At 45.6% G+C, this 68,331-nt stretch overlaps 1 protein-coding gene across 1 annotated transcript; it reads left to right on the top strand.

The window, feature by feature from the left end:
• Positions 1-13,409: 13,409 nt before the first annotated feature.
• On the top strand, positions 13,410-62,855 carry LOC128350630 (cytochrome P450 2J2-like). Its single transcript, XM_053309020.1, has 9 exons — positions 13,410-13,577; positions 32,551-32,713; positions 35,540-35,689; positions 39,379-39,539; positions 41,780-41,956; positions 44,034-44,169; positions 48,590-48,777; positions 60,219-60,360; positions 62,662-62,855. The coding sequence occupies exons 1-9, from the start codon at positions 13,410-13,412 to the stop codon at positions 62,853-62,855; spliced, it is 1,479 nt and encodes a 492-aa protein (XP_053164995.1).
• Positions 62,856-68,331: the final 5,476 nt, after the last annotated feature.

Raw genomic sequence — 68,331 nt, 5'->3', positions numbered from 1 at the left:
GCTTTGGAGTTCCTAGGAACTGCCCATGGGGAATAATGGGCTGGTTTGAATCCCCATTATTCCTTATGGCAGAAAGTCAAAACCTAGCAAAACCCAGGGGAAAAAAAAATTCCTATGAAAACCACTAGATTGCCAGAATGCCTTACATGTAGGGTGGTAGTTGGCACCCATGATGCCCTGCCACCCAATCTGCTTTGGAATCCCTAGGTGCTGCCCATGGTGGACAATGGCATGGTTTGAATGCCCATTATTCACTATGACCGAAAGCCAAAAACCAAGAATCTACACACAATAACACTGCAAAGCCCAGGAAAAATTCAAAAATTTCTTTAAAACCACTCAATTGCCTGACTGCTTTTCAGGTTGGGTGGTAGGCAGCACACATGATTCCCTGCCACATAACCTGCTTTTGAGTCCCAAGGCACTACCCATGGCCAATAATGGCCCAGCCACAATCAACACTGTTCCATATGAAGTCAGTACAAACCAAGAATCTACACTATAGAAAAATCCCTTTAAAATCACCCATTTGCACAATTGCTTTGCAGGTCAGGTTGTAGTTGCCACCCATGGTGCCCTAACGGCCAACCATCTTCAATTTCCTTCCCAGAGGGATTTATGGGTGAGTCTGAATTCTGATTATCCCATATGGCAGAACCTTTTAGAACCGTTTTGAGCATGGTTCAAGCTTGAACTGGACCAGGGGTTGGTTCACCGAGCTGGTACTCGGGGAGGGGGTGGTGGTGGCTTGAGCTGGTTTGAATTTGAGCCTAGCCACAAAATCTGGTTTTGTGCACATCCCACCAGACTGTACAAAGTCTTTACCGTTTATATGGTGTGGAAGTTAAGATGGGCACTGTACAAGTGTGAATGTAAATTGTAAAGCAACTTAAGTCTCATTTTAAACTGAGGGTATTTGGATTAATAATAAACTAGCCAATGCGCACAGAGCATCTGTGTGCTCTTTGGGGGTGTGCTGTTCCCCCCCTCCAGCCCGACTCTCTCTTGCCTCCTCCCACTTCACCCCTGCCCCACTCTCTTGCCCCCTCGCCCTTGCCCCACTCTCTCTTGCCCCCACCCCTCCCTCCGGCCCCACTTTCTTTGCCCCTCCCCCTCCCTCCTGCCCCACTCTCTTTGCCCCCCCTCCCTCCGGTCCCCTCCCCCACTCTCTTCTTACCTGGCCAGCAGCGGGATGAAAAGTTTCCCTCTCATCCTGGCCTCTGATGCCTCCTGCCTCCAGCGGCTCTTCCATATCTGGGACGGCCAGGTCAGGCTGTCCCGCTGCCTCCCGCTTGGTCAGGCTGCCGCTGCCACCACCTCTCATACTTGGGATGGCCTGGCCTGGCCAGGCCATCCCGCAGCTTCCACCTCCTGCTTGATCACGCCGCTGCCGCTGTTACCGCCACCACCACCACCACCACAACTTCTCATACTTGGGATGGCCTGGCCAGGCCAGGCTGTCCCGCCGCCTCCGCCTCCCGCTCGGTCACGTCACCGCCTCTCATACCTGGGATGGCCTGGCCAGGCCAGGCCAGGCCGCCCCACCACCTCCCACCGCCAGGTCGGGCTGCCGCCACCCGCCTCTCCCATACCTGGGACAGCCTGGCCTGGACAGGACAGGCCGTCCCGCCACCACCTCCCAGCAGTCAGCCAAGCTGAGGCCACCTCCTTTGGCTGTTTTGCGGCCCGCTCACACTGCCGCCATTTTTTCTCCCCCCTCTCAACTCTCGCAGCTAGGCAGGCCCAGGAACTCTCGCAATGTGTCGCGAGAGTTCCGCCTCCAAATTCCTCAGGACACGCACCGGCTAAGAGAATTAATTATATAGATAATTTGGATTAATAATAAATATTTGGATTAATCATAAATAATAATAAACTTTATAAGTTAGCCTCCCCATAACAAATTGTTACTGAATTTCCAGGTGTTTTAAAAAGGGAAATCTGATTAGACACTATGGGGAAGAGCTTATCCAAACCAAAAGGTAGAACTTCCTGTTGCTGAACACAAAATCCTTTATAAAACCTTAAATTAAGATAAAGTCACTCTTCTCCCTGTCAAAAACACCCCCAGATTAGATGAAATTAGTGTATTCAGTAATAGTGACAGTGTGATCCTACCTCATGATGATTCTGCAGTGAATAAGAACACAAAAAGAAGCAGGCTATTTGTGTTCACTTTAAGTCTGTACTTCATTTTTCTCTTTTTCTTAAAAAAAGGAACACACAAACAACCATGATCATTAAAAATGTTAGAAGCCAGGGATTTTCCCTGTGTTCATTACCTTGGTTAGGTAATTTACGATAGGCACCAGTATCACACTTTCAAACAGAGCTTTATTAAAGTTTGCTAGTAATCAAAGCTCACTGGGTGTGGCCACGCACTCTAGCAGTTTCTACGTCTCTTTTATATTGAAATAACAGTATATTCCACACCTGCACATTTCATACAAGCCAATACATCCCCTTTTAATTCAGAAGGTCTGAGGTGCTTTCAAGTATGACTTCCCTCATCCACACAGTCATAATCAAGTGCCTTCAGGGCAAGGAACAGAATGTACCAGATATGAAAAGCACCATCTAACTTCGCTAGCTTGATACTATTCAAACTAATCTTGTTAACTGCTTAAGCACATTTCCAAATATCTTCCCACAAAAATAACGAATGGTTTAGCAACCGTGTCCAAACCTACAGCTTTCCTTCCCAGAAATTTCCCATAAACCTCCTGCTTGATTTAATTTCCTTTAGGATGGTGTTATCAGCAAAATAGTGGCAGGCCTTATGTCAATCTGACTGAAACAGTAGGCTCTCTGAATTGCCTTTTGACCCTATATAGTGACACATGCTCTGCTTTATGAGCCCCCTAGAGAACAAAAGCCCCCCAGTCTTGAAAGTCTAACTCTTTTAAGGGATGAAAACCTATATGGACCCTCTTTTTCTCCTTCCTTCGCTCAGACACCCTGGCCTTGAGCAGCAACTCTGTCGGCACCTTTCCAGGGCCTGCTCTCTGCTGCAGTGCAGCTCCGAGTAGATGATATGAGTTCTTCTGGCATTGGCTCTTCTTCTTTTAATAAAGTGGTGGCAGGTTTTCAAGCGTGCCGTCAAGTCATTTTCGACTCCTGGCACCCACAGAGCCCTGTTGGGTTTTTTGGTAGAATACAGGAGGGGTTTACCATTGCCTCCTCCCACGCAGTCTGAGATTATGCCTTTCAGCATCTTCCTATATCGCTGCTGCCTAATATAGTACCAGCGGGGATTCAAACCGGCAACCTTCTCCTTGTTAGTCAAGCATTTCCCCACAGGTTTTAATGATACTTATTAGTCACTGTCTCTTTTCCTTCTGTCTAGGAAGTAGTATATTTTGAAAGTTGTACACAAGTGACATCGCCTCTGTGCATAGACAGAATTGGTTTCTTCGCTTTAAGCCTCAGGCCTCCCTTTAATGGTTAATGGCTGATAGGATAATGGCTTATGCAAAGTAGTTTCATTGAAATTAAAAGGACATTGGGCATTCCTTAACATGTTATTTGGATTTCGGTAGGATAACTCTGAGTAATGTTCCCTTTTATGTCAGTCACTATCTCTTTCTTGCTATATTCCCTACAATGTAGGAGAGGATGGATTATGGACATTTTTGTTTTAAATATATTCTAACAGATCTTCTGCTCTGTGGGATGCTTTGGCTAATGTCAGATTCTTTGAGAACAATCTGTGTGCTGGATGGGGTGCTGGTGGGCTTATCTCACAGGATTTTAACATTGTTTTCCACTCACATTTTAAAAAGGAACTTTCTGTTATTCTCCCCTCCCCTGAAACCATTTTTCAGGGATTGTTTCAGTGTTCCCTCATTATATGGAAGCAAGTCCCACTGACTTTAATGGAATTTACTTCCTTTTAGGGATGCACATAGAATTGCAGGTTCAATTATCAAAATGCTGCTGGAAAAGGCGTGCGTACTGCAGCCCAGCATCCTCTTTCTCACAGTGCTCAGCAACATGCAGAGGCGTATCTAGGGAAAATAGCACCTAGGACAAGCACTGGAATTGCGCCCCCCTGTCCAAGCATCTGACACCCATCTTTCAGATAACTTTACCATAATATCAGCTGAAAAATACAAGTCAAGCTTGTTAATCTTTTAATCTTTCAAAAACTATTTAGCAGTGGACGTAGCCAGACCAAAAAATGCTGGAAAACTACCAATTTCAGTATGCTGGGGCTCATGAAATACCCAAATACTATGTGGAGGTGTACTTGGAAAACTAAACAGAAGTGCCTGTCTAATTCTCTGCTATGCATTGTAGCATCACCATTACATAAGTTTTAAAAATAAATGGAGAATTTGACTTTTCCCAGATACTCTGTAAATAATTAAAGGATATGCAGAGTAAACTGTGTCACTGCTTGGAATATATTCTAGTCTTTCAGAAAGATAGTTAAAATGAGAGAAAGAGAGCAAGAAACTCCCTGTGGGCCTTAATAATAAGGATTTCACATTGATTCAGAGACAAACTCACCATTAATAGCCATATTAGCAAGACATCACATTTAACTCACTTATCACAAGAAGCAAAGTAAGAGCAAATGAATACAATCCTAGGTCATAAGCGTCAGCTCAGTATTCACAAGCCCTTATTCTCTGTACATAGTGCCAATCTGAATATGTGTACAGTGTCTTATATTAATTTTTTAATTTTTTTTTTACCTCTAGCCCCTTTGGGGGGCTTCCTAAAGGCTGGGGTTTTTTTTTTTGCAAAGGTTCCCTCTCACCCTGCTGGCCTCTAGGGCCTCACAGGTACCATTTAAGCATGTGCGGTGGCAATTTTTAAAAATAATCTTTTTTTTTTAATAGCCACTGGAAAAAAAAGGCCACCGCGCATGTTCAAATGGTCTCTGCAAGGCCTGGCATGACCTAGGGCCTCACAGAGGCCATTTGAGCATGCACAGTAGCCATTTTGTTTTCGGCAGCCATTTTTTAAAAATTTTACAAAATGGCGCCCCCCAAAGTGGTGCCCGGGGCACGTGCCCTCCCTGCCCTACCCTAGATACGCCCCTGGCAACATGCTTCCAGAAAGCTCCAAATACGTGCAGCAAGGAGATCATTCTCACCCAGTGCCGACAAACTATTATTGTAGTGCAGAGTGCCCTTGAATGCGGAGGTTCTATATGAGAGCCAAACTGCTTGTGAATATGGAGGCTTCATTTCTTAAGTATGGCCAAGTGAAGCTTCCACACTTTGGCTCTGATGTAGAACCCCCACATTCAAGAGCAGTCTACACCAGAATGATGGTTTCTTGCTGCTGGATGGGAATGGTTTTTAGGAAGTGGCCCCTTCCTTCCTCCCCCAACTGCCACTATAGAGAGACCAGGGACCATCTTCCTATGAGGGGAGGAAAGATGAGAGAGAGATGGGTTGTGAAGTTGCCACTATCTGGCTCCTTGGTCCCAACTGTTACCCAGATAGCCTGTTTGGGGGCTCCCAGAGCACCCCTATACCTGGAGCTACAGGCTTGTAGTTTCCATTTTTCCTCTCTGAATCCATGGGTTTGTGAGTTCACCATTTGGTTCATGGGGTATGTCACTTGGCACAAACCATGGGGAAGGTGGTTCTAGGTCAAGGCTAACTCACGACTGCAGGAGGACTATACCTCTGCCCACCCCCCTGATTGCAACTCCGGTCAGGAAGCCAAAGTAGACACAAGTTAATTAAGCGCTATTCTTCTAAAGAACTACCCAAACACTCTCCCCCTATGTTGGCACACTGGACCAGCTCAAGCTTACCACCTTCGCAGGAAGAGCTAGAGAAGAGATGCCAGGCTTCCCCTAACAAAAGCATTAATGGCTGGCACATGAAACAAACACTCTATTTGTTTATACAGACATTGTAGAGTATCAGACAGTGGGAGATCATCATGTCCCCCTTTTGTGAAATATTACCTTGAAGCGTCAGAACAATGAGTGTGTTAACATTGTTTATGACAAGCCACATTACATTCCTGTGAGCAAGCACCACATTGACCTCATCGCTGTGGAGATAAAGATGGACCAGAACAAAAATGTGCCATTCTGTTTTGGCAAGGTAATTGTGAAGTTACACTTTTTGTAGCCTTAAATACTCCAATTTCCAACAGAGAACTCCATGATAGTTAATCGATCAAATTATCAACTAATGAATGTGGAAACTGGAGTATTGAATAAAGGCTTGCCATTCATTCCTACTTCTAGGCACAATTTGTTCAATACTACATTGGAACTTCAGCAACTATTTTGGAAAAATCAGATAAAGGGATTTTTTTTAAAAAAGAACAGCCCTATGACCATCCTTCAGAAAAGATGGGCATTAAACCTAAATCCAACTTTAATCCCTTGGGAATCAATGCATATATTAAGGTCTTTCAGGTCACCAGGGTGGTTTTACAATTGGAACATCATGGAGAGTCTAGCATAACCTTACCAGGGAGGAAAGGGGAGCATTAAATCACCTCAAAACACAGAAAGATATTGGGGCTATTCTTATGATCACAAAAATCGGGCTAGGAAAATCTGGGGCTTACTGGGGATTCCGGGGGCCGCTCAGTCCCCGAGCTCCTTAGCCCCCGCCGGCTCCGTCTCGGGGCCGGCAATCGTGTGGGCGGCCGATCCGGCCGCCCAGGGCTCCCTGCCTGCTCAGTGCCCTAAACCAGGTCTCACTGATCGTGAGACCCGGTCCATTATTTTCAAGCCAGCGGATAGGGTGCATTGGTGATTTTTTGGATAAAAAAGATTATGTAGAGGAACTATGGTGACAGTTGAATAAATCATCACATTATTGTAAGATTCCACAGGATCCTGCGAGCCATGTGAAAATAATGATTATGGACTTGATTTTTGAAGGCCTGAATAAGGGATATATATCCAAACCCATTTATGATTTTTTGCTGGAATCGGACCGAAGCATACCTGTATTTTATGTTTTAACCCAAATACATAAGGGGATAATTCTGGTCCCAGGTAGACCCATTGTCTCAGGGATGTAGCTCTATTTTAGAACCCATTGCCACTTACATGGAGTCTGTTTAAAAAACAATTTGTTTGTTATATTCCTACATACATGAAAGACACTACAGATTTTTAAAAATTGTATTGACAATTTATCACTGCCATCTGACTCAATTTTCCTGGTAACTATAGATGTTATAGATGCCCTGTATACCAACATTGCATAACAGGAGGCATTACAAATTATTCAATCCACATTGGACAAGAGGCCACTTTTAGATCCTCCTACGACATTTCTTTGTGACCTGGTAGATATTACCTTGACCAAGAATTATTTTTCATTCATGCAGGAGTTTTATTGGCAAATTTCAGGGGTAGACATGGGATGCAGGTTTGCACCCGATCTGGCCAATCTCTTTATGGATGATTTAGAGCAACAATTTATTGAGAATAATAATGCATTTGTGCCATATATAAGGGTGTACAAAAGATTTTTGGATGACATTTTTGTCATATGACAGGACCAGAGGATGAGTTAATAAACTTCTAGAACTTATTGGATGTTATCCATTGTACTATTAAATTTCAAGTCTCTTATGATACTGATTAAATGAACTTTTTGGATGTTGAAGTCACCAGGAAAGGAAAGAAGCTTACCCACCCATAAAAAACCTATACATGTGAATTCTCTTCTGAAATTTGACAGTTATCATCCAGTTGGCCTTAAAACAAATCCTCCATACTCCCTCATGTTGAGATTATGTAGGAATTGTAGTGATCTGGATGCCTTTTATAGACAAGCTAACATCCTGAGAACACAACTATTGAAAAGAGGTTACCCCATGTGAATTATCAAGAAAGCCTTCTACAGGGCTAAAGTTTTGGATTGGGGAAGATTACTTACTTCTCAAAATAAGAAAGAGACATGCAATAGGATGATTATTCCAATCTCTTATGATACATACTCTCAGGATATACACTTGATAATCAGAAGACATTGGCATCTACTAGAAGATATTCCAGGATGTGAAGAACAACCTATATTTGCTCACAAAAGAAGTATGAACTTGAAAGATATCCTGGTAATAGTGACTTATCAAATAGATTTAATAAAGATGCCATATCGACAAATGGAAATGTACCGCAGGAACAATTTAGATGTGGACATTGTTCGGTTTCTGACAACTGTGAAAAGACTGCAACATTTCAAAAACCCCGCAGTCAGATAATACATTACATCAGAGACTTGTTAAATTGCAGCAGTAAGGGAGTTATCTATATTATACAGTGTCCTTGTGGATTGCTGTACCTGGGCATGACCACAAGACAGAAAAGAGTAAGAATAGTGGAACACAACAAGAAAATGCAAGCTCCCCTGGTCAAACATTTTATAGAATTTCAACATCAGGTACAAAGTTTGAAGTTTTGGTGTATAGAACAGGCCCACAACAGGAGAATGGATGTACACACACTTGGTTGGCACGAAGAGAGCTGTATTGGATCCATACACTGAAAACATGGTCCCATTTGGCTTAAATGAAGAAGTTAATTGGCTTGTAGGTTAAATTCAGTGCATTGTTGGCCATTGTTTTAAATTATGTAAATGAACATTTGTTATATATATTTAATATTTTGATATATTAAATAAATAAATAAATAATAAATATACTGATTTTATCTACATTTAATAGAATTTATATTTGTATAGTCTATCTTTATTGTGTTACTATTTCACATGATTAGTTTTATGCAGTTTAATGTACATTTTAAATATATATGTGTGTTACACATTTTTTGTGATGGGAGTAAGTTGTAGCAGGATCAGGAGGCAGGATACATAATTCAGTGGTACCACCAGGTGTTTCCAATTTTATTGTGAGAAAATAAAGATGCTATTTAAGCCATTCAGACAGAACTAGCAAAGAAAGCTAGAGGGAGCTGCTAACAGTAGCCTTATTCTTAGATTGGGCAGAGGTAACAGTATACGATAAGTATTCCATATAATCTTTTGGGACACTCATATTTTGGAAAGTAACAGATTATTATGTTGGTGTTATGATGGATACCAGTCTTTATTAAGGTTTATCATTTTGCTTGATGTGTTTTGATTATATGGTCTACTGCATTACAGTAATTTAGTCCACTTTGGATTTCCATGTGGCAATCTGCATTACACTATATTTGTTACCAGCTTCCATTGAGACAGCTTATCTTGCATGTTTTGTCTTATACTGATATTTTATTAAATACTACATTTGCCACTGAAGAAGTCTCAATTAGAGTTGAAATGCATCTGGCAACAAAATATCCATGAACAGATGCTGGCAAAACTATGATATGTCATTCCTCGGCTAAAACAAGACATTGGGAAGACTAACTTGGACTTCTCCCATCTTATTGATGACCTTTTGGATTATCGGACTTTCAAATTTGATATAGAGATCATCCTAATGATTATGTGGTTTGTGTGTGTATATAGACATAGATTTATTGATTGAGTTTTATAACTCCTTACATAACTGGACAGTGTTCCCTAAGGGTATAGTTTTATTATAATTACATTGAAATAAATGTTTTTGTTTTTTTTTTAATTCCTTGATGTAAGGACCTTCTGACAGCTCCCATGATGTAAGCAACCACGTGGTCACCATGATGCCATTCTTAAGATATGTGCTTCTGTTTGTAAACAAAAGCACATAGATTTTGACAGCTGGTATGTCTCCCTAACTATTAACATGGAATTAAAACTGAGGAGCTACCCACAGAGTTGCAAATGCATTTACACACACTGAAACTGACAACACACGTGTGTCAGTTGACTGCTATAATGTGCATCTGTTCACACAAATACAAACAAGGAGGGGAAAGGCAAATGGGAACCTTGCATGTACAGATGTGACCAGGAAGAACAAGGTCCTACATGACTTTTTAATTGATATCTGGATTTATTTCACTGTTATTACATGGTATTATCTCTATGAAATATCCCAAGATAGCTTGGGAGTGCTCTTGGATCCAAATCACTCTCTGGTTTCTCAAGTTGAGGCAGTGGCCAGGAGAGCTTTCTATAAGCTTTGACTGAAACATCAGCAACACCCATTTCTGGAGATAAGTGACCTTAAAATAGTAGTGTATATTAGGGATGTGCAAAACGTTTTGGGCACAGAGCAATCTGTGCCCGAAACGACCAATTTTGGGTGATTCGGAGCCGAACCAAATCACCCATGATGAGACCCAATAATTTTTGGACCCGAAATGAATCACCCCTGTTTCGGGTCCGAATTTTTCGGGTGTTTTGGGTCTCCTTTTTGTGCCCTAGAAAAGTGTCAGCCTTGTCTTCTTTTCCCCCCTCCGTTTTCAGTTTGACGTCTCTTTGAATTTCCCGCCTTCTTGCCTCCATTGATTTCAATGCAGAAATTGCTTTCCTTTTACTTTAATTGAAAAGGTCCTGGGGCCAAAAGAGTCAGGTGGCGTGGTAGTGCCTAATGGGTGGAGGTTACCACCCCAATTGCAGAGGGATTGGGCAAAGGGTTGATTTTTGGTGAATTTATGAAGTTTACGCGTCTTTAAGGTTTTCCCCCATTAGGTATAATGGAGGATGTATCGCTTCACGTCGGGGGGAAAGGGGTGGCCTAGAGAGGTGTGGGGTTGGTGATAGTGCCAGGTAGGGGCAAGTAAGCTACCTGAATTTTATCAAAGGATTTGTGCAGAGGGCTGATTTTTGGTGAATTGTTGAAGTTTACATGTCTTTAAGGTTTTTCCTCATAAGTTATAATAGAATGGAGCCTTCAGCAGCCCTATAAGTGCACTTGGGGGGTGCTGGGGTGGCCCAGAGTGAGTGGTGGTGTAGTGCACATAGGGTGCCAACCACCCCCATGGGTTTCTAACCCATGGCATACAGGGTTCTGTTGTTTCTGAGGTATTCTGAGTGTGGATTCTATGATAGCAAATGAGATTTTCAATGACCCACCATGAATCCACTCTAATTTGCTATCATAGAATCTAAACCTTAAAGACATAAACTTCAACAATTAACCAAAAATCAGCCCTCTGCCCAAATCATTTGAAAAAATTCAGGTAGCTTCCTTGCCCCTACCAGGCACTACCACCAACCCCACACCGCTCTAGGCCACCCCTTTTCCCCCAACGTGAAGCGATACACCCCCCATTCTACCTAATGGGGGAAAACCTTAAAAACGCATAAACTTCAGAAATTTACCAAAAATCAGCCCTCTGCCCAATCACTCTGAAATTGGGCTGGTAGCCTCCACCCATTAGGCACTACCACCCCAACCCTCTCTTCTGGCCCAGATCCCACCCCAAAGAAACTACAAAAAATTAGCCCTTGGCCCAATCCCCCTGAAATTTGGGTGGTAGCCTCCACCCATTGGGCACTACCACCCCACCCCACTCTTTTGGCCCCAGGACCCGTTTTTCTTACCCGAATTGATTCAGATTAGGGTAAATCTGAACCGAACCTGGGGTGATTCGGGTGGGCAAAATACGGGCACAGAACAGAACAGGGGTGTTTCGGTTCGGGTCCGAACCGAAACACCGAAAATACCGAATTGCACACCCGTAGTGTATATGCTTGTAACCTCCAGGCTTGACTACTGTAATGCACTCTATATGGGGCTGCCATTGTACATAGTCTGGAAACTACAACTGATACAGAATGTGGCACCCAGGTTGGACTCTGGGACAACCCAAAGGGACCATATAGCATTGATTTTTCAAGCATTGTACTAGCTGCCGATATGTTTCTGAGTGAAATAAAAAGTACTGGTTATTATAAAGCCCTGAATGGCTTAGGTCCAAGGTACTTAAGAGAGCACCTCCTTTGTCATGAACCCTGTTGCCTATTAAGATCATCTGGGGAGCAGTGTTCCCTCTAACAGGGATTCTTAGATGTTGTTGACTACAACTCCCATAATGCCCAAGCAAAAGCCATTGCAGCTGGGGATTCTGGGAGTTGTAGTCAACATCATCTGGGAATAGCTGTTAGGGGAAACACTGCTGGGGAGATCCACTTACGGTTGCTGCCAGCTCATCTGACAGCTCAGGCCTGGGCCTTCTCTGTGACTGCCCCAGGACTTAGGAATGCATTCCCTGTTCTGATTGCTGTTAAAAAGACCCTTTAGACACCCCTGTTTTCTCAGGCTTTTATTTAAATCTAATTTTAAACTGTTAATTGTGTTACTCTGTGAAATGGTTTGGTTTTGTTGTTGGTTGGTTGGTTCCATTTTTTTACTGCCCTTCCAGAATGGCTCAGGGAAGTTTACAATTAAAACAAAACCATTAAAATCAGGTAACAATTAAAACAGAAATTATAAAGCAGCATAAAACAACAACAATTAACAATTAAAACATCATAAAACAACAATTAAACAATTAGAACAATTTAAAAACTCTGAAAAACAAGGTTACAATATTGAAACCATTTACAACTATTTAAAAACCCTGGAAGACCAGGCCAATATTAAGGGCTCTCCTGAAGGCCAATAAAGAATTCAAATTGCGGATTTCTTCGGGGAGTGCATTCCACAGTCAAGGAGCGGCTACAGAGAAGGCCCGCCTCTGAGTCACCACCAGACGCATTGGTGGTAACTAGAGATGGACCTCTTCAGATGGCCTTAATGTGCGGTGGGGATCACGCAGAAGAAGGTGTTCTCAGTCTCTAAGGTAACCTGGACCTAAAGGTAATTTAGCTTTAAAGGTAATAACCTGCACTTTGTATTTTGCCCAGAAATATATTGGCAGCCAGTGCATCTGTTTCAAAACAGGCATAATATAGTCTCTCCTGGTTGCCTCAGAGACCAATCTGGCTGCCGCATTTTGAATTAACAGAAGTTTCCAAACTACATACAAAGGCAGCCCCTTTGTTCTGCGAATTATTTTTAATTTATATTCTGTTAAAGTTTTTTTAAATTGTTTTTTAATGTTTAGATACATATCAGGCAGTATATAAACAAACAGATAAATATTGTGTGACTTGGCAAATGGGAAAACTGTGGAATTGAAGGGACATGCAAATTATATTTCATGAGCACGTGGTAAGTTATATTTTCAAATATATGCCACATAATTGGCCCTGTGCTAGTCCATGTTGGGATTATACTGGCCTTTTATATCAAACACTTTCCTATCAATTATTTGAGTAACACATACAGAATGTGTATTGATTACCATATTGGTAGTGACACATACTGCTGTATTACATTCATGAAGGACAGCATTCCCTGACTAGTTAGTCAGAAGACTTGAGTGTATACTTGGCTTTCATAACTGGAATATATTAAGAGGAATATAGAACTGGAATACATAAAGTCTTAAAAACAAAGAGTGGTGGCAACATCTCCAAGGCACACAAAGAACTGCCAGAGAAAGCATATTCAGACCACCCAGGTGTATTAGGAAGACAAGAAGAAGGATGACCATGTGGAAAACTTTGGTATCTTTTATTTTTCTGATTCCACGCCAGATTCTGACCTACCTCAAAACACTCTGGTCTCGCAGTGACTATCCACCTGGGCCTTTTCCGCTTCCAGTGGTTGGAAGCATGTGGCGGTTGGGAATCCAGCTTTCTTCAAAGAGCTTCATTAAGGTAAAGCTTTCAAAATCACGTATCAATCAAGAGGATGAGCAACGGGTGCTTTGAATTATTTTCTTGCAGTGTTTAAAAAAAAAACAGATTGCTTGCCTGGTCATTTGGGTACTCATGCATATGGCAATGCCTCTCTTGTCTGACGTGTTCCCAGTGGTAAGGGGACTAGAGGGTATAGGGGCACAGCTGCTGGGGACACGGAAATGTTGGGCAGGACAACAGCTGAGCAACCAGCATTACTGTACTTTCCCCCATTTGCCATAATAAGAGAATCTGTGGTAGAGCAGCTGCCATCCTTCCCAGCAGTGCCGCTGCTGATTCCATGTCCACAGAAGTAGCACTGCAATACCCTCCTGTCTCCTTACCCTTGCACATCATGTCAGCCCGAATCTTGCCCAGCATTGCCCCTAAAGAATTGCTGACAGAGTTACACTGCTGCCAATAGGTTTCCGGGCAAAATACAAGGTGCTGGTTATAACCTATAAAGCCCTAAACTGCTTGGGCCCTATTTAAGTAGTAGTAGTAGTAGTATTTAAGAGAACGTCTTCTTCATTATGAGCCCCGCCACCCATTGAGGTCGTCTGGAGAGGTCCATCTCCAGTTGCCGCCAGCTCGCCTGGTGGCCACACGGGGGTGGGCCTTCTCGGTTGCTGTCCCAAGATTGTGGAATGCTCTCCCTACTGAATTATGATCTTCCCCATCTCTGTGACAATATTTAAAAAGCATTTGAAAACCCACCTCTTCACCCAAGCCTTTTCAGTTTTTTAAATTATTTAGATTTTAATCTGTGTTTGATTTTAAATTGTTTCAAGTTTTTGTGTATGTTTTCAGCTTGTTTTTATGTTGCTAACCACCCAGAGATGGAAGTTTGGGGCGGTGTACAAATCTGATAGAGAAGTAAATTATTATTTATTATTATTATTATTATTGTATTGATGTGGTGTTTTCATGGTACAGTTGTTTTCATGGTACAGAACACAGCATCTGTTTTGGAGCCCATTCAAGGCAATCAGTGGAATAATTCAGAATGTATCTCATAACGCCTTTCACAATTGCCAGCTTCCCATTCTGCCATGTGTGAAACTCTGATTAAATTAGTGAGGCTGAATTGCTGCTTGCTCTTTTGGCTTTGCTTTTAGCAAATTTCCAGCAGGGCTTTTTTATTCAATTACATTTTGAATTAGCAGGTGAAATACTGCCTTGAATGCAAAGAATTGATCTGATCATTTCAAATACTAAGCCACACTTTGGATGGGGGGGCCCTCCGTGTGTGGGGCTTTAGGCAATTGCCCCCATGTTCCCTGAAAAAGGCTCTGACTACAGGCCCCAGTTAAAAACCTGGCACCCATATTTTGAACCAATGAAAGTTTCCAAACTTCTCCAGTGACAGCCTCACATAGAGCACATTAGCGTAATCTGATCTGGATATAATGAAGACATTAACTTTGCCCCACTGTTGCCGTGAACAGTGGGGTAAAGGGAGAGGAAGCCCCAACCCCCACTGCATTACTCACGTGTGCTTCATAGCTCACAGTTACAAGGGGGCTTGTTTGAAGAGGGCAGAGCGCTTCCCGTAATGGCAGGCACTCCATGATTGCGAGACTGGTCTCAAAATCAGGGGAGCCCCCGCTATCATGTGGAGGGCTCTGCCTTCTTCAGACTAGCCCCATCATAACCATGAGTGGGGCACATGCTTGGGTGTTGCAGTGGGGGGTGGGACTTCCCCTCCCTTCTTCCTGCTATACATGGCTACAGTGAGGCCAAGTTATAACATCTGAAGTGGGCTTTGGATGACCAAGGTCGGTTGTGGACTCTTCAGAAAATGTTACAGCTAGCATACTTGCTGAAGCTGATAGAAAAACATTCATCACATATCCATTAAAATAACCCGCTTTATTGTGATTTGTATCGATCAGCTCAGTCATTAAACATTTTTGCTAATGAAATATCAGCCACACTGACTGATAACACCAAATCAATTTGTCAGTCTCTAATGCTGAATTTCTCAGTTGCCAAATAAACTTCAGAAGTAACACATCCAGTGGAGCCACAATTCACAACTTTGGGGATGATGTTCGGCCTGTTCTGTATATCGGGGTGGCCAACCCAAGGCTCTCCAGCAGTTGTGGGACCACAATTCTCATGACCTCAAGCTGTAATTAATTTGCAGCTGGGGTTGATGGAAGTTGTAGTTCAGCAACCACTGGAGTGGCTCAGGTTGGCTGCTCCTGCCCTACAGCTTCCAGCAAGCTGACCTAAGGTCATATCGGCATGAACAAACACAAACTGCTGCATTAATCTCTCTCCAGATGTGAGTGCTACAACAAGCCTAACTTGTCTCCAAGGGACATGGCCTCTAATTGCCAGTGATAGCTCTTATCAGTCACATCCATTTCACACCACCTGTGCACACAGCTGCAGTAGATACTCTTTAAACATAAGTAGGTAGAATAAATAAGACACAACCTACACAAGTATCTCTGCACTCATGGATCCCTTCTGTTTGCTTATGACATAAGCAATTGCGTGGCACAACATGTGTGCCTACAATGTGGGAGGCTCGCCTGTCATGTATCCAGGACAGGGCCTTCTTAGTCATAGCCCCAAACTTTGGAATGCTCTCCCAGTGGGCCTCCACTCCCCAGTCTCCATCACAGTTTATTTATTTATTTCAATTTATATCCCGCTCTTCCTCCAAGGAGCCCAGAGCGGTGTATTTCTCCTCACAACAACCCTGTGAAGTAGGTTAGGCTGAGAGAGAACTGACTGGCCCAGAGTCACTCAGCAAGTCTCATGGCTGAATGGGGATTTGAACTCGGGTCTCCCTGGTCCTCGGCCAGCACTCTAGCCACTACACCACGCTGGCTCCCCCCACCCCCAGGTTTTAAATGATTGATTGCTGCTGCTTTGTGTCTTATGTTATGTGTCTTGGGTTAAACTTTTAATTAGATTTGTATTTCTATATTCCATTTTAATTCTTATTCTGTAGTTTCTATGGTTTATATTGTTAAATATTTTTTAAACTGCCTCGAGCAGGGACGGATGAATGCAGAGGAAGCATCTGCCTATGGCGGCAAAATTTGAGGAGCGGTGGCAGTAGATCCGGGGAGTAGGAGTGAGGGGAAAGTGAAGTCCCCCCCTTTTACTTTTGATTTTTTAAAAAGCAATGGCAGTGGCAGTAGCTGCGGGGAGGGGAAAACAGGATGAGGGGAATGTCCCCCCTTTTGCCCCCTAAAGACCACTGGTGATGGTATGGGGTTTGGCGGCAGTAGCTGGCTGCAGGGAGAGTGGTGGTGGTGGGGTTGAGAAGAGTCACAGTGGCCTCTTGAAAACTTCTAATCCCACGGTGCGGGGCAGCACCACAGTGAGCTTTTCCTCCTCCCAGGTGGCTGCATGGCAGTCAGGCTCAGCTCTCTGCAGCCCGAAGGAAAGTTGGAAACAGGCTGCAGAGAGCAGAGCCTGGCAGCCATTCCATCGCCTGGCAGGAGGGGAGGAGGAAGGAGCTCGCTACGGCCGCCTACATGGCGGGTTTAGAGTTTTAAAAAGGGGCATGCTGTGACTCTCTCCCCTCCTCGCACCTCCACCCTCCCTGAAGGTGTGGCTAGCCGCTGCCATCACCGTGCCCCATCCCACCCCCAGCAATCTTTAGGGGGCAAAGGGGGAACTTTCCCCTTTCCCGGTCACCCCACCCTGCAGCTCCTGCCACTGCGGCTTTTTTTAAAAAGAAAGAAAGTAAAAGGGGAAACTTTCCCCTCACCCCTACTCCCCAGAACTACTGCCGCCACTCCTCAGATTTTGCCGCCGTGGACAGATGCCTCCTTTGCATTAATCCATGTAAAAGGGGAAACTCTCCCCTCACCCCCCCCTCCCCAGAGCTTTTTTTTTAAGGGCAGCAAAAGCCTTTTTGCCTATGGGTGGCAAAAAGGTAAATCCACCCCTGACCTTGAGATCATTTTAAAGAAAGGCAGCAGAAAAATTCAATCCATCAGTAAAATAAATAAAATTGGCCTAGATGCTGCTGCATTGTAACATCTAGTTTACGTACCTCTCTCCTTCCAGCAATGTTTTTGGCAGTCAGATGCAGCTTACACGTTCTTCCTCTTAAATTCGTCTTGCAAGTACACAAATCAACTGCTGTTAGAGCTAAGCCTCTGATGAGGCCTGGTGAAACAGTCACCTTGGGCAGCAATTATGGGGGTGGGGGGCAGTAGCGTGTGCCCTTGCTGTTTGGGCTGTGGAAGAATGAGCTATGCTCTGCCATCCAGTGCTGCTGTCCTGAGTCCTGGCTGTGCTCATCCACCCATTGCACAGCTGTGCCCACCGCCAGTGGTTCCTGTAACTGGGATTCCCAGGTGGTGTTGACTACAACTCCCACAAGTTGTAGTCGTCAACATCTGTGAATCTGTTACAGGACACACCCAGTCTTGGTGGAAATGGAAGAATGCCTGCTTGAGCCTTCAGTCCACGCATTGCTAAATCCTCCACCCTCCTGCTGAAGGCTGGCCAGCTGCCCACTCCTCCACATGGATGCTGCAATAGCAGTGTGGCTAAGCATGGACATAGTTGTAGCTTTGTCCCACAAATCTAGATAATTCTTGGAGAGATGGTTGGGCATGCCAGAACCTTGCTTTACTGCCTGTGGGTGCTTTGTGTGTCCCTTGACCCAAGTCGAGAACCTTTTGGCTCGTATGTGTCTCTTCAAACAATGAGAATTGTGAGCGTGCTTCCATGCCTGTGGTACAATCTTCTTGCTTCTTTGAATCCTTGCTTGCACACTGGCACTCAGGTGCCTACCCTTCATCTCTGCCCTCTTCCTAGACAGTGGGTAATAAGAAAGGGGCTTCTTATTAACTAGAGGGAACTGTATTAATTCAGCTTTTGTCATCTGTGCTTTTTTTCTGAGCGGGGTGGGAAGCCTTGGAGTAATTCTGTTTTTGAAACTGCTTTTTTTTTTTTAGTGGTACATAATATGAGGGGAAATACTGGATTGTTCCTGCGTTTTAAGCTCGTCATCCTCCTCCTCAACAAAAATAGTTCTCAAAGTGATTTACAAAGCAAAAGGTATAAGAAAATGCTTTCCTTCGCACGAAGGGCAGGGAGTGGCTACCAGGAATGTCCAGGAAATCCATGAGCAGGGTGTGAAAGCAACAGCCACTCCCCCCATGCTGTTGTATGCTCCCAGCATATGACATTTGGGGTATGCTCTACTTCTGAAAATGGAGGTCCCATTTTGAATTATCTATTTATTTATAAATAAACCAAGCCCCAGAAATACAGGACATGAGGCTTTACAAAGAATGAGAGAACATAACCTAAGAACAGCCCTGCTGCAGAGGCGTAACTAGGGAAAATGGCGCCTTGGGCAAGCACTGAAATTGCACCCACCCCCATCCAAACATCTGACACATCTCTTTCAGAAAACTTGTCTTTTACCATAATATTAGCTCACACTGCCAAAACATTTAAAACTAGCTTTCATTCTGAACAATTATGCATTTCCCCATAGAAACCTCAAATATACACTTGCATAGGTGAAAAATCAAGAAAAAATCAAGTTGAAAGCTTTGCCAGTACAAATGAACTAAAAGGAGTGGAGGGAGTTTTCCACGGCTTCTGAAGCCCCATTGAGTTCAGAGGGCAGCACACTTACTTTGGCAGCAAGACAGTAAGGTCTTAGGACAAAATGCTGCACAGGATTCAAAATTGCCTAAAAGCTGTACTGGCTGACTAGGAAGTCCTTCCACTGAGAACAAGGACACTTAATTTAAGGTAATTTTAAAAAGTTAAATGTATGAGGTGCTGATTTTGTGTGTTGGGATGGAGTGTCTACCAGTTCTGAATTTTATACGCCCTTCAGTGTCCTGGTAGGTATGGGGAAGTAAGAATTTTGGAATATAGGAGACCAAGCCACAAACTCACACAGCTACTATTACAGCGAATATTTATATACAATTTTTCAATCAACGTTCTCAAAGTGGTTTATATAGAAAAACAAATAGTAGATAAACAGATGATTCTCTGTCTCCAATGGGCTCACACTCTGAAAAGAAACATGTGGTAGACACCAGCAGCAGCCACTGGACAGATGCTATGCTGGGGCTGGATAGGGATAAATATATAGAGAATCACAACTTTAAAAGATGCTTCTTGCTCAGTTAGTGGGGTCTCTTAGAATTTATATATTCAGGATTTTGTATGCTATTGGATGTCAGTCTCATAAAAATTTAGAAGAAAAAAAATGAAGGAAACCTGCAGAAACAAGCAAACATATTACCTGAATCTAAAACTAGGTTTTTTCCAAGTCTTCTGCTGTTAGAAATTGCGGGGTTGTCTTAACTTTAGAATCATCTTTTATATGAATAAATATGACAATGTGATTTTTGTGTGTGTGGGGAAAGTGTTTTCAGATTTCTACATACATGAAGTAGGAAGGGGAGAGAGTAGAGAAGGGCTGTGGTGAGAGTAGAGAAAGTTGTCTCTCCATTGGGAAAGACAAACTAAACATACCAGAAGCAGCACTCACTGTATGGGAAGCCAAAAAGGTTTATCCCTGCCCCATCCCCAAGAAAGTTTACTTTCCCCAGGAATCTTTCAGCCATACCCCAAGAGCAATTAAATGCTTCAAATGAAGAACAGGGAGGGCATTTGCTTTGCAAATGGGACAATGCATGCTTACTACTACAGTAACAAGACCAGCAACTTATCAAAAACTAAAGCCATTACAGTCAAGTCAAAACAAGAGGATTTTTAAAAACACACAGACCACCAGATCAGAGCTATAAGTATCCTATAAGCAGTCTTCAAAGTAAACTCAACACACCAGCCAGTACATCATACACACACAAACGGAGTCTTCAACAACAAGTATATGTGTGGTGGCAGATCTCTCTCAATCTCACTCACACTCACACACACAAAACATAAGAGTTAGGTGTTTGTTTGTTGCATTCCTTGAAGATGAAGCAAAAGAGACTTCGGCTAGTCTGGGAGACATTTCCATTCAGCTCCGCTCCTGGACTTCATTCAAATACAGAGCGACCAGGAACTCAAGAAAGCAGCATGGGACCAATGAGGTTCCTTCTCCTGCTGGGAGGGCATGTCTAGCAGCAAAATCTTCGATGCTTCCCCCACAGCACCAAGGAGAGTTAACCCTTATTCAGAGAGCTTCTGAGGCAGAGCGAAGCTCTAAGCCAGCAAAGCAGCAACAGGAAAGAAAGCGAGGCTGGTGGCGCCGGCAGCAAATAAAGGCTGGGGGAAAGAAGGGGAAAAAAAGATCAGCAGCAGCAAAAGCCAATGCTCTCTGGTTTGTGTCTTCATTTCCTTTTTCCCACCTAGCAGCAGAGAGAAAGACAGAGGCGAGGGTGTGTGTGGAGAGCACGCATGAGCTGCGTGCTTGAGTCGGGGAGCAAATTATCCCAGCTCTTCTTTTGTGTGGTGGTTCAGAAGGGGGAAAAGGAGACAAAAAAGAACAAGCCAGGCAGGCAGCAAGCAAGGCAGGCAGGAGGAAGAAGGGAAAGGGAGGAGCCATTGTTGGTGGCGCGCAATAGCGCCTCCTCCTCCTCGAGCTCCCTCCCTCCCTCCCTCCATCCGAGTCCTCGCCAGCTCACATAACTCTCCAAAGTGTCCTGCTGTCTAAAATGTTTTAAAAAACAACAAAGAAGTACAAAGCTTACTGGTTCTCCAGGCTGGAGTGGGTCAGGAGGAAAAGCTTCTCATGTTCCCCTTCTTACTGAGTACACACATGCCTGCCTCTGGCTGCCTTTCCCCCCTACCTGGCGGGGCTTCCCCAGAGAAGGGCTGATGGCGGGCGGTGCATAAGGTGGTGGCACAGGACGGGATTACCTAAGGGCGCCATGTCTCTCTAGTCCTGTCCTCAGAAGACCAGCAGCCGCCCTCCAAGGCACAACAAGGCGGGGAACAGCAGCCGCTTAGCACAGTACAGCCACAACCACACAGCAATAGGCAGGTACCTGTACAGCGGCCAAACTAAGTGTTAAGGCAGGCTGCACCTTGACTCTCGCCCACCCGGCTCGCCAGCAGCAGCATGCTTCAGGAACTTTCCGTTCTGAATCCTGCCTGATGATGCACATGCAGCCGGTATCTCAGCCAATGAGAACAGGACAAGGGAGGAGCCAGGCAAAAGAGTGGAGATGGGGAGGGGGGATGCCGCCAGCCCAGACTCAGGAATTTATTTATTTTTTTAAATGTGTTGTCGCGGGGGCGGGGCATGGCAGGCATTCTGTGCCCCCTTCATCTGCACCCAGGGCACGTGCCCTGCCTGCCCCCCCGTGGTTACGCATCTGCCCTGCTGGATCAGGCCCAAGGCCTGTCTAGTCCAGCATCCTGTTTCACACAGTGGCTCGCCAGATGCCTCTGCGAAGCCCAAAGGCAGGAGCTGAAGCCATGCCCTCTCTCCTGCTGTTGCTCCCCTGCAACTGGTACTCAGAGGCATCCTGCCTCTTGAGACTGAAGATGGCCCAATGCCACCAGACTAGTAGCCATCGATAGAGCTGTCCTCCATGGATTTGTCTACCCCCCCTTTTTAAAGCCATCCAAGCTGGTGGTCATTACTACATCCCATGGCAGAGAATTCCATAGATTAATAATGCACTGTGTGACAAATCTTTTGCCGGTCCTCAGTTTCCCAACCTTCAGTTTCATGGGATGGATGCTGTGAGAGAGGGAGCAAAACGTCTCTCTGTCCACCCTACTCCTTGTATAATTTTATACACCTTAATCGTGTCTCCCTGTAGATGCCTCTTTTCCAAACTAAAGAGCCCCAGATGCTGTAGTAAGCTGCCCAGAGAGGGAAGTCTGGGGCGGCATACAAATCAGACAAACAAATAGGTGCTCCTGATCAGTCTCCTGATTATCTTGGTTGCCCTTTTCTGCTTCTTTTCCAGTTCTACAATGTCCTCTTTAGATACCAGAACTGTATGCAGTACTCCAAATGTGGGTGCATCATAGGGATGTACAAACAGGTTTGGGGGTTTGTGGTTTGAGGTTTTGGTTTGGGGGTTCGACAGTTTGAGGGTAGAACCACCCCCACCCGGTTCAGTCTGGACCCAGACCAAACCTCCCCCGAAGTTCGGGTGGTTCATGGATTGCACACAGGTTTCTGTGTTGCTGGCTTTCTGTGCCTTTACAAACCGACAACAAACATGAAGATATGTGCCCTGGTTGTGTACTACAAGCCCCAGAGGAGAGCATTATGCAGCCCTCCATGACTAGCTCCTCTCCTTGTAGGCTGGGCATCCCAAACCATTCCTCTGCTATCCTCCACCAGCTTAGTGGCATGGCCTGAGAGTGTGTTGAGTCATATCCACAACACATATCCACACACTGCTGCTAGGCAGTTTGGCCTGAGAGTGCCCTGCCTGCCTAGAATGGGGAGTGCCAGCTTTTTCTTTGCCTTGGGCAACAAATAAGTCTTGGATGGGCTCTGGCTGCTGTATAAATGTAAGTAGCTTAGACAGATAAGAGACAAGCAGCATTCGTGTCTTGACATTCTCTCCCTCTATTGTACAAGCAGGAAGTGACATGGTTTTCCTCCCTCCTACATAGAAATGCATAGCATTTCAAAGCATAGCTTAGATGCATGTTGTGGAATGCCAGACATCGAGACACGGCCAACAAGATCCGGCAAAGGAGGTGCTTGTGGAAGCATGCTCCCTCCTCTGTCACTCTAGCTGAATCTGGGTGAATGGTTTATCGCTGTGTATCTTCCTGACATTTCCCCTTTGGCTAAATAATTACAACCATGAAGAGACATGCAAAATAGATCTCCTGTAAAGTAGTGTCTCCTCATTGTGTTTATACAAGTGGCTCTCGTTATTCATGGGATTTCCGTTGTCACCTATAGGTGTGGATATGGAAATAGTGAATAACGAAAACTTAACTCTATGGGAATGGCGGGGGGATTAGGTTCAGAACAGGTGGGGGAAAACCTTAAGGGGGAGAAATAGGAGTAGAAATGCACAATACCTTGCTCTCCAGGGCTGCAGAAATGCCCTCCCCCAAGCTCTAAATCAGCCAAACTTTTGGTGAATTTTTTTTAAAAAAGAGCCTCAAAATGGTCTAAAATAGCGGCCAGAAGTGATACCGGAAGTCATTTCTGGACACTCCTCAAAGCAAATAGGTGGATCTTAGTCTATTTTCACTCTGTGGACAAAGTCTCTAAAACCCATCCATGGACACACAAAACTGTGGTTGCTGGAACCGCGGGTGATGAGGGCCACCTGTTTAGTGCCCTGCAATGCTACTTAGCAGATAGCAGTGGCTGACATATTGCACAATGTTCTCTCTGCCTTGTAATGGAATTTATGCACTGTTGTGCAGGAGTGCTCCTGTGCACACATGGGAACTTGCACAAATGCATCTGCACGGCCAGTGGCCATTATTTCAAGTAGTCATTGATTGTGCAGTTGCATTTGTGCAAGTTCCCATGTTTGCACTAGAACACTCTTGGCTTACTGCACACTTGTTCCATTACAAGGCAGATGGAATGTGGCACATTATGTCAGCCAGTAAACGTTCTTTTTATTTTTTTTTACTATGGGCTAGTTTGGATGGTATTGTCTCTATCCATGCGATTAGGAAGGGGACACACTGAAAGACGAAGAGCATGTTCTATGTGAGTGCTCTGTAGACATCGCAGTGCCCTCCCGCTATGTTACTTCATGTGTATCAGAGGTGGGGGGCCCTGTTCATCTGAACGTCTCCGCTACATGTGCTTCAAATCCTTTTTTTTTTTTAAAGGAAGAGCTTCAAAATGGCTCTGTGCTCTAAAATGGTGTATTGTAGTCTGGAAACTGCAATTGGTGCAGAATGCTGCTGCCAGATTGGCCTCCAGGTCATCTCGTAGAGACCATACTGCTCCAGTTTTAAAAGAACTACACTGACTACCAATAGGTTTCTGGGCTAAATGCAAAGTGCTGGTTATTTCCTATAAAACCCTTAACAGCTTGGGCCAAGAGTATTTAAGAGAATGCCTTCTTCATTATGAAACCCATCACCTATTAAGATATTCAGGGGAGACTCTTCTAAGGGTGCCGCCAGCTCTTCTGGTGAGGACTTGGAGGTGAGCCTCCTTTTTAGTTGCCCCAGAGCTGTGGAACACACTTCCTGCTGAGATTAGTGCTGCTCCATCCCTGTTGACTTTAGGGAACAACTGAAGACACATCTTTTCAGCCAAGCCTTTTAGCGATTGAGCCCTTTTCCATGAGCAGTGAGAAGGGGCAAGAGAGTTAATGGGGAGGAAGCCCTAAAGAGTTTACCTCCCTGCAGATAAATGTCATTGTCCTCTTTGGTGGGCAGATTGCCCGCCCAGATGACTTCTGGCTGCTGCCAGAGGCTCAGAGGACCGGGGTGTTGGTAGCTCAGAGGACTGGGGCCCTATGTTGCCCCACCCCCCAGAGCTCCAAGGATGTACTGCATGAATGTGTGGTGCATTATGGGGATCCTCTTCCCCTCCCTGAGATCTCCTCAGTCTGCCAGCCATGGTAAGTTAGTAAGGTGGGAAACCTGATATAGATTCTGGAGAATCCTTGCAGGAAAATAATTGTGAAAAGGAGGACTCTTCAGGAGAAGGATTCAGACCAGTGATTGACCTCAGTTGTGTGCCTGTTACAGAGGTGCTGGGCAGTCAGAAAGAGTTATTGTAGTGGTTGGCAGTGCTGCTCTGATCTTAGGCAGGGGAGGGGCAGGCAGGTGAAACTGTTTGTGGGGAAGTACAAATGGAAACTTGAAAGAGGAAATGCTCCAAGAGAAGGAAGGGAAGATAACAAGGCCAGAGGCAAGGATCAGAGAGGGAATGGAAAACTCATAAGGAGAATGAGCAGAAAGAAGATCTGCACATGATCAGAAGTTGCACTGGCAAGGAAAGCTGAAATTTGCATATTTGTAGCAGAAATCCCCGGGTTTTGTGATCGAGATTGACACCAGACGTAAGAGAAAGCAGGTTTTATTGCTGGCAATTAGAGACTCAGCGGAATAAATTCCAAAGGCTGAGCCCCATTTACACCGTGGCTTCGCCTTTTGTATACATAGCAATCTACATACAGGTGAAACTCGGAAAATTAGAATATCGTGCAAAAGTCCATGAATTTCAGTAATGCAAATTAAAAGGTGAAACTGATATATGAGACAGACGCATTACATGCAAAGCGAGATAAGTCAAGCCTTAATTTGTTATAATTGTGATGATCATGGCGTACAGCTCATGAAAACCCCAAATCCACAATCTCAGAAAATTAGAATATTACATGGAACCAAGAAGACAAGGATTGAAGAATAGAACAATATCGGACCTCTGAAAAGTATAAGCATGCATATGTATTCAGTACTTGGTTTGGGCCCCTTTTGCAGCAATTACTGCCTCAGTGCGGCGTGGCATGGATGCTATCAGCCTGTGGCACTGATGAGGTGTTATGGAAGACCAGGATGCTTCATTAGCAGCCTTCAGCTCTTCTGCATTGTTTGGTCTCATGTCTCTCATCCTTCTCTCGGCAATGCCCCATAGATTCTCTGTGGGGTCAGGTCAGGCGAGTTTGCTGGCCAATCAAGCACAGTACACTGTATACTTTTCAGAGGTCCGATATTGTTCTATTCTTCAATCCTTGTCTTCTTGGTTCCATGTAATATTCTAATTTTCTGAGATTGTGGATTTGGAGTTTTCATGAGCTGTACGCCAAGATCATCACAATTATAACAAATTAAGGCTTGACTTATCTTGCTTTGCATGTAATGCTTCTGTCTCATATATCAGTTTCACCTTTTAATTTGCATTACTGAAATTAATGGACTTTTGCACAATATTCTAATTTTCCTAGTTTCACCTGTATTGTAGATACAATTCTCATTAATAAGCACCGTCATCTTACAATTATACCAATCAGACATTTTCTGCTAACTATAACTAAGCATTTCTCCTCCTCCTTTTCTCTGCATATTGATTGCCAAACTATTTTTCACTCCTTTCCAGATGTGGCCTTGAAAGTACTGGCCAGCCAACACTTTGTTATCTACAGAAATCAAAAGGGCCCCAGCCTGCATACCAGCAGTGACAAGAGTTATTGTGCTGTTATCAAGTTGCAATTAGAGCAGCTTGCAGACCCTTTTAACCATTTCTTAACCACAAACCTGAGTCTGCCTCATTCCCCCCTTTGCCGCCCTTGGGCGGCACTTACAACTCACTGTCCTTTCTGGACAGTGCATGGTACAAAGGCAGGAGATGAACAGCTGTCTTCCCTTCCACCATTGACTCAAGGGCCCGTCGCCCCAAAGAGAGGAGCAAGGGTAGTATACAAGGTATCAGGGTACAGCCCAGCAGCAATATCAGAATTCCTCCCACCATTGTTTTCAAACCTCCCAAGGACTCAAACCAACCCCCAAACCAATCAGAGGTGTCTAGACCCTGCCAAGTCTGGGCAGGAGCATGTGCTAGTTTTCGCATATGATCAGTGATTTCTTCTATGACTTTCCCTTGGTTATTGATCTGGATACAACAATTGGAGAGATTAAATTTGCCACATACCCCGCCCTCCATTGCTAGCAGATAGTCAAGTGCTAGGCGGTTCTGGTACACTGCCGTGCGGAGCTGGGTGTTAGTTTGGGCTAGGAGGCTGAGAGCCAGGGAAGTCTCATTTGTGATAATCTCTAACACTGCTTGTAGCCTGATAATGCGGTTGAGCATGTATATGGGAGTCCTATACCCATAGGTTCCATCTTGAGCCCAAGTGGCGGGCCCATAACACTGTATTATCCGCTCTGGGGGCCATTCATTGTCCTTCCAATTTCCTATTCTCAGAGGTGACCCAAGACTCCGCTTGGTCCGCCCTCGGCTCTCATAGACTGGGACCCCTAGACGTTTGCCTGCCCTGATGGGAAGGAGGAAAAAGCTGGGTTTGATTGTGCCCAGCATGCAGGTTCCCGCCCAAGTTGGAGGCAAACTGACATAGGCAGCTGTCCCACAGATCCAATATAGGTGTTCCGGAGCCTCCCAAGAGCTGGAGGTCCCGCAGGGGTCCTCCCAGAGATCATATAGGCTCTTCTGTGTAGACTGATTATAAGGGTTGGGGGGGATCTTAGAGCCTGCATGATTGAAGTCCATCCACTTCCTGGTGGTGTTGCAGACCATCCCTGCCTCACAGGCCAGGGCCCCCGTGGAGATGTTATATTTCTGCCCAGCTGGGCGAATAAAACATCTGACCCTATGATGGAGTTCTGGAGGACCCACCAGGTGGGACGCTGATGATCTGTCCAGGTTAGATTTGAGCTTCTGCTTATGTTGACATAATCCACCTCCCGCGCCTCCCAAGGCCACTGTTCGCCCATTTTGGTGCCTGCACAGACATAGCAGTTGGTCACACTCAAGCTTAGGGCTACTCACTCTGCCAAGTCCACAAACAGGTTCTTGGTAACAGCTGGCACCTCCTGACCGTGCCCATTTCCTTCCAGAATGTAGTGTGGACAAAGTGCTCAGTGGGCTTCTCCCAGTCCCCTTTCATCAGGAACCGGACTCGGCCGGTTGGATCCCTGGCCCCAGAGACATGGATTCCCATGCTAACCTCAGCTTCATAATTCCCTTCTCCTACTGGCACCCAGGAATTCTTGGCCTGATTAGGAGTGATCCTGAGGCAGAGGGGGGTGCAGCGGTGGTGTTTGCAGTCTGGTTTCGTCTGGCCGTGGGTAATCTTGAATCCCAAGGCGTTCACCCACCCCTGGCGATCCGTGTCCCACCTTCCGGATCGAGCAGGGGCCCTATTCAGAGTAGCCCTGAGGAAACCTACATAGAACCTGGCTGTGCGGTAGGTCCTTTCCCATTCTACTCCCCCACAATATACCCCAGCGGGGTCCTGGTCCGTGGCATGACAGGTGTCGAAGCAAAGGGTCAAGGGCTTGTCCTGGCTATGGGAGGGCACGGTGGTATACCTCAGGAGTTGGTTATAGGTGGTAGCTCCCAGCCCCGAATTTGGCCCATACAACTGAAGCTGCCACTTGGCCCGCCTGCCTGGGGTGTGGCAGACTATGGAGCCGGCCTCTGTACACACCCGGTAAGTGGTGTTAGCGTGGCGGCAGGTCGAGCTGGTGCCATTGCAGCTGTATGAGCTATGATAGACCAACGTCTGAGTGGTCTTCCAGCCATCAGTGGTAATCCACAAGCAAGGGTTGCACCCCCCTTCCAGCCCTGACCCTTGCTCCGGGAGGGACAGGCTGGAGACGAAGCAGAAGGCCAGGAAAAGGAAATTGAGGTGGGGGAAGGTCCCGCAGCGGTGAAACAAAAACATAGTTATAGACGGGTGCATTGCCCACCCCGTCGAACCTAACAGACACTAGGGCCACTGGGGAGCCTGGGGGAGCAGAATGTGGGGTTACAGTAACTGAGGGTAGACCGGGGGAGTCAGTCATAGGATCCGGTGGTGCTGGCTTCTTCCTCTGTGCGTAGATCAATCCGCTTCCGGTGGGATTGAATGCAGGGAGCCGACGCTCAGAATCTTGACCTGTGTCCACCGCCAGTCCCGGTCGGCGGGGGGCAGAGGTATCGCCTTCCGCCTCGGTTCCTTCTGGTTGGCCTGGGGTTCGAGGGCACCTGCGGCGGAGTCTGAGTCGGAGTGGGCTTTTAGAATCTAATTCAGTGGTCCACTCGTGTGGTGCCAGTTTTAGGCGGGACCAGTGGATCCAGGCAGCAATCCCCTTCACCTTGACAGCTGTCGGGGTGGCCAATGGTACTGTATAAGGTCCCCTCCAGAGGGGCCCGAGGGCCTGCCTCGGTCCCCTGGCTGGAACAGTTGCACTGTGGGCATCAAGGAGACTGGGATTTGTCCCTGGATCCACCAGTTTAGGTCCCTGAATTGGCTTCCCAGCTGTTGGATCTGGCCTGCCACTATAGTGTTCCCCAGTTGGGTCAGATCAGGGGTCACTCGAGAAACAATGGGTGGCGGCCTCCCATACAGGGCCTCAAATGGGCAGATGCCTGTGAATTTAACTGGAGTGGCCCTGATGCGGAAAAGGACGCTGGGGAGCAATTTTGGCCAGGTCAAGTGGGTCTCCTGGCATAATTTGACCAATTGGGTTTTAATCGTCCTGTTCATGCGTTCCACTCTTGTTGAGGATTGGGGCTGATAGCTCGTGTGGAGTTTCCAGGTAATTGGAGAGCCTGGGTTACCTGCTGGATTATCCTGGCCACAAGCGAGGGCCCAGGACTCAATTGTGAGGGGGAGGCCAAATCTTGGTATGACCTCTTCTGGCAGGACCCTAGTGACCTCTCTCTCCTTTCCTGTGCATGTAAGGAATGCCTCAACACCCTGTGTAGGTGTAAACAAGTACAAGGACATGGCAAACAGTCCCTGCCCGGGGAGATCAGTAAAGTCAATTTGGATATTCTCAAATGGGGCTGCCCCTACTGCCTAAGACTCGAGGGGCACAACGGGCCCCTGTCTTTGGGCTGGATCTGCTTTGAGTAGATCCCCAGCCGCTCTTCGGGCTGCCTGGTCAGCCCTGTGAAATCCTGCCATCCCCCCCTTTGGTGGCCTCGGCAGTGCATGAGAGCCATTCGCCGGGGACACCAAACAACCTCGGGGAGGCGGAGAATCCCCTCACCATGTTTTATCTTCTGGCCCCCTGCATTGATTGTGACCATGGGCTCCCGGGGGCCCAAGTTGAGGGTGCCCAGTCTGTCCTAGCCTCCTCCTAGGTGGCCAGGCCGACAAAATCTCCTGGCTCCTGCCACTCAGGGGCCCCTCTGATGGCGGTCATCCAAAACCTGTCCCTGTGGCATCCCTCTGCCACAGCCTGCGTTGTGACCACTGGGCCTCCCACCCCGGAGTTCCCGGTTTCTCTCGGGACATTCATTCTTCCAGTGACCCTCCTCTACAATAGGCGCATTGGTTGCGCCCCAGATGTCCCTTGTCCTCCTTCCTGTAGCCTCTCTGCGTTCTGACCTGCTCCTTCTCTCTCTCGTCTTGCCCATGCCATCTGAAATGGTGGCCGCCAAAAGGTTAGCCTTTTGCCTCTGGCCACGAGCCTTTTCGCGCTACTCTTCAGTAGCTGTCCTTCTTTCTTTCTATCTCCTCTCTCCTGTCTGCCACTTTCCTACCTCTCCTTGCTTGCCTCTCTCCTTCTCTGTTCCCCTCCTCCCTGTTTCTCCACCTTCTGTCTGTCCCTCCTTCACTCACCTGTCTTTCACTTCCCCTTTTCCTTCTACTCCTTCTCTATCCTCCCTCTGTCTATTCTATTCATGCTGACCCTGTTGGCAATGGCCAACAGCTGGGTAGTGTTCATCCATGCAAAACCCTCTTGCTTCTGCAGCTTCCTCCTAATGTCAGGGGCAGCTTGGGTGACCGGTAAATCTGGGAAGATCGCCCCCATCTTCTTCGTCTGGGCCCGCGTAGACAAGGGGGAGAGCTGAATCAAGGGTTCTGGGGCCTCTTCTGGTTCCTCTTCAAGGAACCAGGGTAGGTGCTGCCTGTTGCTTGCAACAGCTCCTGAGCCATGGGGGTCGCTTGGTCACGAGGACCAACCAGGAATCTATGGGTCCCTGGGTCCCCTGTAACTACATTCCACACCTTCTGGGTTACAAACATCTTTAGTTGGTCAGGATCAAGATTGGTCCCATAATCTCCTGCCTTCCTGGTTTTGGGTTGGGGCAGAGAGCAAACTGCCTCCTTCCTACTGTGTTCCAATTCCCACTGGCCTTGGGGATGTGGAACCCCAAGTACTTTACACGGTCCTAGCAGACTTGGCCTTGGCTCTTGGGACTCGGCAGTCACTAGTCCCTCAGAGCCTTCCCAAGCCTGACTTGAAGCTCTTCAGCATACAGTCTAGGGGTGTGCTCTTTGTGTGTTTCCCACCCATGATTGAGACAACTATCAAGACAGAGACAATGAAGGGAAGGGTATAACAGACTGCCAGTAAGGGGGTCTGGCAGTTCACACACAGGGTGACAGACAAAACAGCTGATTCAAAAGCCCCCTTGAGCGACCCAAATGCACTTGCGTGATTGGGAACTGCGCTCATCAGGGGTCATCCGCACTCAACTTGTCAGATTCACACACAGACAGCCACACTGCTATCCCTTCCCCCACAAGCCTGGGTGGCGGTTTCAACTCCCCTTTTTGGAGTCTACTTGGGCCCCTGTAGGAGGTGATCAGGCTCCTCTTCTCCTTCTAAGGAAGGAGGTCAGTGTCCCTGTGCGATATCGCAGTGTCTCACCTGGTCCTGTAGCGGAGCTCCGTTTCCCCTGTTCTGGTTTGTCTCAGCTGGTGCGACCAGGGCCGTTGAGGATGAAAGGGAGGACTTCCTGAACCGTCCGCCGATCTGAGCAGAGTTCAAGTAGAACCCTGGTGCGCCTGGCTCCTATCAACGGGCGATGCCTAATGTCCCCCCCAAATGCACTCAAGGCAAGTGGGCAAAAGCCCCAATCCCGGACACGAGCCCCCAGGAAATGTAGCAGAAATCCCCGGGTTTTGTGATCGAGATTGACACCAGACGTAAGAGAAAGCAGGTTTTATTGCCGGCAATTAGAGACTCAGCAGAATAAATTCCAAAGGCTGAGCCCCGTTTACACTGTGGCTTTGCCTTTTGTATACATAGCAATTTACATATTGTAGATACAATTCTTATTAATAAGCACCGTCATCTTACAATTATACCAATCAGACATTTTCTGCTAACTATAACTAAGCATTTCTCCTCCTTCTTTTCTCTGCATATTGATTGCCAAACTATTTTTCACTCCTTTCCAGATGTGGCCTTGAAAGTACTGGCCAGCCAACACTTTGTTATCTACAGAAATCAAAAGGGCCCCAGCCTGCATACCAGCAGTGACAAGAGTTATTGTGCTGTTATCAAGTTGCAATTAGAGCAGCTTGCAGACCCTTTTAACCATTTCTTAACCACAAACCTGAGTCTGCCTCATATTAATGTGAAATGACTCACTCTGAATGTCTCTTCTCTATTTTGATCCAAATGGCAGATGGCAAAGCAGTATGGAAATATTTACACTGTATGGGTAGGGGATAAACCTGCGGTAGTTCTTTCTGGATTCCAAGCTGTGAAAGAAGCACTGGTCAACCATGAAGAAGACTTTGCTGACAGACCAGAAACCCCTTTCCTGGCAACTGCATTTAAAAACAGAGGTATGTTGTGAAGGGGATGAGGTTTTAGTTATCCTCTCTCCAGAGAAATCATAGAACAACTTCATGCATGCAAAAGATTAGAAAAGAAACACCAGGATGCATTTCCCATAAGACACTGAGTCTTCCACAGCACTGATTATGCCCAAATTTACAAAGAGACAGAAGACAGTAATGGAGACATGACCTTGTGGTCCTGCTGGCCATGGTCTTGCTGATAGGGGAAGTGGCTATTCCATGCATAAGGAAGCAGCGTGGCAGAAGGTATGAAGAAGGGTCTGGGGAAAGAAAGAGAAGGATGGAAGACTAGGGGAGTTGAAAGGAAGTGACAGAGGGCTAGCGAGCCTTCCCATTCATTCTAGCAATTGCATTCTAGCAATTTTTATTTGTAGGACTCATACCATAAGAAACAATGGAAGACATACTGTGCAAGGGGTCAAGGACAGCTTGAACTCTGACCATGCCCGTGTGTGTGTGTGTGTGCGCGCGCATCTCTGATAGGACTGCACTGCTCATTAGTAGTGCTCTGCTGCAGTAAGTGCTCCGTGCACTCAGTTGTGTGGTGTGGTGCTCATTTCCCAGTAGGCATTGTGTCACACAGATGCATGCACAGAGTGGTTATCATGGAGTACTACTGTTCTGCAGCACAGCCCCATTGGAAGTGCTTACACATGTGCAAGGGTGTGGATGGTGCAGAAGCTGCCCACATTCCCTTGTACAGTATGTCAGCCAATATAATAATAATAATAATAATAATAATAATAATAATAATAATAAAATAAATAAAATTCAGCCATCCCAGGTCCTTGGGAAGGACTTGATGTCTGGATAAAACAAACCAGTCAATAACACCTGTCTGACTGTGTAAACAAGAAATAATAATAATAATAATAATAAAACTGGCTGAGTTTTTGCTGACATGATGTGCAATCCTAACAGGGACTGGAGGGTATTGCAGTGCTGTTGTTGTGGACATAGAAGCAGCAGTGCTGCTGGGGAGGACACCAGTTGTGCTACTAGTGTTACCGTAGTTTCTCCCATTGTGGCAAAAGGGGAAAATCACAGTGACGGTGGCAGCACAACTGCTGCTGCTGTGTCCACAGAAGCAGTGCTGCAAAACTCCCCTGTTCCAATTAGGACTGTGCATCATGTCAATCTTAAAAAAAGAAAAAAAAGGTTTTAATTTGTGGGTGATTTTTAAATTGTTAAATTGTTTTAAGTTTTTGTACTGTATATATTTTAACTTGTGTTATGCTATTTTTAACCACCCAGAGATGAAAGTTTGGGGCGGTGTACAAATGTGATAGATAAATAAATAAATAAATAAATAAATAAAATCAATTAATAATAATAGGATGTTCCATGTCGTGATGTATGCACATCCAGGTGTCTCTGTGTCTGTGTATGTTTTTGTGTGAATGATTGTACATGTGTTCATAAGAAAAGTCAAAACAGGGCCTGAACTACCCAGTATACAACCCATGTGGGAAATCTGGTTCAATGAGGTTTCCCACATGGGTGTAGGCTGGCATTTAAAGATGCAGGTATATTCGTGTGAGTCCCACATATTGTGTATTTGCTGCCACAAATACTTGTGTAACATCAGTATTTTCTAGCAGCACCCAGAATCTATGGGAACTGCCATGAGCTGCCACTTCATGGCGACACTCTAAGAGCAGGAATGTCTGTGAGCATCTCTCTTAGGAGTTTATTTTTATGTATTTTATTTATTTTTACATTTATATGCAGTTCCATTACCATTTGAGTGGGGAGCCCAGTCTGCTTGAGTAGGGGGCAATGTACTGTGTGGACTAGTCTCAGAACGCCTTGGGATTTTCTTAATGAAAGGCAGAGTATAAATTTATAGTGCGGTCTGGGGATCACATCTGAAATGGGTGAGCACCTGGAGGTGAGCCTTTTTGGCTATAGCTCAGACAGGTCAACTCCCTAGAGGCTTGGCGGCTCAGGGAGGTCTGGCCTGGACCGATCTCCTCTGTCAGGCTAAACCGCTCAGAATGGCTTGGCGGCTACTGTGGGGTGTAGCTATGACTGAGGCCTGGCAGTAGGCTGCCTAAGATGGGCAGCTCCTGCTTTAGAGCAGTGTGGCTGCCCGGAGCCCTGGTGCAGTCGCCCTAAGCCATAGGGTAGGCATGCCTACACATACCGCACTGTAGGGGCGGAGAGCCAATCCCTGCTTGTTAACTGAGTTCTTCTGAAGTTTTACATAAATTGTGGCTCTTATTAACTCCATACCAGGTGTATCGTGTCTTCTTGGGGTACGGGGCAATGCAACACTATATGATTACGTATCTTAGTTTGTTGGGAGTAGCTAAGTTGAGCCAGAGGTAAACTCTCTGGCCAGCCTCCCAGCAAGCTCCTGGATGCTATCCCAGCCTGCCCTGTGCTGTCCTCTGACTGATAAACTTTCCTTACTTCATCTGCTTCACAGCCATTGGTCTCGGTTGCAAAGGGGGCTGGCTTACCTGAAACGAACTGGAGGTGCATGAAGAGTGTGGATTCAGACCTAGCATGCACCTCAGGGTGAGCAGCACTTGATCTGGCTAGTCAATCTCAAACCATAGTTACACATCCAGGTTGGAGGCCCTGAGTGAATCTCAGGTTCTTGCCTTGGCATGGGTTCATATGGTTACAGACAAGTTGGTTAATGAATTTGCAAGTAGCTTCCGCATTATGTGTATACCTACTGATTGCATAGCTCTTGAATGCAAAGGCATGCTCTGCACTAAACTGGCCTCCACTAGGCTTGCAAACCTTTTTTATTTGCTTCTTTAGTATCAGTAACTTCTCACTGATTTGCAATGGCTTCAGGAATTACATTTTCCAATGGACACAACTGGAAGCAGCAGAGACGTTTTGGGATAGTCACCCTGCGGAAGCTGGGACTGGGGAAGAAAGGCTTGGAGCACCAGATAGAAGAGATGGCCCAGCAGCTTGTGGAGACATTTGCGCATATGAAAGGTATGTGATGCTAAGAGACTATGCTAGCACATGTCCCAGTCTGCAAACATCTCTGGGTGGGCCTGTCTGCTTTTGATTAATCACTACACGAATAAGTTAAACGAGTGCTGCATTTTTAGGGTGCTTCAAATTGTTTGTTTCTGTTAGGATCTTGCACCAGGCCCCCTGACCTTGAAGAGTAATGGTCACAGACTACAGAGCTGTCCTTGAGCCAGCTCCCATCTGAGACACTGCCTAATTGGGTAAATTAAGTCAGGACTATGAGACCCAGAGTAAAAGGGGAGCAGTCTAGCCCCTAGTTCATGGTGAGCAGTTCCCATAGGATACCTTCCCCGAGTTCCAATTTAGAGTTGGAGCACAAAAAGAGAGATGGGGGGGGGGGCGGAGAAGAAGCCACTTGTAAATAAAGATGTACAATTTGATTTGTACACGAATCCATTTGTGCTAAATCAGGGGTGATTCATGAATTTGACCTTGAATTGAATCACCCCCCCGCCCCATGGAGGGCCTGATTCGAGGTCAAATCGAATCAGCCTCGACTCAAACACAAATTGATTCGAGCGATTCATGTTACAGGCACCATTTTTTCTCCATGTTTCCCCCTTGCTAATTGGCTTTCTGGAACTGGCTTCCAATTGGCTTGAGATCTCCTTGCTTCTTGGTTGGCTTGTTGTCCAAATCAAGTGTTGGCATGGGCAGCTGTGCCTCCATTGGCTGAGGGGAGGAAGCAGAGGGGGAGGCCACAGGAGGGATTTTCAAAATGTATATAAGGGGCTGCTTGGAGGCAGAGAGAACCATTTCTTTTGTCCCTCAGGAGAGAAGGATCAGAGAGAGACTGCAGTAGCACTGAGAGCAGAGTGGTAGTGGTGGTCTGGGCCTGCTTCCTGCCTGCTTCCCTGGCCTCCACTGTGAGTGGAGAGAAACACAGAGGCTTATCTGACTCTTCCTCAATTTCGCCGAGCGACGCTGAGGCCTGCTGTCTGGCCCGGCGTCGCTTCCCAACTGCAAGGCGCGCCTGTGCAGTCCGCCGCCCGCCATAGCAGCACTCGGCGATCCGCCGCCCGCCACCGCCGCACTCGGCGATCCGCCGCTGCCCGCCACCGCCGCGCTCACTCCCGCCGCCGCCGCGCGATCCAGAGGGGGTGTGGGGGGGCATGCCACTTTTTGGCACCCCCCATGTGACCCACCAGAGTGGCGCCCTGGGCACGTGCCCTGCCTGCCCCCCCTATCGTTACGCTTGGAATTTTAGTTTCTTTGTGTGGCTTCCTCCCACCCGCCCCCCACAAGCTTATTGTTTGTAGCTAGCCCCCAGTGGCTTTAATAACCGGGGTGCTATGCTGCCCCACCTTGCCGAGTGCGGCAGTGGCGGGCAGCGGCGGCGGATCGCTGAGTGCGACGGTGGCGGGCGGCGGCGGCGGATCGCTGAGTGCGGCGGTGGTGGGTGGCGGCGGCGGATTGCCGAATGTGGCGGTGGCGGGCGGCGGTGGCGAATCGCTGAGTGCTGCAGAGCGATGCTGAGGCCTGCTGTCTGGCCCGGCGTCGCAGTAGCTTCCAGCTGTTCCTTAGAAAAACATGAAGATTACAAAAGACTAAAATTCACAGCTATGAACTCTAATTGTGTCTAGATATGGACAAAAATATTCTTCAAAAATATTCTCAAACATTGCTTTTCTTGATATTCTTCACTTTCGAGGGGAGAAAAATGCTTAAGAGAATTATTCTCCATTACACACATTCTCACCTCATGAATTTCTTCACACAGGAATAATTCACATATCCATAGATAGCTTCTTGGAAGCATTGCTAACCAAGTATAGCAGACCTTCAGAATATTTTAAGGAACATACTCAGGGCTCAGGTGGTGGGCAATGAATTGAGACTTCTTTAAAAAGACTGCATAGGCAGCTGATAGAATCTATTTAGTTTTATAACCAAGTTAATGAACAAGGTCATAGTTTTTTCAAGGTAGAGAAACAAAGTCCCTCATTCTCTTGACAAACCTTTCTTTTGTAGCTTAGAGTCAGAAAATGTTGCACTTGTAATGGCACCTGAGTAGCTGAAAGTTATTTTGCAAACCAAAGGGAAGAGTCATTAAGAGGACTCCAGTGCACCATCACCCCGTGTGTGTGTGTGCCTCTTCATTCAATGAGGCCTGTTACTGAACTATGCATATTGTCACTCCATGTGTTGAGTGTAAGACCTAACCTGCTTTGCATGTATCTCAGTTCTTCCACAATTCCTGAGCATGTGCAGAGTCATAAACTTGGTGAGCTTGGTTATAAAATTAAATAGATTTTATCTACCACATGTGGAGTGATTCTCTTGGTCTTTTATAGAAAGCAAGCAAGAATCCAAGAAATCTTTTCTGTTCCCCTCAATGGTGTCTAGACACTACCATTTTTAATTAGTTTTCTTTTCCTGAGTGAGGATCATGCTGGGGGAAAGCGTGCAATTTCTGGAAAAATCAGCTGCTGTATTGCAGGGGTGGTGGTGGTGGTGGTGGGGGCACATGAGAAATTGCAAGCAGTAGAAATCCCTTAGAATTCCACCCCACTTATTCTCTTGAGCAGTTTTAATTGCTTCTCAGCCTTTTGTCTAAGATCAAGTGTAATATATTCTCCTGAGAACTTTTGGTGAATATTTTGGGGGAATATATTCCTCAAGTCTAATTGCATCCATGGGCACAGTGCAAGAAAGAAAGAAGTGTTTGCAAGGGAGAATAACACATAGCCAAAGGTTTCTATGACCTGTTCACCGCTATGCTGCTCACACTGCTGAATGGCTAGCGCGCTTTCCAGACTAGCTGCTCAACAGCAGTAAAATGCCTCCGTTCAGGCAAGTTGTATTCAAAATGTAAGCAGCAGGGGAAGCAGTCTCATGGAAACTAACAACCCGAAAAAACAGCAACTTCTTTACGCCGGATATATGCTAGCTCTATACCACAGCGATTAAATTCAAAATAAGGTATTGGAAATGTGAAAGGCGTCCTGCTGCCTGCATAGAGACTGCGGTGTTACAACGCAGGAAGTGTGGAAGCACACTTCCGAGATACGACGTGACCCCATTGCAGGGCCCAGGTTAAAATGCAGCTGGCCTACTTAGTTGTCTTGAGCGACTACAGCAGAAACTTCTGATTGTCTGTGCAGCTCTCCTTCGCCCCACCCTTCCCGTGTGCACATGTAACTTCCTTGCAGCATGATCCTCTTCAGATTGCTACCATCGGCAGGATTTAAGTTGATGACACAGTACATTTTAGAGTGAAATGTGATCTATCTTCTTCAGTTTTCTGATAAAAAAATTAATACATTGCAAGAGATCTCGGGGCTCTCGCCTTCCCTAATCTTCTTCCACCAAGGTATCTCTCACCATGAACGAGAGAGGCAGGAATGATGTTAATCTGACTACAACCCCTGCTAACTTGGCAAAGAGGCACCTTTTAACGTGGTGATTCTCTTTATTTAGCAGGGGGAGAGTAACTGGCCCTATCCACCCCCAGCACAGTATCTCCAGTGACTTGCTGGTGTCTATCTTGTGCTTCTTTTTAGATTGTGAGCCCTTTGGGGACAGGGATCCATCTTATTTATTTATTATTTCTCTGTGTAAACTGCTCTGAGCCATTTTTGGAAGGGTGGTATAGAAATCAAACAAATAAATATAAAATAAATAAATACAAACGGCTTTATTTGCAGGTCAGCCATTTGACCCTTTGTTACCCATGACGAATTCAGTCTGCAACATAATATGTGCTGTGGCTTTTGGTAAGCGGTTTGCTGTTGATGACAAAGAATTCCTGAAGTTGGCTCATGCCATTGACATTGCCTTAGCATTTGGAGGCAGCTTCTTTCATGGTGTGAGTAGTCTTTTTCTTTCTTGCTGAGACACCCATTGGCCACGCAAACCCTTCAGCAATGTGGCATTCACCTGAACTCTGTGTCCCTAGACTTTACCTGAAGTTCATACTTAACTAAGGGCTGTTCTGGATGGTGATTTGTAGACATTCAAGTGGAGGTGTAAAGAGCCAGCCACATGTTGTTCAAGTGCATTGTGTAAGTTCTTAGTACCATTTACTGAAAATCTGTGGGAAAAGCCTTTTTTTTTTCCAATACTGCTTTTACAGATAGCCCTCAGTCTTATGACACAATCGGTTATGGGTTCCTGAAAACCGTGTCTTAAGTTGAAACACCTTAATCCAGAATCTATTTTTCTGTAGGAAACAATGTTATGAATGGAAGATTGGTTCCTGAACAAAGGCTGGACCCCCTATTTTTAAGAAACCTTTCTACAATTATAGGAAGCTCACTGCATACAGGGGCCCTCTGCCGTGTGCAAAGCTTGTGGTGTTTCAGTCACCAGCATACAGAAGTGCAGCAAAGGAGTTGATGGTGAAGAATCAGAAGTTGCTACCCCCTTCACCACCCCCTTCCCAATCTCTTCTGCCCATTTCAGGCCCTGCCCTTTTTGGCCGTGGGATGCTGCATGCATCTGGGTGGCCATTGGGTATGCTGCCCACCATCCCACTCATCTAACTCTTCTTCAGTGTGATTGTGAGAAAATGAGAGAATCCATATCTTCTCAGACCATATACTACACCTGTGCATGGCCCAAAATGCTGGAGTTTTGCTCTGACCCAACAATGTAAAAGTGGCACCTTCAGGAGAGGCTAACATGGCCTCTCTAAACTTTTGGGTTGGGTCATGTTGGATTAAAGTGTCCTTTTTATAAGCTATCCATCTAGATGGCTATTGTATTGTATTTAGAGCCAGCATAGCATAATGTTTAGAGCCAAGTTTGAATCCCCATTCAACCATGAAACTCACTGGATGACTCTGGGCCAGTTACGTATCTCTCAGCCTAACCTACCTCACAGGGTTGTTGTGAGGATAAAAATAATCATGTGCACTGCTCTGAGCTCCTCGGAGAAAGAGCAGGATATAAATGTAAAAATAAATAAATCCTTGTAATACATACAATGAATGTTTGAGCTCAAAGCTTGTAAAATCAAGGACTGCTTGTATTCTAACTTGGAAAAGTTAGGGCAGGAAGCATAGCTTTCTCACAGATTGTCAGCAGAAGGCAGTAAGAACTTACTACTCTGGTATAATCCAGTACAGCTGTGCATCACATTGAACCAATTATCAAGTCTGAGGTGATGCAAGACCTATTGGAGTATTTTTCTTTGGAAACAATTCCCGCGAAAAGTCCCTCCAATATCGGGAGCTGATTTGAAACGAGACCAAATGGTTTTGGTATGGTATTGAAAACAATTGGCGGGTGTGGCTGGAGTTTACCTTAAAGGAAGAGCCAATTTCTGCAAAGAAAGGGGCTGATTTCTGGCGGCGGTGGCAGCAGCAATGCACATAATAGCCTTTCATTCCATCTTCTCCCCCACAATGCACCAGAAATGCAATGCCATGGTGTTTCTTCCTGCCCTGGTGTACAGTGAAGGGAAAGGGAAGGCACGTTGCTAGGGGAGAATAGGCTCGTGTTTGCCTCTCTTCCCTGTGGTCCCTTGTGCACACCAACCACACTCCTTCTGCATGTGATGTCATGCAGGGTGTGTGGCTAGCACTCAGAAGGGTCAGCCTGGCCCTTCAGCGCTCATTTCCCACCTGGCTTTGTTGCTGGCTGGTGTGTCCTCTGTTCTCTCCCTTGAGGGAGAGAAGAAAGAAGATACCCAGCCAACAATGGGCTGGGTAATGAGGCCACTGGAGCTTGTGGGAGGGGCGAGCCAGGCAACTCCAAGGAGCTGAACCCATCCACCCAATTCTTTTAACCCATCGATCCAATTATAGCTCCACCCCAGGGAAAGGCAGTGTTTTGAAACACCTTCCTTGACAGAATTTGGCTCTTCTTTTAAGGTAAGCCCCTACCCTCATGCATCAAGCCAATAATTATTGCCTCAATGTGATCCACATTCCACATCATTAGTATGATGATTGAATGGCCAGGATCAGGATTGATCTGATAATCTGGCTTGTGCACAGGCCTATAATCCAAGACCAAGGTGTTGGAAGTGCAGGATTGGGTTACTGTCCATGTTACAAAGGCTCATCGTGGCAGTGACAATACTTGCTTTTTTATTCCCTGTAGCTCTATGAAATTCTCCCATTTATCATGAAGTATCTCCCAGGGCCCCACAAGACAGCATTAGCCGCCATGCAGACTGTGCTTTCGTTTGCAAAGGAGGAGGCAAAAAATCATAAAGAGCATCTGACACTGCATGAGCCACAGGATTTCATTGATTTCTATCTATTCCAGATGGATAAAGTAAGTGTTGGCTTTGTATGCAAAATACAGTTCATTCGAAGCATCATTTATATTCGCTACTACGATTGAACAGTGACATCAGAAGGACCACTAAACGGATTTTCTGGGCCTTAGATAATGGCTTTCCATCCATCTGTCCCCTCATTTGTCTACACTGATTGGTAGGGGCTCTCCAAGGTTACAGGTAAGAGTTTCTCTCAGTTCTACCTGGAGATGTTGCCAGGGACTGAACCAGGGACCGTTTGCATGAAATCATGAAGATGGTTTTCTACTGAGCTATGGCCCTATCCACTTAGCGGGATATCTTACAGGGCTTACTGTGGTCACCCATCCAAATCCACACTAATGTGGATCCTGCTTAGCAAAGGGGACAATTCATGTTCATTACCACAAGAGCAGCTTTCCTCAATGAAAGCTGCTTTTCAATGAGTACTCCTCAAACAATAATGAAAAAAGTCAAAGAACCAAAAAAAAAAAAAAAAAAAGCAAGCAAATCCCTCAGTACTGAGATTTTACTCTCAGTTATGCATGTATCCAGGCATGCAAAAGAGTGAATGTGTTCAAATACTCCATTAAAAAATAAATTTTACATAATACAAGCAAGTGTGGAACAGAAACCCAGCAAAGTAATTTGAATACCACCTGTGAAAAACTTAAGCGCAGTCAAAAACCCTAAATGGAGCTTTTACTACTGTGGAAGAAGCACTGCCTTCACACTATGGTTTTGATAATCCAAGTAATTGCTTTATGAATACAAAGACAGTTTCAGCTGAAAATGGGTCAGAGAGAGCCCATGCCGGTCACAGACCAGACCAGACCAGACCCCAGAGACCACTTGCAAAGTACAGAACACTGTCTTATCTGGTCAAAAGAGGAAGTTACATAATTGTCTCAAGTTGCTTAAACACTTCATTCAGTAGCTGGACAGTTACACATGTGTTTTAATCAAGGAAGTTACAGTGACAAAGCATATTTACCCTGCATGATCTCAATGCTCCAGACAGGGTTTTGCGAAGTGCAGCTGCCATCACTATCTGCTAAAGTGTCATGCAAATCTCCAGGGACTTTTCCCCTGAAATCTATTTCAAGCCAAACCCCAAGCTCATTATTGCCTGCCCGCCTGCTAAGCCAGTCTTGTTTTCTCCTTGCAAAGCATTTCTGCTCAAACAGCTCTAGCATCAAGCTAACAAAATGGCTTTGATATGGTCAAGCAAGCAAAGCAATTCCCACACCACCATGGTCAGGTTCACTTTTGGGGAGGCAAGAGGATGAATGTGAACAAATATTCCTAAAAGTAATAATAAATTCAAGTGCAGAACAGAAACACAGTGAAGTAACTTGGCTACCATCTGTGCTAAGGTGAAGTGCAGTCAATTCCCCAAAAGGACTCCCACCCACCAGTGTTCCCTGTGACAGGAATTAGCACTACAACTCCCATAATCCCCAGTTGCCTTTAGTTGGGGATTATGGAAGTTGTAGTAAACAACGTATTTGAATCCCTGTAGCAGGGAACACTGTTCTCCATCACCCAAAATATGCTGTGCAGTCTTTACGATGCAACCCTAGCAGAAGCCAAGATGCTTGGCAGAAGGCCTGAATGTGTGCAAATGCTTCAAATCACCACCAAAAAAGTCATCTGTTCATATCTCCATGTGGGTACCATGCATGTACACAATGGGAGTGGGTGAGAATCAAGGGGTGATATGTAGGCAGTGGAAGGGGGAATGGGTGGGGGATTCTAGAGAGGATGGATAGTGGAGCACAGGGGGAGAGATGAAACCCACACTTTCTCAGGTCAGAAGCCCCCTGTGTGGATGGAACAAATAGTGAAAAGGTGGAGTGAGAGGCGGTCCATGTGAGCAGCCTGTAATGACTCCAGTTAGTGTTTATCATATTTCCTCACACTGTAAACCTCCCAATCTGGAAAACCTCTCAGTTAAGAAAGTTCAGTCTAGCTAGTGATTCATGCTCTTATTGGGGGTTACAATTTTAGGAACTGTAAAAAACGAATTACATGTACATCAAAGCCCATGTAATTAGTTTTAACCACACTTCACTTCCTCATTGTCAATCACAGAGCAAGAACGACCCCGACTACAATGACGACAACTTGGCCCAGTGCGTTTTTGATCTCTTTATTGGAGGAACAGAGACAACTGCCACCACTCTTCAGTGGGGACTGCTCCTCATGGCAACTTATCCCGATATCCAAGGTGAGAGAGGCTTGGGAAAGAGGAGATGTGACCCCTCTTGAGCCCTGTGGGGAAGGACGCAGGCCTCATTTTTTCGTAGTGCATTGCATGTAATAAGATTTCATACTGAACATAGCTTACACCCTGAGCTTTTATAATGCTTCCTAGAATGCTTTGCCTGCTAACTTGGCAAAGAGGCACCTTTAAACGTGGTGATCTCTTTATTTAGTAGGGGGAGAGTAACTGGCTCTATCCACCCCCAGCACAGCATCCCTCCAGGGACTGTTGCTGGTGTCTATCTGACGCTTCTTTTTTATTGTGAGCCCTTTAGGGACAGGGATCCATCTTATTTATTATTTCTCTGTGTAAAACACCCTGAGCCATATTTGGAAGGGCGGTATAGAAATCGAATGAATGAATGAATGAAAGTAACTTTTAATTGAATGAATGGGACTTACATCAGAGCATTACAGGAGACCCTCATTTCTCATGGGTTCTCCATTAGTGGTTTCAGCTATTTTTGCTGAGGCTATATAGACCCAGTTTCCTATATCTATATCTATATCTATATCTATATCTATATCTATATCTATATCTATATCTATATCTATATCTATCTATTTATTGTTTTTCAACAAGATAACAGAAATAGAAAAGAGACATAGGAAGAAAGAAAAAGATAAAAGTAACTGTACAATTAGCAGTTATTATTATTATTATTATTATTACATTTATATCCAGCTCTTCCTCCAAGGAGCCCAGAGCGGTGTACTACATACTTGAGTTTCTCTTTCACAACAACCCTGTGAAGTAGGTTAGGCTGAGAGAGAAGTGACTGGCCCAGAGTCACCCAGCTAGTTTCATGGCTGAATGGGGATTTGAACTCGAGTCTCTCCGGTCCTAGTCCAGCACTCTAACCACTACACCACGCTGGCTCACCTTATACATCTCATAATTACATACATCAGTCAGGAGGTTCAGCAGCCCTCTGTTCTCCACCTTCCAAAAAACACTCACCCAGACAAACCCGCCCTTGCCAAGAATTGTAAAAAACTGACAAAGAAAAAACCCCAAAACACAGAAATACCACTTTAATTAACCGTGTATTCTAGAAAGAAAAATCAAATCTTGGATGAGGGAGTTGACCCCATGATAAATTGTAAATTATGAAAGACTTGGAAATGGAAATAAATGTTTCATTCAAAGTATTCCATAAATAAGCAGTAACCTTAGCCATAGAGGCATATTCCCATAATTTTAATAACCACTCATCTACCTTCGGGATTATTTGTTCTATCTATCTATCTATCTATCTATCTATCTATCTATCTATCTATCTATCTATCTATCTATCTATCACATTTGTAATAAACTTTCATCTCTGGGCGGTTAACAATAGTATAAAACAAGTTAAAATACATACAAAAACCTAAAACAACTCAACAATTTAAAAATCAACCATGAATTAAAACCTTAAAATTTAAAGAACAGAAAAAGCTTGGGTCTTCGAAGAGGTGGGTTTTCAAATGCTTTCTAAAAATTGTCAGAGATGGGGAGGATCGTATCTCAGCAGGGAGCGCATTCCACAGTCTCAGGGCAGCAACCGAGAAAGCCCATCCCCGTGTGGCCACCGGCCGAGTGGGCGGCAACTGGAGACGGACCTCTCTGGATGACCTCAATGGGCGGTGGGAATCATAATGAAGAAGACTTTCTCTAAGATACCCAGGGCCTAAGCCATTTAGGGCTTTATAAGTTACGACAAACACTTTGTATTTTGCCCGGAAACCTATCGGCAGCCAGTGTAACTCTATCAACAAAGGAGTGATGTGGTCTCTTCGAGATGACCCAGAGACCAACCTGGCTGCCATGTTCTGTACCAACAGAAGCTTCCAGACTACGTACAAAGGCAGCCCCACATAGAGCGCATTGCAGAAGTCAAGTCTGGAGGTTACCAACATATGTACAACTGTTTTATTTAGCAGCATATAAGATCCTAGCGGCAGTAACCATATACAAAGACAGCTCTGGATACTTAGTAGGAATATAGGATTTAGTCATGTTTAACAACAACAACAACAAAAAACCTGCGGGGAGTAAGGGAATTTTATGTTTAAAACTTCTTGCATCATATGGTGAACTTTTTTCCAGCATTGTTGCGCTTTGCTACATGTCCACCACATATGATAAAATGTCCCTGCATGGCTCTTACACTTCCAACACTCTCCAGAGTAATTACTATCCATCTTTGCAATCATTGTGGGAGTAATATACCATCTAAAATACATTTTGTACCAATTTTCCCTTAAAATGCTATTTGCTGTAAATTTAATGTTCACCTTCCATTGGTATTCCCATTGTTGCATATCAATTGTTCTGTTTAAATTTTGCATCCACTTGATCATACAGTCTTTTACCTGTTCTGTTTCTGAATCATATATTTCAATAGCAACTTCTATATCAATTCCAGTAAATGATTGTTATTTTTCCAGTTTCCATTATCATGGGGGTGTGAATGCTGAAAGCACGATGACTGACAACTTGAGTCTTTGGGAATGATAGGGTTATGTGTTCTTCAAAACCCAGTAGGTCCTCAGGGTTTCAATTATCTTGAGCATCCATGGTGGTAGCTGAGAACGTAACCCCTGTGAAAAATGGGGACCTCCTGTATTACTATTACTACTATTATTTATATACTGCTTTTCAACAACAACAACAAATCTCAAAGCACTTTACATTAAAAAAAAAATAACGATAAGATGGTAAAGGGACTCACAGTCTAACAAGAAGCACAAGGCTGACACCAGGAACAGCCACTGGAAGGATAATGTGCTAAGGCTGAATAGGGCCAGTTGCTCTCCCCCTGCTTACTGCAGAGAGGATCGATCCTTTTTTCAAAGGTGTCTCTTTGCTCAGTTAGCAGGGGGTAGTAAATGAGTTTATGGCTGGCAATTTAGGAAGATGCGGAACTCAACTTTTTCACAAGCATTATTTTTAACATAGTGTATGAAAACTGTCATCACTAGGTAGTTCGAGAAAAGCTTTACTGAAGAAGTGGGGCCTTGAAGAGGGGCTTCAATGAGGATAGTGAAGTGGCTTAAAAAATAAGAAAAGGGGAGGTATTTGAGGGCGAAAATGCAGCATGGCCAAGGGAGATAGAGGGCTCATTCTCATGACCATCCTAATGCCTCCCAGATGACCAGAGCCTCCTTTGGGCTTTGCCATGTGCACACACCCACACACATGCTGCAGCAGCAGCATTCTCCATTGTTGAGATTGGAAGCAGGGGTCTACATGTATACCACAATGCAGTGGAGAGGCAGCCCTTAGCACTGCAGCAGCTCTCCTCTCCCTGGCCCAACAAGACACAGGACTCTCTGGTAAGCTTGGCTGCCAGCTAGCCGGGAGTATTTTAAAGATGTGTGGCAGTGCAGACAAACAGGAGCGAAAGTAGGATAGGCTCTGTTTCCTGCCTATCTAACTTTTAACCAGGGTTAGGGGTAGCAGATGAGGGCTACATGGGTTCAGAGCTGCTGGGTCGGGATGACTCCTGGCTCCCCAGATGCCCACAGATCCCTGAGTTAACCCTGTCCTACCCAGGAATCTGTGGATGTGAGAAGAGGCTCACAGAGGGAGAAAGATGCCAGAATAGGTGAATGTTGAGCAAATGTAGTGAGAGAAAGGGGGATAGAAGGGGGAACGTGTAGGAGATACCAAGGGAAAGGAACAGAGTGAGCTGCCTTATAGTGAGTCAGAGCGCTGGTCCATCTTGTCAGAATCGATTGGCAATGGCTCTCCAGCCTTTCAGACAGAAATCATTTCCCAGTCCTGCTTGGAAATGCCAGGGATCACACCTGGGACTCTCCCGCCCCGCCCCCCGCTGCCGCTTTCATGCAAAGCAGGTGCTTTACCATGGACTTAGGGCCCTCCCTCAAGGGATGGGGGATGGAGAGCTTTAAAAAAAAGTCACCAAAAAGATGTTTATCCCCAAAGAACATATAGAAGTTATAAAATACTCAAGTGGCTGACTCAGCCATGTACAGTCAGGGCAATACAGCAAAACTGTCGGATGAACTGGATATGGCTGGAAAGACCCCTTGTCTGAAATCTCAGACATCCACCGCCTGTCAGCATAGACAATATTGGCCATGGTGAACCAATTGAACCAATTGTCTGACTTTGTTTGTTCACTTCTCCTGTCTCTTGATGCACCTATAGTTCCTTTTGGCTTGAGTTAATTTTCTTATTTTCCGTGTACTGCCAACATGTACCAATGAGTTTCCCTTAAGGTGCCAAGAGCCTTCATCCCACAAATACAGTTCAATAGTTATTCAGGTCTCTTCAATGGAACCACATGGGATAACTTTCCCTCAAAGATTGCTTGACTTTTCTGAGATAAATGTGATGTCCAAAATAAAGTTTCTTTCCCCACAATTTTCCATAGATAAGGTCCAGAAGGAGATAGATGATGTGTTTTGTTCCTCGCGCATAATCTGCTATCAAGATAGGAAGAAAGTGCCCTACACGAATGCAATCATTCATGAGATCCAGCGTTCCCAATACATCTTATTATTTGGGATTCCCAGGCAAACTACAAAAGATGTGAACATGCTTGGTGTTCACATCCCCAAGGTATAGAAGCTTGATATGGCTGTACTCCTGTATCCCAAAGCAATAAGCATCACAGGGTGGCACTTTAAGAGGGTAAGGGCCAGGGCAGGATCTACCACTGGGCAACTGTGTGCAGTGAACATGGGCCACCCAATGGGAACAGGACCAGGGAAGCTGTAGACTGCCTACCTCCACAGCTGCCAGCCTGCCCACTGGAGAGACATGCCAGGCAGTGCTGTCATTAGCACATGCACTGGCTGTTTGCCACTGATGGCGACAGGGAAGAAGGCAGGAAGGGAGGCAGGTGGACAGGTGGAGGCTAGTTATCACATTGCACAGGGCTTAAGGCGTCATTCCCCTTATGTACTCACTCCTTTATGCATGTATTGTATGGCTTTTGGTGATTGGATAGATCTAAGCAGTACATTTAACTGGGGCTTTTTACAAGGAATATTCAGGTCCACCCTGATTTATATTTGGATGGGTGACTACATGTGAACACTGTCTGCTGTAAGATATTTCACTTATGGGATGGAGCCATAGCTCAGTGGCAGAACATCTGCTTGCATGCAGAAGGTTCCAGGTTCACTCCCTGGCATCTTCAGGTAAGGCTGGAAAAGACCCCTGCCTGTAGCCTTGGAGAGCCGCTGCCAGACAGTGTAGACAATACTGAGCTAAATGGCCCAAAGGTCTGACTTGGTATTAGGCAGCATCCCATGTTTTTTAACAATGGCATGTGAGTTTAATTTGCACATGTGGCATGCACAACTACAAAACACACCTGTGAATTTTCCTTGTCTATGTGTACATACTTTGCTGCTTATAGTACATTCCATAACATTTAGAAGCCTACAAAGAATAAGAGAAAATCCTCAGAACAGGGAATTTGATGGAACTGTTGTAGAAGTGTGTTCTATTGATTGATGAAAACTCTGTGGGACGTAGCAGTGGAGTCTGCAGGAATCGTCTTTGTGATTGAAGAAGAAATGGCTATTAGGGATGTGCAAAACATTTTGAGCTTGAAACGTTTCAAGCTCAAAACAAATTACCCTCGGAATAAAGGGCCTGTTATGAGCTTGAAACAAAACAACCAAATTTCGACTTGAAATGTTTCCTGTGTTTTGAGCACCATTTTGGAGGCCTGTTTGGTTTTCTGGCACTGTCTTCAGATTGCCTTGCAGTCTCCTTGTTTCTTGTTTGGCTTGTTATGATTCAAATCAAGTGTTGTCATGGGCAACTGGAACCCCATTGGCTGAGGGGGGGGCAAAAGAGGGAATTTCAAAATGTATTTAAGGGACTGGGAGGCCAGAGAGCTCTTTCTTATAGTGTGCCTTTCAGAGGAGGAAGGATCAGCAGCACACAGAGAGATTGGTGGACTGGGGCCTGCCAGTGTAGAGAGAGAGACAGTGAGTGCCTGTGGCTTATCTCTTTTTCTTTGCAGTGCCAACTAGGGGTGTGCAATTCGGGATTTCAGGTGATTCGGCTCGGACCTGAACCGAATCACCCCTGTTCTGTTTTGTGCCTGAATCTGGGTCACCCGAATCGCCCTTGATTCGGTTTGGATTCGGATTTAATCCGAATCTGAATCCGAATCGATTCGGGGGGGTAAAAAGGGGCCCAGGGGCAAAATTTTGGGTTGCGGTGGTAGTGCCCAATGGGTAGAGTCTACCACCCCAATTTCAGGGGGATTGGGCAAAATCCTGATTTTTGGTGAATTTTTAAAGTTTTAGTGACTTTGGGGCAGTTCGGGGGCATAGCATGGGATCTGGGCAAAAGGAGTGGGGTGGGGTGGTAGTGCCTAATGGGTGCAGACTACCACCCCAATTTCAGGGGGATTGGGCCAAGAGCTGATTTTTGGTAAATTTCTGAAAATTTCATGTCTTTGGGGCAGATTGGGGCATATTGGGGCAGAAAGTGGGGCCTGGGGCAGAATAGTGGAGTGGGGTGGTAGTGCCTAATGGGTGGAGGCTACCACCCCAATTTCAGGGGGTTTGGACAAAGGGCTGATTTTTTGAGAATTTTTGAAGTTTTAATGACTTTGGGGCAGTTTTGGGGCAGAAAGTGGATCTGCCCCAAAATAGTGGGGTTGGGTGGTAGTGCCTAATGGGTGGAGGCTACCACCCCCATTTCAGGGGGATTGGGCAGAGGGCTGATTTTTTGAGAATTTTTGAAGTTTGGGTGTCTTTGGGGCAGATTGGGGGCAGAAAGTGGATCTGCCCCAAAGGAGTGGGGTGGGCTGGTAGATAGTGCCTAATGGCTGGAGGCTACCACCCATCCCCAATTTAAGAGTGATTGGGCAGAGGGGTGAACTATGGTGAATTTATTTGTATGAGGTTTGTCTTCATAAGGTGAAGTGTGCTAAACTGATTACTTCCTCATATTATTCATAGTAAAGGAAAGTGTGAAAAAGTGAAAGTCGCGTCATGAGAGTTGTTTAATTGAAAAAAATCTCATTTGCTATGATAGAATGAGAATTCACACCTCAGAAAAAACTTCTGAGGTGTGAATTCTCATTCTATCATAGCAAATGAGATATTTTTCAATTAAACAACTCTCATGACCCCACTTTCACTTTTTCACACTTTCCTTTACTATGAATAATATGAGGAAGTAATCAATTTAGCACACTTCACCTTATGAAGACAAACCTCATAAAAATAAATTCACCAAAATTCCCCCCTCTGCCCAATCACTCTTAAATTGGGGATGGGTGGTAGCCTCCAGCCATTAGGCACTATCTACCAGCCAACCCCACTCCTTTGGGGCAGATCCACTTTCTGCCCCCAATCTGCCCCAAAGACACCCAAACTTCAAAAATTCTCAAAAAATCAGCCCTCTACCCAATCCCCCTGAAATGGGGTTGGTAGCCTCCGCCCATTAGGCACTACCACCCCACCCCACTATTTTGGGGCAGATCCACTTTCTGCCCCCAAACTGCCCCAAAGTCGCTAAAACTTCAAAAATTCTCAAAAAATCAGCCCTTTGTCCAAACCCCCTGAAATTGGGGTGGTAGCCTCCACCCATTAGGCACTACCACCCCACCCCACTATTCTGCCCCAGGCCCCACTTTCTGCCCCAATATGCCCCAATCTGCCCCAAAGACATGAAATTTTCAGAAATTTACCAAAAATCAGCCCTTGGCCCAATCCCCCTGAAATTGGGGTGGTAGTCTGCACCCATTAGGCACTACCACCCCACCCCACACCTTTTGCCCAGATCCCATGCTATGCCCCCGAACTGCCCCAAAGTCACTAAAACTTTAAAAATTCACCAAAACTCAACTGTGAACCGAATCACCCGAATTTTTCGTGCCCGAAATTCGGGTGATTCGGCTCGTGCCCGAAAAATATCGGGGGACATCAGGGGTGATTCGGTTCGGCCCCGAATCTCCCGAAATTGTTCATTTCGGGCACAGATCGTTCTGTGCCCGAAATTTTTTGCACATCCCTAGTGCCAACTGCTTTTTATTTTATTCACTATTTTTTAAATTGTTACAGCAGCCCCAGTGGCTTTAACTGGGTGCTGCTGTGGATTTTTTTTCCTATTTGTGCACAGCCCCCAGTGACTTTAATAACTGGGGTGCTATGCTGAGACATTTTTTTTTCTTTTGCAGCCCTAAGTTGCACCACCTTTGCTGTTGCTGTGTGCCTTTTTCATTTTTGATTTTTTTGAATGGTTAGGTGGTTGTCCATATGCCTGGCACCCACCTACCCTACCCCCAGGAGACCTATAGTGTCTGCTCGGCCTGAGTGCCTCCGAGAGTGGCACCTTGCCAGACTCCAGTAGCACGTGCCAGTCTCCAGAAGGTAAGCACCCCCAACCTTAGACAGGTTAGATTTCTTTAAATAGGGCTTAGTTTGTGGAAGTACTAGCCAGGTATGTAGGACTGCAAGACAAGAGGGTTGGGTTAGGAGACAGGCCACAGTAATCCCCTTCCATTTCTTTAGATTTACCCCATTGTTGCTCCCTCCCCTCCTGCTTTATTGGGGGAAGGGGTTAATTTTCCTAGCTTCTGTGTGTGCACTACAATGCTATATAGATTGTACTATGTGAGGCACACACAGCATAAATAGACCACCCCTGACCCCACACCTCTTTTTAAAATACATGCCTTAACACTTCTTCTCCCCCCATCAGAGTTTAGGGCTTGAATTTAAAAACACGCCAAAGTGTTCAGGAGGGTGCGAGGCAGAGCCCAGAGCAGATTGACAGGCAGAGGGAGGGGCGATGCTGGTTGTGGGCGACAGTCGTGGGGACTAATCCCCAAGTTATCATCATTGCACGAAGGCTCACCTTTTGGGAGGTGGGTATACCTGCAGCACAGCCACAGGTGGTGGCCAAGGTGGAATTAGCGGGGAGGTCCTGCCCTGTCAGGAAAGAAGATCTTCCTGTGGCAATGGAGGTGATTGGGTTGTTACTAGCTCAGCCAGATCACTCTCATCATCCTTATAAGAACATAAGAACAGCCCTGCTGGATCAGGCCCAAGGCCCATCTAGTTCAGCATCCTTTATCAAACAGTGGCCCACCAGATGCTGCTGGAAGGCAGGAGTTGAGGGCATGCCCTCTCTTTTGCTTTATTCCCCTGCAACTGGTACTCAGAGGCATCCTGCCTTTGAGGCTGGAGGTGGCCTATAGACCTCCAACTAGTAGCTGATGATAGACCTCTCCTCCATGAAGTTATCCATACCCCTCTTAAAGTTAACCAGGTTGTTGGCTGTCACCACATCCTGTGGCAGACAATTCCACAAGTTGATTGTGCGTTGTGTGAAAAAGTACTTCCATTTGTTGGTCCTAGATTTCCTGGCAATCAATTTCATGGGACAGCCCCTAGTTCTAGAGTTATGTGAGAGGGAGAAGACTTTCTTTCTATCCACTTGAACCAAGATGAAACAAGACTGCTGGCACTTAAAATCAAAAAGGTTGCAGAGCAGCTTTTAAAATGATGCCTGGGGAATAGCCGACAGAAGCTGGACAGTATCTGGTTCAGCAAATGCCATCCTGTAAAGTGCAGGGGTGCAAAGGATTCAGATAAAATAAAAGAGGACAGAGCAGAACTGCATAAAGAACAGTCAGAAGGCTGTGCCAGCTGGTCAAAGAGTCAAAAGAAAGATAGCACACACCAGGTAAGAGATTCAGCATTGGCTTATATGCCAATGCCAGAAGCCTCCGAGCCAAGATGGGCGAAATGGAGTGCTTGGTTGCTAACGAAGAAATAGAGATAGTGGGCATAACAGAAACATGGTGGAACAGTGAGAACCACTGTTATCCCTGAATATAAACTCTATAGAAAGGACAGGGAAGGGTACCTTGGAGATGGAGTAGCATGGTATGTTAAAAACAGGAAAGAATCTAACAATCTAGAAAAACCCAGGTGGACTGGAGTCCTCCACAGAAACCCTGTGGGTGACAATACAAAGACTGAAAGGAAATGTGCTACTGGGAACATGCTATCGCCTTCCGGATCAAAACGCTGACAGTGACTGGGAGTTGCAGGAAGAAATCAGGGAGGTGTCAAGGAGAGTCAGGGCAGTAAAAATGGGTGACTTCAATTACCCACACATAGACTGGGTAAATTCACAGTCGGGTAATGCCAAAGAGGCCAAATTTCTAGATTAGGGGTGTGCAATTCGGGTTTTCGGGTGATTCGGCTCGGACCTGAACCGAATCACCCCTGTTCTGTTTTGAGCCCGAATCTGGGTCACCCGAATCACCCTTGACTCCCAATGGGTGGAGTCTACCACCCCAATTTCAGTGGTATTGGGCAAAGGGCTGATTTTTGGTGAATTTTTTAAGTTTTAGTGACTTTGGGGCAGTTTGGGGGCATAGCATGGGATCTGGGCAAAAGGAGTGGGGTGGGGTGGTAGTGCCTAATGGGTGCAGGCTACCACCCCAATTTCAGGGGGATTGGGCAAAGGGCTGATTTTTGGGAAATTTCTGAAAATTTCATGTCTTTGGGGCAGATTGGGGCAGAAAGTGGGGCCTGGGGCAGAATAGTGGGGTGGGGTGGTAGTGCCTAGTGGGTGGAGGCTACCACCCCAATTTCAGGGGGATTGGACAAAGGGCTGATTTTTTGAGAATTTTTGAAGTTTTAGTGACTTTGGGGCAGTTTGGGGGCAGAAAGTGGATCTGCCCCAAAGGAGTGGGGTGGGGTGGTAGTGCCTAATGGGTGGAGGCTACCACCCCAATTTCAGGGGGATTGGGCAGAGGGCTGAAAAAACTTCTGAGGTGTGAATTCTCATTCTATCATAGCAAATGAGATTTTTTTCAATTAAACAACTCTCATGACCCCACTTTCACTTTTTCACACTTACTATGAATATGAGGAAGTAATCAATTTAGCACACTTCACCTTATGAAGACAAACCTCATAAATTCACCAAAATTCACCCCTCTGCCCAATCACTCTGAAATTGGGGATGGGTGGTAGCCTCCACCCATTAGGCACTATCTACCAGCCCACCCCACTCCTTTGGGGCAGATCCACTTACTGACCCCAATCTGCCCCAAAGACACCCAAACTTCAAATATTCCCAAAAAACCAGCCCTCTGCCCAATCCCCCTGAAATTGGGGTGGTAGCCTCCACCCATTAGGCACTACCACCCCACCCCACTCCTTTTGCCCAGATCCCATGATATGCCCCCGAACTGCCCCAAAGTCACTAAAACTTAAAAAAATCGCCAAAAATCAACCATCAACTGAATCACCCAAATTTTTCGGGTCCGAAATTCGGGTGATTCGGCTCGTGCCCGAAAAATATCAGGGGACATCGGGGGTGATTTGGTTCGGCCCCGAATCACCCGAAATTGTTCGTTTCGGGCACAGATGGTTCTGTGCCTGAAATTTTTTGCACATCCCTATTCTAGATACGCTGAATGACTGTGCCCTATAACAGTTGGTCTTGGAACCGACCAGAGAGAAAGCGACCTTGGACTTAATCCTGAGTGGCACCCAGGACCTGGTGTGATGTCAGTGCCATCGACCCTTTAGGGAACAGTGACCATAGTGCGATCAAATTCAGCATACTTGTGGGGAGAGAATCACCAAGGAAGTATAACAGAGACACTTTGAATTTCAGAAGAGGAAACTTCTCCAGAATGAGGAGTTCGGTGAAAAGAAAACTGAAAGGGGAAACCAGGAGAGACACTTCACTCCAGAATGCATGGAGTTTACTCAAAAGCACAATATTAGAAGCCTAGTTAGAATGTATACCTAAAAGGAAGAAAGGTATCAACAACTCCAGGAGGATGACAGCATGGCTAACAGGTACTGCCAAGGAAGCCATAAAGAAGACTTCCTTCCAAAATCGGAAGGCCTGACCAAATAAGGAGAACAGAAAGGAACACAAACTCTGGCAAAAGAAATGCAAGGTGACAATAAGGGAGGCGAAAAGAGAGTTTGAGGAACATTTAGCCAAAAGTATCAAGGGGAATAACAAAAACTTCTTTAAATACATCAGAAGCAGGAAACCTGCCAGAGAGGCGGTTGGACCATTAGACAATGAAGGAGTGAACAGGATTATTAAGGAGGATCTGGAGGTTGCAGAGAAGCTAAATGAGTTCTTTGCGTCCGTCTTCATGGCAGAGGATACTGAGCAATATACCTCTTCCTGAACCAGGCTTTTTAGGGATGGAGGCTAAAGAACTGAGTCAGATAGAAGTGACAAGAGATGATGTTCTAAACTATCTGGAAACAATGAAAACTAGCAAATCGCCAGGGCCGGATGGCATCCATCCAGGAGTCCTCAAAGAACTCAAATGTGAAATTGCCAATCTCTGTGCTAAAAAAGATAACTTATCCCTGAAATCGGGATCTGTACTGGAGGACTGGAAAGTAGTAAATGTAACACCAATTTTCAAAAAGGGATCCAGGGGTTTTCCGGGAAATAACAGGCCGGTTAGCTTAATCTCCATTCCAGGCAAATTGATGGAAAGCATCCTCAAGGATAAAATTTTAAAGCACATAGAAGAACAGGCCCTGCTGGGAGTGAACAAACATGGCTTCCGCAAAAGTAAATCTTACATCATAAACCTTTTGGAGTTCTTTGAGAGTGTCAACAAGTGTGTGGATCAAGGTGATCCAGTTGACATAGTATACTTGGACTTCCAAAAAGCTTTTGACAAAGTTCCTCATCAGACTCCTGAGGAAACTTAGTGGTCATGGGATAAAGGAACAAGTGAATGTGTGGATTGCTAACTGGTTGAAAGACAGGAAACAAAGGGTAGGTATAAATGGAGAGTTTTCACAATGAAGTAAGAAGTGGGGTCCCCCAGGGATTTGTACTGGGATTTGTACTTGTAATTTATTCATAAATGATCTAGAAGTAGGGGTAAGCACTGCAGTGAGGTTGCCAAATTTGCAGATGATACTCTTTAGGGTAGTGAAATCCGAAATGGATTGTGAGGAGCTCCAAAAGGATCTCTCCAAACTGGGTGAGTGGGCAACAACATGGCAAGTGCGGTTCAGTGCTGGCAAGTGTAAAGTGATGCACATTGGGACGAAGAACCCCAACTTCAAGTATACGCTGATGGTATCTGAGCTGTCGGTGACTGACCAGGAGAGGGATCTTGGGGTCGTGGTGGACAGCTCGTTGAAATTGTCAACTTGATGTGCGGCAGCTGTGAAAAAGGCCAATTCCATGCTAGGGATCATTAAGAAGGCAAATGAAAATAAAACAGCTAATATTATAATGCCCTTATACAAAACTATGGTGTGGCCACACCTCGAGTACTGCGTACAATTCTGGTCACCACATCTCAAAAAGGACATTGTAGAACTGAAAAAGTAACAGAAGAGGGCAACCAAGATGATCAGGGGCCTAGAGCACCTTTCTTATGAGGCAAGGCTACAACACCTGGGGCGTTTTTGTTTACAAAAAAAAAAAAAAAAAAAGATGACTCCGGGGAGGCATGATAGAGGTCTATAGAATCATGCATGGTGTGGAGAAAGAGAAATTCTTCTCCCTCTCACATAACACTAGAACTAGGGGTCATCCCATGAAACTGATTGCCAGGAAATCTAGGACCAACAAACAGAAGTACTTTTTCACACAATGCATAATCAACTTGTGGAATTCTCTACCACAAGATATGGTGACAGCCAACAACCTGGATGGTTTTAAGAGGGGTTTGGATAACTTCATGGAGGAGAGCACTATCAACGGCTACTAGTTGGAGGGCTATAGGCCACCTCCAGCCTCAAAGGCAGGATGCCTCTGAGTACAGGGGAGTAACAGCAGGAGAGAGGGCATGCCCTCAACTCCTGCCTGTGGTTTGCAGAGGTATCTGGTGGGCCACTGTGTGAAACAGGATGTTGGACAAGATGGGCCTTGGGCCTGATCCAGCAGGGCTGTTCTTATGTTCTTAAGTTCTTATTAGCCGACCCCGCACAGAACATCTGTGCGCTCTTTGGGGCCGGCGGTTACCTCCCCCCCACCTTCTACCCCAGTCTCCGCTTCTGGGCCCAGCCGCCTCGCCTCCCCACTGCCACTTCTGCCCCCCCAACTCCCCCCCTTCATGGGCCTTGCCTCCATGTCCAGGCTGGGCCCGCCGCCACCTCTGGCCTCTGTGGCCAGACCCGCCGTGCCAAACAATCATCCTGGGTGTGCCTCAGCCATTCAGGCACGGCCGCTGCCCAGCCAATCAGCTTGGCACTGAGACGCACATTCCAAGGCACACCCAGCAGAATTATATATATAGATGTTCTAACTCATATGTGAAACTGCCGATCTCCTTGCTAAAATATATACCTTATCCCTGCAATCAGGCTCTGTACCAATTTTAGGGATCTAGGTGTGATCCAGGAAATTACAGGCCAGTTAGCTTAACATCTGTTCCAGGCAAATTGATGAAAAGCATCCTCAAAGATAAAATTATAAAGCACATAGAAAAACAGGCCCTGCTGGGAGAGAACCAGCATGGCTTATGCAAAAGTAAATCTTGCCTCACGTCATGAACCTTTTGAAATTCTTTGAGAGTGTCAACAAGTGTGTGGATAAAGGTGATACAGTTGACATAGTATACCTGGACTTCCAAAAAGCTTTCAACAAGGTTCATCATCAAAGACTCCTGAGAAAACTTAGCAGTCATGGGATAAGGGGACAAGTACATGTGTGGATTGCTAACTGGTTCAAGGACAGGAAACAGAGGGTAGGTATAAATGGAGAGTTTTCACAATGGAGGGAAGTAAGAAGTGGGGTCCCCAGGGATCTGTACTGGGACCAGTGCTTTTTAATGTATTCATAAATGATCTAGAAGTTGGGGTAAGCAGTGAGGTGGCCAAATTTGCAGATGATACCAAACTAATCCGGGTAGTGAAATCCAAAACGGATTGTGAGGAGCTCCAAAAGGATCTCTCCAAACCGGGTGAGTGGGTGACAAAATGGCAAATGTGGTTCAGTGTTGGCAAGTGTAAAGTGTGCATATTGGGGTGAAAAACCCCAACCAAGTATATGCTGATGTGTTCTGAATTGTTGGTGACTGACCAGGAGAGTGATCTTGGAGTCATGTTGGACAGCTCATTGAAAAGTGTTGACTCAATGTGTTGCAGCTGTGAAAAAGGGCAATTCTTAAAATATCTGTGGCCTGGGTTCACAGCCCACTATTGAAGATTAAACTCAATCACGTGCCCCCAAGAATAAATCACACTTGACTCCTCCCCAAAGCAAAGCTGGAGGAGACAAGTGCTGTATTGGGGGCTAAAGCATCTGTTTTGCACAGCATCTTTTAGAGAGAGACAGACATAGGCGTAACGATAGGGGGGGCAGGGGGGGCACGTGCCCCAGGCGCCACCCTGGTTACGCCTCTGGACAGAGATGAGAAATGATTGTGGTTGCAACAGCAGAGTTGTTTGCCCACCCCCATGCCCATTGAGAAGGTGGTTGCTGATGAGATTTGGGGCTCTAAGCCATTCACTGAAGGCCTGAGCCTCATAGGCCACCCGCAAATGACACCCTTGTTTAAAAGAATGGCTATGCAAATTCATCATCTGTTATTCCCATACTGTTATTCCCATCTGTTATTTCATACATAAAGAGCCCCTGGTGGCGCAGTGGTAAAAAACTGCCGCCCTGTAACCAGAAGGTTACAAGTTCGATCCTGACCAGGGGCTCAAGGTTGACTCAGCCTTCCATCTTTCCGAGGTCGGTAAAATGAGTACCCAGAATGTTGCGGGGCAATATGCTAAATCATTGTAAACCGCTTAGAGAGCTTCCAGCTATAGAGCGGTATATAAATGTAAGTGCTATTGCTATTGCTACTCAACTCAATTCCAGGAAGATGAAACATGTAACTACAGGAAACATGCAGAGGTTATTTCTTTCCAAAGGAATTCATCATACTTAGACTGAGGCTGGAGGAGCCTTTCCTTATCTCCAGGCTCCATTCTAGAACTATGATGGTGAGGGACAAAAGTGAAGTGTGCTTGTCTGAATGCATTCAAATTCAGCTTTTTTTCTTCTTGCAGGGGACCATTATTGCTCCAGACCTGCGCTCTGTTCTCCTTGACCCCAAGCAATGGGAGACGCCTGAAGAGTTCAACCCCAATCATTTTTTGGACAAGGATGGACAATTTGTGGCTAGAGAAGAATTTCTGGCATTTGGTGCAGGTAATTGTGGACATTTAAAATTACTTGTGAGCAATAGTTGTGTCTGTCTATCTATCTATCTATCTATCTATCTATCTATCTATCTATCTATCTATCTATCTATCTATCTATCATATTCGTATGCTGCCCAAAACGCAGGTCTCTGGGTGGTTTACAACAAAACAATAACAGCAACAAATAAAAAGGTTAAAACATTACAACAATTTAAAACTTAAAACTATTAAAAACTATCAAACTATTAAAACAGTATCTAATTAAAAGCCTGGGTGAACAAATGTATCTTGACTGCCTTTTAAAAAGTTGTAAGAGATTGGGAGGCTATTTCTGCAGGGAGCGTGTTCCAAATAGGGATGTGCACGGAACCAGCAGGGGGCAACTTGAAGGTGGAGGGGGGATACCTTTAGCAGCGACGGAAGATGCTCTTACCCCTCCCGCCACATTCGGCTGGTGCTGAACTTTAAAAGGTTCTGGTGGGGCAGCAGCATACCTCCCTGCCGCCCCGTTGCTTTGTCGGACCGGAAGTGACTGGAAGTACCTGGCACGCATGTGCATGTTGCGTGCCCACACAGCATGCGCGCGAGTGAGTGAGCCCAATGTGCATGCACCCAACGTGCGCATGCGTGCCGGGCACTTCCGGTCACATCCAGTCCAACGAAGCAACGGGTTGGCAGGGAGGTACACTGCCACCCTGCCGGACCCTTTTAAAATGCAGTGCCGGTGGGGGAAACATGGCAGGAGGGCTAAGAGTACCTCCCCCACCCTTAAACGTATCCCACCCGCCTTCGAACTGGCCAAACCGCCGGTCTTTCAAACCTGTTCAGAGGCCCATAAAAGGGCCCCTGAACAGGTTTGTACATATTCCTAATGCCAAAGCCTCGGGGCAGCAATGGAGAAGGCCCGTCCCCAAGTAGGTAGGCATCAGACGAGCCAGTGGCAACTGCAGATGAACCTCTCCTGATGATCTCAGTGGGCGGTGTAGTTCACAGTGAAGAAGGCGTTCTCTGAAATACCCAGCGCTCAAGCTGTTTAGGGCTTTATAGGTTATAACCAAGACCGTGTCTTTGGCCTGGAAACTTATCGGCAACCAATGTAGATCTTATAAGATAGGATCCCATATTTTAAAAAGAAAGAAAAAATAATTTGATAGCAGTCACTCAATTACCTCATTTTCATGTAAAACATGAAGCAATATACTACGGCTTTGAAGGTGAAGTCACCAAAGGATAAATTTAAAAGACTAGCTATTTGAACTCAGGGATAATAAGACAGTTTGTTCAGGGTGGGGTTTTTTTTTTTTTTTTGGCATAATATCCTACAGAGTTAAAATCATGGAGCTAAAAGCAGCTTCTGAGGGGCAGAGAGGAAAGGCCCTGTTGGCATTTCTGTGCCAACGGTGAGGCTGGGAAATGCCTTCATGTTGCACCAATAGGACTGCACGTGTCTGCCTGACCCACCCAAGCCCTGTGGGCCCTGACACTATCAGAGTAAGAGAGATTCAGACTCCTTTGCCTGTAAAAGAGAACGTTTAAAAATGTGCTGGGCACAGTATTGTATTTCAATACAATTTCCTTTCTGAGTGTCAGCCCGAGATTTCACCTCCCCACCATTGCTAGGAACGGCAGGATCATACAAGGGGTGCTAGCTGTACTTAGCCATGCGATAGCTTTGCTTCCCAGGCAAGAAAAATGGGGTGGAAACAGGATTGAGCAACCCACCCACCCCCTGGCAATTTACTACCTCATTCACAGACAGTGAATTTGGGGAAAGAGAATTTTTGCAGTTTTTCAAAAAGGTGTGACAATCTCTAAGGTTTGTGGTTAGGGCGTACCATGAGTCTCCAACTGACTGCCAACATTTTGCCCCGAGAATTCTTGCACCCAGGACAATGCAATGCCTGGGTGCAAAAGTGATGGGGGGAAATGGCAGCTGCTCCCCCCCCAATGCATAGCTAGGGGAAAGTGGACTCATGTTCACCCCTCTCCTGGGTGGTCCCTCACACATGCCAGCCACTCTCCCTGCCCCCGTGTGTGATGTCTCATGCAGAGGATATGACCAGCACCTGGAAGGGTCCATGCAACCCTCTGGAGTTCATTTCCCAGTCAGCTTCATTGTCAGCTGGGTGTTTTCTACATTCTCTCCTGGGAATTCTCCTGCTGGGAATGAGGCCAGCTGGAGTGAGGGGCAAGGGGCGAACCAGTCAGTGCTAAGGAGCTCAGTTGTTCAGATTCTTTGAATGGTATCTCTGACATACCTTCCTTTATCTCATTAAATAGCCTTTCTCTCATTTAATTTCCTCCTCAGGTAAGCGTGTGTGTCCAGGGCAACAGCTGTCACAGATCGAGGTCTTCATCTTCTTCACCAGTCTGTTGAGGGCATTCACCTTCCAGTTGCCAGGAGGAAGGAAAGAAGAACTCATTAAAAAGCCTATAGTTGGACTGACAATACATCCTCAGCGTTACAAGCTCTGTGCTATTCCCCGCAGCAGTAAATCATAAACTATAAAAACAATTAGGGTTTTTTATTTGTTACCACAAATGTCTCTCTCGTTTTCACATGATCTGCTGGCCTGCCTTGTTCTTCTCAGAATCCCTCCGTCCTTCTCTGCTCCATCAGAACCTGAGGCACACCCACAATGTCATTTTTTACCAATTCAGTCACGATCATCGGAAGCTAACATTCTTCCTAGTTTTCTATTTATTCACAAGTCTTCCGTACTGACTTTTTGCAATAACTAGAACTAGACATTTATTAGTTACTTAGGTTAGTTAGTTAGTTAGTACATTTATATACCACCCCAGACAAAAATGACCCTGGGTGGTTCATAATACATTGCTCGCTCTGTGCCTTTCAAAAACCATCCCCAAGTTGCTGGCAAGGTCAGCTGATGCCTCCCTCTGTGCAGACCGTGTTGTGGCTTTGGCAAACACTGGCTGACTTCCACACTAATGAAACGCTTGCACAATGAGCATAGGTGTGCTACTGCATGAAGATCATGTCGTCAATACAAAGTCACCGAGATGCTTGGAATCGCATGCTTGCACTCTTGTGCAAATGTCTCCAGGTTGTTTACCTTGTTGTGCTAGCTCAGACATGTTTGCAGTGCACAATACCTATCTGGAATGCACGCAGCAGAGTTAGTGCAACTAGTTAGTGCAACCCCTTTTGTCTGTGCACCTGTTATCCTGGAAGTCAGCCATTATTTTGAACCATTTTTGTTGGAGTACAAGACCAGAATTGCAGACATAACAAATAAAGGGTGGTGGGACGAGACCTCTGGAAGTGAATCCTCCCCCTGTTACCCCCTCCTTATTTCAGAAGCAGCTTTTGTGTGGTGGGTGGGGGGAGGGACTTTGTTATGGGGATTGTCATGAGAGCTCTGAGGAAGGCAGCCATTATAGGCTAAGACTACTTTATTGTGTAACAGGAAGAGACAAGTTCAACAAGAAGTACAGGCAGGAAGAAGGAAATGCCACCTATTGGCTGGTCATATTACAACACATTTCCACACATCTTCCCCACTTTCTTAAACCAACAACAATTATTATTATTATTAAAACAGTACATCTAAACAGTTGGAAATTCATAGGACTATTACTCATCTTGAAACCTCAGGGCTTTCTGGACAATTCGACCAGAATGAGTAGTGAGCTGAATAATGGTATCATTGTCATTTTGGGTGGCTGGCCCTGGCATAGGTTCTATAGAGGACTTGGGGTTGCAGGTTCTGTTTCCTTATCTGAAGGTTGTACATTCTCAGGTATGACAAGGAGATGCCTGCAATTTCTGTTGAATCCCCCTCCCCTTGGCCTCGTGCAGAGGGGAGGGAGTTTGTCCCAGCCCTGCTCTGCACGAGGCCCAAGAAGCAGGCCGATTGGCCCTTAGGGTTTGGGGGCGGGTTTTCGGCCAGGATCGGCCGATCCCTGCCCCATTCTCCTCAGTTTGGGCCAGGCATTCCCCTCCCTCCCTCCCTCCCTGGTGCAGAGCGGGTCTAGCGACTGGTCGCCCGATGAGGCCGAGTCGGAATTTTTTGCTCCCAAAGCATTGGCCACTGTTGGGGTTTTTTTTTGCCTACTCTGTTCTGTGTTCCAGGTGTGTAGTTAGAGTTAGGCCGGTCACAATGGCAGTAACAGTGCGGGCGGGGTGGAAATTTGAGGGATAGAACATCGGTGAGCACCCTTGGATATTTAAAAGGGTGATTGGTCAATCGTTCCTTTGTGGCCTGTGTGGCACGGGGAGAATGGATTGCCATGAAACCTGCTTCAGGACTTCACCAACCTTTGGGCTGAGCGGTCCGGGGTGGGCGAAGACCTTGAAGTATCTAGATCCTCTCTTACAAAAGGGGGAGTTGGCTTTGAAGGAATTGGGCGGGGTGTACCTGCCCGTTTCCCGAGCCAGGGTGTGTCACCCAATAAGGCGCTGGGTAGGACATCAGAGTCCTAACCCAGTCCTAGTGGCCTGCACTGTTCTCTAAGGGTGATTAATCACCTGCTGTTCCAATCCGCCATGTCTTTTGTTCCAGTTAATAAAGTTGTGGCCCTTTTTACCCATAATAAGTCTACGTGTCTTCTTGGGCTGGGGTCTGGGGACAATGTTCTACTCTCTATCTTGACTGAATATGATATTGGTATTTCTCTGCTCCCTACAACTGTAGCAGGAGTCTGCCATGACTTTTCTCCATCATGTTTTATATACACTCTGTTTCCAGGCTCTAAGTTTGGTAGTGGTTGTACTAAGTAATGGACAAGGACTGGGAAGACCTGAGTTTGAATCCCCATTCAACTATGAAACTCATTGGGTGACTCTGGGCCAGTCATGTATTTCCCAGCCTAACCTACCTCACAGGGTTGTTGTGAGGATAAAAATAACCATGTACACCACTCTGAGCTCCTCGAAGGAAAAGCAGGATATAAGTGTAAAAATAAATAAAATAAAATAAAATAAAGATAAAGAAATTGTAGAAACGGCCAGAGCTGTCCTTTGCTTTGCGATGTGAAGATGCAACTTGGTGCAGATCAGGCCACTTTGGAGCCAGATTTTTGTCTAGGGCTGGAACCAGTGTTCTGATTTATCTGCCCATTAACAGTTCTGCTAGGCTATATCCAGTAGCTATCAATGGTGTTGATCTGTAGCTCAGGAGACCAAGATGCAGATCATCCTGGCACAACATTTTCTTAGCAGTCTGTACTGCCCTCTCTGCTTCCCTATTTGCCTAAGGGTAGAGAGGATTCACAGTAACATGGTTAAAGTTAAATGACGCACAAAAGAACTTGAATTCTGCTGCTGTAAACTGAGGTGCATTGTCTGTCACAAGCTCTTCTGGGATGCCAGAATGAGCAAAGGTGTTCTTCAGTTGTGTAATGACACTGCGACATGTGGTAGTGGACAAGGAAAGTATCTCAATATATCTGGAAAAATAGTCTATGATGTGTGGGCTATGAAATTCAAGCCAATTAACTTCTTCATTTAAGCCAAATGGGACCACGTTTTCAGTGTATGGATCCAATACAGCTCTCTTCGTGCCAACCAAGTGTGTGTACATCCATTCTCCTGTTGTGGGCCTGTTCTATACACCAAAACTTCAAGCTTTGTACCTCATGTTGAAATTCTATAAAATGTTTGACCAGGGGAGCTTGCATTTTCTTGTTATGTTCCACTATTCTTACTCTTTTCTGTCTTGTGGTCATGCCCAGGTACAGCAATCCACAAGGACACTGTATAATATAGATAACTCCCTTACTGCTGCAATTTAACAAGTCCCTGATGATATTATCTGACTCTGGGGTTTTTGAAATGTTGCAGTCTTTTCACAGTTGTCAGAAACCGAACAATGTCCACATCTAAATTGTCCCTGCGGTACATTTCCATTTGTCGATATGGCATCTTTAGTAAATCTATTTAATAAGTCACTATTACCAGGATATCTTTCAAGTTCATACTTCTTTTGTGAGCAAATATAGGTTGTTCTTCACATCCTGGAATATCTTCTAGTAGATGCCAATGTCTTCTGATTATCAAGTGTATATCCTGAGAGTATGTATCATAAGAGATTGGAATAATCATCCTATTGCATGTCTCTTTCTTATTTTGAGAAGTAAGTAATTTTCCCCAATCCAAAGCTTTAGCCCTGTAGAAGGCTTTCTTGATAATTCACATGGGGTAACCTCTTTCCAATAGTTGTGTTCTCAGGATGTTAGCTTGTCTATAAAAGGCATCCAGACACTACAATTCCTACATAATCTCAACATGAGGGAGTATGGAGGATTTGTTTTAAGGCCAACTGGATGATAACTGTGAAATTTCAGAAGAGAATTCACATGTATAGGTTTTTTATGGGTGGGTAAGCTTCTTTCCTTTCCTGGTGACTTCAACATCCAAAAAGTTCATTTAATCAGTATCATAAGAGACTTGAAATTTAATAGTACAATGGATAACATCCAATAAGTTCTAGAAGTTTATTAACTCATCCTCTGGTCCTGTCATATGACAAAAATGTCATCCAAAAATCTTTTGTACACCCTTATATATGGCACAAATGCATTATTATTCTCAATAAATTGTTGCTCTAAATCATCCATAAAGAGGTTGGCCAGATCGGGGGCAAGCCTGCATCCCATGTCTACCCCCGAAATGTGCCAATAAAACTCCTGCATGAATGAAAAATAATTCTTGGTCAAGGTAATATCTACCAGGTCACAAAGAAATGTCGTAGGAGGATCTAAAAGTGGCCTCTTGTCCAACGTGGATTGAATAATTTGTAATGCCTCCTGTTATGCAATGTTGGTATAGAGGGCATCTATAACATCTATAGTTACCAGGAAAATTGAGTCAGATGGCAGTGATAAATTGTCAATACAATTTTTAAACATCTGTAGTGTCTTTCATGTATGTAGGAATATAACAAACAAATTGGGTCTACCTGGGACCGGATTATCCCCTTATGTATTTGGATTAAAACATAAAATACAGGTATGCTTCGGTCCGATTCCAGCAAAAAATCATAAATGGGTTTGGATATATATCCCATATTCAGGCCTTCAAAAATCAAGTCCATAATCAATATTTGCACATGGCCTGCAGGATCCTGTGGAATCCTACAATAATGTGATGATTAATTCAACTGTCGCCGTATTTCCTCTACATAATCTTTTTTATCCAAAAATCACCAATGCACCCTATCCACTGGCTTGAAAATAATGGACTGGGTCTCACGATCAGTGAGACCTGGTTTAGGGCGCTGAGCAGGCAGGGACCCCTGGGCGGCCGGATCAGACGCCCACACAATGGCCGGCCCCGAGACGGAGCCGGTGGGGGCTGAGGAGCTCGGGGACCGAGCGGCCCCTGGAAGCCCCAGTATGGGCCCCTGGCCCCTGGAAGCCCCAGTATGCCCTGCGGAAGCGCGCAAGGCATACTGGGGAGACCCCCAAGCTGGGAGGCTGCTTTTAAGCCTCCCAGCCGAGGGTCTACTCGCAAGTAGCCACACCACGGAGCCGCGCCGTGGCTACTCACGTGCAGATAGCCTGGGTTTGCTGAGCACTCGCTCCGAAAACCCGGGCTAAGGGGCTGGCTACAGGAGCGGGTTAGCCGCTCCAGAACCACTGGGCTCGGCTGCGAGCCCAGTGGTTCTTACGATAACAAAAGTCAGGCTAGGATTTTCCTAGCCCGATTTTTGTGATCGTAAGAATAGCCCCAATATCTTTCTGTGTTTTGAGGTGATTTAATGCTCCCCTTTCCTCCCTGGTAAGGTTATGCTAGACTCTCCATGATGTTCTAATTGTAAAACCTCCCTGGTGACCTGAAAGACCTTAATATATGCATTGATTCCCGAGGGATTAAAGTTGGATTTAGGTTTAATGCCCTTCTTTTCTGAAGGATAGTCATAGGGCTATTCCTTGAAAAAAAAACCTTTATCTGATTTTTCCGAAATAGTTGCTGAAGTTCCAATGTAGTATTGAACAAATTGTGCCTAGGAGT

This window comes from Hemicordylus capensis, chromosome 3 (genome assembly GCF_027244095.1).
Source record: "Hemicordylus capensis ecotype Gifberg chromosome 3, rHemCap1.1.pri, whole genome shotgun sequence".
Lineage (NCBI taxonomy): Eukaryota > Metazoa > Chordata > Lepidosauria > Squamata > Cordylidae > Hemicordylus > Hemicordylus capensis.
Note: the sequence above shows the minus strand (reverse complement) of the source record. Positions and strands in the feature narration are given on the sequence as shown.

What these genes read in the sequence shown, in the direction of transcription:
- LOC128350630 (XM_053309020.1), top strand. Translation starts at nt 13,410, where the DNA reads ATGTGGAAAACTTTGGTATCTTTTATTTTTCTGATTCCACGCCAGATT. An exon ending in AACTGCATTTAAAAACAGAG is followed by an intron (nt 32,714 to 35,539) that starts GTATGTTGTGAA and finishes CAATGGCTTCAG; the next exon opens with GAATTACATTTTCCAATGGA. An exon ending in GAGGCAGCTTCTTTCATGGT is followed by an intron (nt 39,540 to 41,779) that starts GTGAGTAGTCTT and finishes TATTCCCTGTAG; the next exon opens with CTCTATGAAATTCTCCCATT.